Source organism: Cyrtonyx montezumae, unplaced genomic scaffold (genome assembly GCF_038088225.1).
Source record: "Cyrtonyx montezumae isolate F1298 unplaced genomic scaffold, pur_monq_1.0 scaffold_5, whole genome shotgun sequence".
NCBI classification, from domain to species: Eukaryota; Metazoa; Chordata; class Aves; order Galliformes; family Odontophoridae; genus Cyrtonyx; species Cyrtonyx montezumae.
The window spans coordinates 22119869-22191296 of NW_027072056.1; the positions used below are offsets into that span (position 1 = coordinate 22119869).

General features: G+C 44.0%; 2 protein-coding genes across 5 annotated transcripts; one reads left to right on the forward strand and one right to left on the reverse strand.

The window, feature by feature from the left end:
• The first annotated feature begins 6363 nt into the window (after positions 1 to 6363).
• On the forward strand, positions 6364 to 11037 carry STRIT1 (small transmembrane regulator of ion transport 1). Its single transcript, XM_065748317.1, has 3 exons — positions 6364 to 6477; positions 10741 to 10840; positions 10930 to 11037. The coding sequence occupies exons 1-2, from the start codon at positions 6465 to 6467 to the stop codon at positions 10833 to 10835; spliced, it is 108 nt and encodes a 35-aa protein (XP_065604389.1). The 5' UTR covers positions 6364 to 6464; the 3' UTR covers positions 10836 to 10840; positions 10930 to 11037.
• Positions 11038 to 16786: 5749 nt separating this feature from the next.
• On the reverse strand, positions 16787 to 53805 carry MME (membrane metalloendopeptidase). 4 transcript variants are annotated; one of them, XM_065748272.1, is made up of 23 exons: positions 53746 to 53805; positions 50703 to 50872; positions 49312 to 49347; positions 44847 to 45008; positions 43987 to 44067; positions 43175 to 43270; positions 42952 to 43070; positions 41931 to 41996; positions 38619 to 38753; positions 37262 to 37363; positions 34899 to 35035; positions 34709 to 34802; positions 33184 to 33312; positions 32414 to 32512; positions 30995 to 31075; positions 30435 to 30538; positions 29244 to 29302; positions 26795 to 26914; positions 25935 to 26068; positions 24712 to 24777; positions 21363 to 21458; positions 20886 to 20962; positions 16787 to 18029 (listed from the first exon to the last, which is right to left on the reverse strand). In XM_065748272.1, the coding sequence occupies exons 2-23, from the start codon at positions 50860 to 50862 to the stop codon at positions 17930 to 17932; spliced, it is 2253 nt and encodes a 750-aa protein (XP_065604344.1). In that variant the 5' UTR covers positions 50863 to 50872; positions 53746 to 53805; the 3' UTR covers positions 16787 to 17929. The 4 variants fall into 4 exon arrangements, with proteins under 4 accessions (XP_065604344.1, XP_065604343.1, XP_065604345.1 ...); XM_065748271.1 differs by lacking the exon at positions 53746 to 53805 and adding an exon at positions 51058 to 51139; XM_065748273.1 differs by lacking the exon at positions 53746 to 53805 and having other exon boundaries at positions 44847 to 45005; positions 50703 to 50918.
• Positions 53806 to 71428: the final 17623 nt, after the last annotated feature.

Sequence of the window (71428 nt, forward strand, 5' to 3'; positions counted from 1 at the left end):
GGTGTCTTCAGCATCAGAATGCCAAAGCTGCTCCTCCTGGAGGGCAGTGCCAAGCCTTGCACCACAGTCACACAGGTTCAGCTCATGCACAGAAGTAACTTTGCAATGTAGTGCTCCCTGCTACTCATAAACACTGCCTCCTTATAGCTGGGTTGCAGCTGGTAAAGTCCTTGCTGTCTTTAATACATTTCGCTTTTATCAGAAGTTGTTTTCTTCTTGTCTTGAATTTTGTCCCCACCTAGCAGCTGCCTCTGGTTCAGACTCACTTTTCCCAGATTTTAGGGGAAGGGACCCTTCATCTGTAGGAATATGAGCAGGATATTGGTAGGGATTTCTGCTGCGGAAGGTGCAGTTTAGGGTGTGTGGCCTTAGGACACAAATTCCTGGGTTGGCTGATGCTGAATTGCACTGTAGTTTTCCAAACATGGGGAAATGGAGAATAAAAGCTTCCAAGGAAATCCTTCATTCCGGATTCCCACTCTGTCTGGGTACTGCCATGTGATTACAGGGAGACCTCAGTGTTTGAGACTGATGAGCACTTGCTGACCTCCTTCCTGGTGTGCAGCAGTGGCTGCTCGTGGCCACGAGTACTGCACAGCAATATGGGGCTTCTCACTGTGTTTGGGGCTTTCTGGCTCCTGGCAGCTCAGGGCACTAGCCTGCCCTCTGCTCACAGCCAGCTGTCCCTCCATGCCTGCACTCCCTCTGTTCCCCCAGCTGCTTGCTGTGAGCAGGGCACACAGCTGGGTGAAGGGAAGTAGAATGGAAAGGGTTGTGAGCTTCATGGGTTTTGAGGCAGCAGAAAATCACATGGGAAACACAGCATGGTGAGGTTGGTATTTTAACTCGGCCCTAGCAGCGTGGTCAGGAATGTCCAATTCAATGCAAATCCAGGTGACGCATTAGGTGCCTTTAAATCAGCATTTACCTCATGATTTAGCCTCATCTGTCACTTTAAAAGCCACAGCAGCAGGTTATACTAACGTATAAATCTTAAAATGCTTTCTCCAGAAAGCTGACCTTTCCCAGCGATTGATGGTGTGTGCAGGGTTGACTTTTCCTTTCTGACCAACCATGGTAGAGGAGGAAATGTAGTGAGGTTTGTAGAGGCCACTGGAGATCTGTCCCATCAGTGACCTGAGTGGCAGTTCTGGGTGCTGAGCTGTTCCTGGATTTCTTATTGCCCGGTGTGTTGCTCAGCTCAGCCCCCAGGGCCATGCATGGCATTGGCTTCAAGTCCTGGCCCTGGCAGCCCAGTGCAGCTGCCCCTGGTGCTGCTGAGCTCTGGGTCTGCTTGCAGCACAGCCTGCTTGCACTAGAAACCCGGCTGAGATGGCTATCATAGCTGGTGTCAGGGAGATTTATTCCCAGCAATTATCCCTGGGCTGGTTAGGAAGGTATTTACCAGTCACTCTGAGACCGTTGAAGCAAAACCGTACGAAGACAAACCCAAATCTTCAGCTGTTAATTTTAGAGAGCAGTGGGAGGTGAATCCAGAAGGGATGCTCCACATGGAAATGTCTGCCCTGGCAATGCCATTTCTCCAAGCCAGAGCACCTCCAGTGTTCCAACTTCCAGCTCTCGTGTTGGGTATGTCGTTATTCAGCTGTGTGCCCCAGGAGCTCATGTGGAATTCAATATTTAGACATATAATAAATTGAATTTTTCAGGTCTCACCCAGTTATCAAATCAGCCAACGCTCTGTGTTTACTTTGATGGTGTGGATATGAGTGGAGGCGATGCAGTGATTTTAAAGGAGCTCTCATGTGTTGAGATGGGTGTGATTCAGGAGAAAACATCCCACCAGACAGAGCTCCTCCTCGTGGGGCTGTTCTGCGACCACGGTAATCTGATGTTCTCACATCTGTTGCTCTGCAGGTCACAGGGGAGCGGGGCAAAGTCATAAAACAAGACAAGGCACATAAAAGTGGGTTGTGATTTATATAGGAAATCACTCGTGTTTGCTTTGTTTATTTAAGGGAAAACCTCAAAGGAAAAAACGACTTTAAAATTTAGTGCCAATATTACAAAGCTGTAAAGATTTTATCACTTGGAGCATTGCTTGCGGAGATGAGCTGTGTCTCTCTACTGTAATGCAAAGCAGTGTACCATGCAGTTAGTTATACGAATCTTGCAGGACTTGGACAACCTTGGGTGCGTTTTTGGCATCCTCCTGAGTGCTGCGTGGATCCTTTCTGCTGTTAGAAGCAAGGCAACCAAAACCTGTTTGACGTTTGAATACACGGTAATGCGTGGTAAAGTGTCAAAGATGAGAATGTACTCTGAATGTATTAGTTGTGTAAAGAATGAGCATTGCCAATTCTTGTTGCAACGAGGCCAGGTTTTAATGAGGTGTTCTGGCTGGTGCTTCTCAAATGTCAGACCCTAAATCAGAATAGCACAAGGAAATGGGGAAGGGTTTGCCTCTTACTGAGGTAATGCGTGATTGCTTCTGGCTAAGTCCTTCCCGAGGAGCAAAGCAGGGGGAGCAAGGTGGTGGGACGCAGCATCACTTCATGTTGCTACAGGAGAACTGATTACCTGCAGCATGTTGTGGTGACGTGTCTGCAGACCTATGTGGCTCACAGGAAGGCCTCTATAAAACCAATCAAACCATTACAGAGCCATACAAACACTTTCCTTCTAGCACTGGCTCGATTTTTCTTGCTGTTTCTCCTGGCTTGGCTGCTGGCTGTGGTTGGCCCTTCCCCTTCCTTTCCTGTGACTGCTGTGCAGATGCAGGTCCCCTCTGAGCTGAGGGTGCCAGCAGCTCCCCAGCCCTCCTGGCTGCTGCACTTAAGCAGCTCAGCAATGGCAGACTCATGCAGTTCCTCTGTGTAACTGCAGGAGTAACTAAAAGATAGCAATCAGCAGAGCAACACACTTTATAACGTGAGGTGGGGTACTCCAGAGCACAGCTAGGTACTTTGTTTCTTCAAACCCTTTGCCAAAGCTTTGGCACAGCAGCAGCTGAATGGACGGCCTGGGGCTCCCACAGCCAGCAGCACGGCGGCTTTGCTGGGAACAAATGGATCTTTGAGCTGTGTGTGTGACCTCCAGGCAGCCCAGGGCTCCAGCAGCAGCCTTGCCTTTATTTTCTTCTGTCCTTTGGCAAAGCCCACGTGGAAGAGAATGTAATATTTTCTCAGACATCAGTACCGCTTTTGGCCTTAAAATGGTTTTCTCTTCCGGAAGGACTTACGGCCTCGCTGGCTTATTTGGTTCATCCTCCTTATTTTGGCCCCAGTTCACTTATAGCAATGGGAGCGTTTAAAATATGAAAAGAGCATTCCTAGTGTGGAACATTGAATGGCACAGGGGTCAGCAATCACACCCAGAGGACTGCTCCAAGTGAGACAGATCTGGTGGGTACCTCAGCTCTAAGAGTTCTCAACCAACCGCCGTTAACCACCTGGCTCCAGCGACATATAGTGAGGATTTTATTCTTCCAGCACAAGCAGAGAGGAAAACAAAACATACACAAATTATAATGTGGAACACTAATCAAGCTGAGGAAATCTATTTTTCTTGCAGATTATTCTTCAGCTGGCAAAGAAGGAGATGCTGATTCGTCACCAGTAATTCTCTTGAGCTTTTCCCTGAGCGCTGTGTACTCTCCTGCTTCCTTCCACTTCGGAGCTGGCACCCAGCTTTGTTTGGCTGTTGGGCTGAGATCTATTGTAGAATCATGTCTGCAGCTCATTCCTCCCTTCCAAATGGAAGATGTGAATGTTTAAAATCGTGTCCATGTTGTCATACTACATTTTTCTGCGCTTACAGCTTTCATATCCTTAACCTCGTGCTTTAGATTTGCGGAGGATCCTTACTGTGCTTTCAGCTAAATTAGGGTAGTAGTTATCAAAACCGTTGCAAACAGCAATGACACAATGTCCTTGTGAAAGGCAATGAAGCCTGGAAAGTTCCCAATCTGTGAAGGTCAGATTGTCTTGTTAGGAATACATGGCTCCTGGTAGTAGAAATTATTTCCATTAGATCAGATGTATATATATAATTAGCAGAACCAAAAACAGATAGCATTTTTACGGGAACAGCTATGCAGCCAATGAAGTTATTGCATCAGAGTTTTTTGTATTTAATAAAATATGACACAGGGAATGGAATCATATTTCTTTCTACAACAGGTTGGCTTGTATCCCAACAAGTCTATTGTTCTGCTGCGGAGCTAAGCTAGGACTATAAAACTCACTTTTTATTCTGTGTCTCAGGATGACACGATACAGTGAATTGTGCATTGCGCTATAAAATGTTATACAGCCCCGAGGTTTATTGTTGGAGTATACCCTCCTTGGGCAGGCAGTTGGAGAAGCAGCTCCCTTGTGCAGTGTGTGGGGAAAAGCAAACATCTTCTCAGGAGAGCTGTCCTGCTGAAGAATGTGGGGGATTGGCAGCAGTGGGACCTTCTGGGATCTTCAGTACCTGAAACTTCAGTACTTGGGAAATGTGCTGTTTTAGTGGTGATATTTATGCAACATTTGCTTAATCTGATTTCTAGAAACCAGCAGAAAGCTTCTGATGAGTTTCCTTGGGCAGAGGAATGGGATCCTCCGTGGGGCTCATGGAGCCTTTCCTGTGCAGGACCCCGCAGCTATGCTGGTTCTAAGGTGATGCCAAAGCTCATGTTAAAATGCCGTCTGCAGAGACTGGTGTGGGCCTGGTGGGAATGGGAAGGCAGTGAAACTCTGTGTTTGTTGGATCTGCAGAGCTGGAAGTAACACCTCAGAAAGTACGTGTTGTGAGGGAGCATCATCAACAGAGAAATACGGAGCCCAAGGGATGGAGAGCACGACGGGGTGGCCGAGGAGCAGCTTGGTCAGGGTATCCACTGTAGCAGCTGGTGAAGAGGTCCAAGTCCTCAGGTGGCATGGCTTAGCTTCAGTTACTGCTCTGTACACGTCGTCTTAGAATTCATGCCAAACTCAGAGGACCAAAAAATGAGAAGTGTTTATAGTAAGCAACAAAACCAATCTATACAGAGATAAATTCATCACTGAAGTAAAACAACTGACTTCAGTGAAGTTTTGCCAGAGTTGAGTGCTGCTCTGTCACTTTGTGTATGTTACATCGTTTCTAAGATACTGATCACCGCAATACAAATAATTGTATTTAAAATGTTCCACTCCTATCCATTTACTTTGTTCATTACAAATGGAAATATTTCATAGTTGTATGTGAGTCACATGCAGCCTGGGGGATGCAGTTCCCATGTTTGCATCTAGGACAAAAAAATAATTTTTCCTGAAAAAAATAAGCAGATGTAATTATCTTTCCCCTGGCAAGTCTCTCTCCGGCTGTTTTGTAGGAGTAGCTCTGGACATGCACCCAAAGCCCTGTGGAAGGGGCATGTCCATGCTCTGGGCCTCTCAATGCAAGATACCTGGGTTGTGATCTTGCTCTAGAGCAACTCTGATCACGCTGATCCAAACAGTCACTGTTTCATCCACCTTGGGCTCTAGACTCAAACTTTGGTTTGATTCCCTTTCTGCAGGCTGCCTGAAATGGGAGCTCCAAGGGAGATGCGATCTCCAGCACCACTGAAAAAAGAAGAAATAATTCTGAAGCAAGGAGAACTTTTGCAATTGAACTATTGTGTCTTTAATTAACAAGCACACAAGTAAGGGATAATCTCTTTTAGAAGATATGCAGAGGTGTTTCTGAGCCCTGCCTCATCTTCCTGGGGAACGTGACTGAGCCCCTGTCAATTCTGCAGATGTCCAGATTAGGTCGTATCAAAACTCCCCACATCAGAACTGGCTGTTCTGTACAGACTTGGTTCTCCCAACAAGCTGAGTGGAGTCCTTATTGCTCAGAAACCATGCCAAGGTCACTCTAAGTGGTCTCTGTGTTGGCTGTCTTTATGGTTGGGAAAGCTGATAAGGTATGGTTTGCCTTTTTGGCAGAGATCTGGAACTCTTCTCCATGTTTTTTCTCTTCTGAATCAGAGACTGCAGTTTGCAATGAATTTTGGTTAATCTCTTTGTACTTTCTTTAGGATGAAATCATGCCTCCCTCAGAATTGTTGCCTGCTACCTATAGAAGGAACGAAATCCTGTCTGTACATTGTGACCTTTCAGAGCGAAGACACTAAATCTGTGTGTGCACATAAATATGACACAGATTTATCACGCGCTATTTCCTAGCTGTTCAGAGACCATAAAGCCATCCTTGCCCCCGTCTCCCTCTCTCTCTCTCCAAATAAGGACCCCTCTTTGTTCAGCTTTCTTTGAAAACAGGTGTGTGACTGCAGGGAGGGGCCGAGGTGAGCTTCAGTCCCTTGAACTCCTGCCTTTCTAAACAATTGAAAGCATATAGCCAAAACCTGGCATCAGCGAGCAAAGCAGCTGCAGCACGTTCCAAATATTGCTCTATTTAAAGCATCCCAAGGCTCCCGGGAACAACTGCAGAGGCAAAGCTTACACTTGTCAATACAGCCGGCAGAGGGAGGGATGGCAGAACCAGGTAAGACGCATGACTAAAAGTTAGTGCAGCTGTGTATTCCTAGAAGTCATAAGCAATAGCTGTTAGCAGCAGTGAGCTTGAAGTGGCTCGAGTTCTTCCTGCCTCTGAATTCAACCCATTTTATTGCCTTTTGTTTTTGTAACTGTGATTTTAGGTTGATGAACGTAATTAAACTGAACCGTGGAAACTGAGTTACGTTTGACAGTAATTTAGATAGATTGCATAGCTGAAATCTGAGCGTAGTGAGCACAAAGCAATGTAGATTTTAACTCTGCAGAGCCCAAGAGGCAGAGCATAGTGAAATTGTAATAACACAGTTTGCTGCGAGCACAGTTCACCAACAGTGACAAAAGGCAGTTTATAAAAATGCATTTTGTATTCACTGTCACTTTCTGTTCACCTCCGTAGAGCTTTGCATGGTAACGGCGCTGTGCTTACACGTGGTGCTAGCTGTGCAGTTACTCAGGCAATGCTTTTATTTGTAAGAGGAACTTTCTTATCCATCTTCATGTGTATACCAGTAGCTTTTAAAATGTTGTGCCTTCTGTATATGGCGCAGTTAACAATGGTATCTAAACGTACAGTGACATGCTGCTGAACTCAGGTACAACTGGGCACTAAATGCTGTTACTTAATCTTAGTTTTAATTGGTGCCCATGGAAATTACACTGGTATTCCACAGTGAATGAGTACTGATGCATGCATAGTGCTGGTAGTATCATTATTTTTGCATTTAAGAAGAGAAAAAAAGAAAAGTGGTGCAGCCATAGGTGTGACACAGAGCCAGGCTGGAGGCAGCCACAGCCTGGGGCAGCAGCTGGAGCCCAGCACCCCAGGGCTGAGCATCACAGAGTGTGGGTAGGCACGGCCAGGAGACCCAGCTGGAAGGATTAGGTGCCAGGTTTGTGTGATTTTTCTAATGTGGAGCTGGCAAATGCCATCAGCACAAAAGCCTGCTCATGTCCAACCTGCTTTAGATCAGATTTTAGAGCACCACACTCCATTGGCAGCATGTGTGGAATTCAGAAAAACTGGTTTGTTGGGGCTGGCAGCTGGAATATGGGCTCCCTGTTTCTGTGTCCAAAGCCAGCAGAGCTGGAGGTTGGTGCAGGAGATGTGGGAGATGTGCACTCCTTTCCTCCCACATTTCTCCTGACTGGTGTGGTGTTCAAGCCTTCCCTGTGGGTCACAGCAGTCTGGCTGTGCATGTGCACCCACATGAGATAAAATAATATAAAGGAAAAACACCAGCAAAATTGTGAGGCATTTTGGAGTCTGGGGCAGAAAACTGAGCATGACAACCTTGCTTAGGTGGAGCATTCCCTTCTTCACCTGCTAAGCATCTTTAATTTAAGTGGGAGCTTTTCTGCCCAGTGCCTTGGTGAGTCCTTTGGCCCACTCTTGTTGGTGCAGTTCTGCTCAGACATCTCGGGGTGAACGCAGCACCACCACAAGCATCTTTTTACTTATGGTAGTTGGCAGGAATACACAAGGTAGAACCAATTTATAATACTAGACAAAATCTGAATCCCAGGGAAAAAAAAATATTGATACAAGATGAAGTTAATTTGAATATTTAGGGAATACCTGGCTTGGAAATCACTAATGCTGTAGCCTGCCATTGAGGGCTTGTTGACATTGCTGTGGTACGTGGGCACTCCATGATGGACAATTCCAGTGCTTCTGATCACTGAACACTATTGGTTGTGTGTAGAGGAGCTCTGATGTAGCACCGTGGCATTTGCCACTCTGACCTGCCTCTCTCTCCTTATTATGAGATGAACTCATGTCTAAAGTAGAGAAAAATTACAGCAGTGGGAGAAAAAGAAAGTAATTCATACCTAGAATGCCAGTTTATATACATGGGTCACAGTAAGATCCCTTTATTTGCTCTTGCTGCCATCCAGACTTGTCCTTTTGGTGTCAGTGGGCTCTGTTCCAGGAGCTGGGTTTTCTTTCCTGGTCCTGTTGAGAAGCATTGCTCATGATTGCTCCTCAACAACCCACATTTCCCTCAGTATCCTGTTCTTGTTTGCATTCATTATAACAATAACCATAACGAATCCTGGCGTTTTAGGATTGTAGCTGGTTACCTGCAGGGGTCAGTAAAGATTTCTTTCTTTGCAAAATGCAGTTCCTTTGGAGTGTGCTGCTCCCCTGCTGCTGTCCCACTGCCCCTCAGCTGCAGCTCAGCCTGAGCACCAAGCAGTGCAATGCTCTTTGCAGCTGTTGGTGTGCTCCATGGGGTGATGTGTGGCTGTCAGATGTAGACTTGGGGTAGTTTTTCAAAGCTCAGTGCATTGCAGTTTGTCACCTTCTCCTGTATGCTTGCAAACAGTTTGCTGCCCTCTGAGTGAGGCCTTGCAGACAGGTTACCTGCTGGTCTCATGCAGTCTAGCACCTAGCACTGTGCTTCAGCACCTCCTGCTTGCAGCATAAAGCAGTCTTCACACAGTTGCTTTACTCTAACCTGGAGTCTGTCCCATGACATGCAGGGGATCAGAGCAAATGATCTCATGGTCATATCTGCTCTTAAGCTGTGAAACACAAGTACTTCTAATGGCTCCTATGAAACTCTATCCCTCAGAGCCAGCTGCTTGCTGCCCATGACAAATGCTGGGCCCAGCATTCCTGCTGACCCATCAGTGCTGGCTTGCTCCTCGTACCTTTCTGCATTTAAAGTGGATCTCACATAACAAAACACCATATCCAGCAGATACATTGGCAGCCGAGCAGAGCTCTATCAAAATTCTTCCATGTGCCCCAGTAGGGCCCAGACCTTTAATTGTAATGGAATCTTAAGGGGAAAAAAACAAAACAAAACAGAAAACAACCAGCAAGGAAAGAGCAATGATTCCCAGCAGAAGGACCTTTACATAGAGTCAAACACTCCTTAAAAGAAGCAGGCATGGGATTTCCCTGTGGCAAAAGGACACTCTGTTTCTCAGCAAGATTTTATTCTTGTGCTGCATGGTTGCTGTTCATATGTCTTACGTTTTAATGGCAGCACACACTGATTTTCTACCTATACACTCTTTCCTTCTTGGTCAATACACCATGAAATACCGTGGCAAACCGTGTCTGTGCTGAGTGTAGTTTTTTCAGAGCAATGTGGAAAGCCTTAAATTATTCAGCACACCTCCAAAGTCTGTCTACTGGACCTGAAATGTGCAAGGTGCTGTGGATAGTTTGACATTATTGATTAATCCCTTCAGAAACCTGGGAATCTTGTAACTGCAGATTGTTGTACTTCCATGTTCTGTGATATGCTGGTAACTAACATGATCCCAAAGGTTGATGTGCTGCTTATTGGCAAGCTTCTGCTATTTGCAAAAAACTGCTAGAAGGGTCTTTGAAATTGTGGTGCTGTCCACATACACATTTTTAAGGGCTGTTCCTGCTTTCTGTGTGCTTCCTGTAGAACCACCACCTCAATCTGCCTCTGCCTCCAAACTATTTATTAGCTTGTTCTAGTTCTTAGTGGACAGAACAGGCAAGGCTTCAGATTTTTTTTTGTCCCAACTAAGGCAGACAGGTGGAAACTTCTGTGTTATTTTCTTACACTGAGCTGATGGAAACCCTGCTGTGGATGCCCTGTCTCAGTGTAGGACAGGAGAGAGAAGAGGGCAGAGCCAGGCACTGTGCAGAGAGCACTGAGATGAGTGGTGGGTCCCTGAGGCACAACTCCACAGCAAATACCTCTTTGGGGTATGAGAACTCCTCAGCATCCCCTTGTTGTGGCTCCAGGCACATTTATCTTAAATTAAACAGGTACAGTATAATATTTATATGTGTATATATGTATGTAATAAATATATATTATATAAATACACAGCATAAATTGCTGTATTTTTAATTTGCTATTGCCAAGCTCGGGAGACTTCTAGAAGGTTCTGTACAGGTACATGTACATTCAGGCTATTGAACCTGAGTCTGCTGTTTGTCCAGTCCAGATGTTCTTCTGACCCGTGGAGTCCAAGGACAGAACCATGCTTCTGTCTCTGCTTCTTTTGGAAGTGCTAAGCCTTGCACCTATCTGATTGCAGAGACCAGAGTGAGGCTGCTTTGGGTTTTGCTATGTATATGTAGCAGGCCTGCCAAGACATGGTGACTCCATGCCAAAAATAGCAGTTGTAGATGTGGCCCATGCTCACAGGTATCTTTTTTGCTTTGTGATAATTACTGCTTCCTTGTATTCAGTTTAGCAAATTCACAATCAATGTAACGTGCCCTTTCTGAAAAAGGTGATCCTTTCTCTTTTAGCCCAGCTCCCACTTTCACGTCTCGTGGTACCCATACTGCTTGCAGTTGGCTGGATAGTGGGTTGTGCACTGATGGTTTACATCGTCTTCTCCTGATAGAAGTAAGTGTCTCTCACAGAATCGTGTGCCATCCATGTGTTCTTTGGTGTGCACTGCTGCCTTTATCAATATGATTTTCTTTATCTTACAGGACAGAAGAATTTACAATGGCGCTGATTGGAAGAACTTGAAAGTTAAATTGGAATGTCTGATGACTAGAATATGTTTAAAATTAATTATTTTTAATATCAACACCGTAGACACTGTGTACACCCAGTCTTTATCTCCCAAATCTCTCGAGCTCATTCTTCCTTTTGTGAGCAGATAAAACAAACAGCACATCTCTTCCTGTCAGCTGTCCTAGAGTTGGGTTGGAAGGGACCTCCAGAGCAGCCCCAGCCCAACCCCCATCATGCAGGTTCCCTGCAGCTGGCTGCATGCGAAAGCACCCACGGGGACTTGTCACCTCCCTTGACCTGCTGGCCATGCTCTTAATGCACCCCAGGATCCCAGTGTCCTTCTTGACCACCAGGGCTCACTGCTCATGGCCAACCTGTCATCCAGCAGGACACCCAGGTCCCTCTCCTCAGAGCTCCTCTCCAGCAGCTCATCCTCCAACCTGTACTGGTGCATGCAGTTATTTCTTCCTAGGTGCAAGACTCTACACTTGCTCTTGTTAAACCTCATCCAGTTCCTTTCTGCCCACCTCTCCATCCTGTCCAGGTCTCACTGAATGGCAGCACAGCCTTCTGGTGTGTCAGTCATTCCTCATCCACTCATCTATTCTGCACCTCCTCAGCTTAGTTATAAGGATGCTGTGGGATGCAGTGCCAAATGCCTCCAAGGGGTGAAGAGCAGCTTTCTTGATAGAACATGCTGCAAGCTGAGCTATTTAAAACCAATTTAATAGCATACTGTTTTAATGATCAAGTGGTAGCTGTCAGTGCTCCCTGCTTTCTGTGGGTTGTTGCAGTGGGAGGATGTCACGGGAGCAGCTCAGTGTTTGGGTGAGACACCTCCTGGAAAGCATCTGAGTTTGGAGCATTGGGCAGCCAGAAGCAGGCTGGTTCATTGGGCCCAGCCACAAAGGTTGTCCTCAGCAGAGCAGAAGCATTGTAATCAGGTGGAAGCATCGTGGTGAGCGTTCTGTGTTTGCATCTGCTTGAGGATGCCCTAGATAAGTGGCTCACTCAGGGATGAGCACAGGAGTTGCAGCCACTATCTTCTGCCACAGCTCTTCCCTAGCAGCGCTTTGAGTCGTGCTCTCTGCCATCCATTTTGTCTAGGTTACCATGGCTCATCATGGTGATTAATGACTGTGCTACTTCATCACCTCCTAGCTGGGCTACAGGCACACAGTACACGTGGGCATGCGGCCCAGTCCTTCCAGAACTGCAGCTAGTGTGGGATGTCTCAGCACCAGCAGGGCATCTGTCTTCTGCTCCTACATTGGTTTATCTTAAAATACGAATTGCCCGTGTCAGTTCTGATGTTCAAGGCTCTACCTAAAACAGTACCAGAATATCTAAAACAAGTTGATTGGAGAGTGTAATTGGCGAACTGGTTTGAGAAGTGCCATGTAGCTACCCCAAAGGTGCCCTGGGCAGGGGGTCTTTCCCGTATCCTGGCTTAACTCTGGGCTGGATGCTGACTTCCAAGATCCTACAGAAACCAAATGGTACAGTTTTTGACATATATTGTGCTTGTTCATAAGTTCATAAGTTCATAAGTTCATAAGGTTGGAAAGGACCTATAAGATCATCTAGTCCAACCATCCTCCTATCACTATCTCTACCCAACTACTACATTAAATTAAATTGTTTCTTGACCTTCTTTCGCCAATGTGAGTATATAGCAATGCTTGAATATTGTAAAGCAGAAGTAGATGCTGTAGTGTGTATCTGCTGTGATAGTGAGGAGGATAAGTACTGAGCTGGCTCTCGTTCTGTTGTGTCATTGTTGAGACAGAAGTCTTGGAATAGAGCAGGGCATTTGATAGTATTCAGGTGGAAATGGATAAAAATCTCTTTGATTATCTGAAAGCCTTATCAATAAATCCCCATGTAAGGAAGGAAGTGGTAAAATGGTTTGCGTAATGTGAAATCTCACAAAGGATGCTTTCTGTTCTCTGTTGTTACCATTAGTTCAGCATGTAATGCTACGTGGGTATCTGCACGGTTGGTGGAGGAGGCACTGAATGGTGATGCTGTCACCAGGAGGTCAGCCCAAAGCAGCAGCTGTGAGCAGAAATTCACAGCTGTGAATATTGTCATCACGAGAAATCTTGTCCCAGATGTGTGATTGATGGATTCTGTTACGTTCAGCTGTCTTTTAGTGGTACCTGTAAAGGCTGTAAGGGCTCTGCAGTGTGTGGGAGGCAGCGTGCTCATTCCATCCCTGAATACGGGAAATGTTTGCTGTTATCTGAGGTAATTATGTGTAGGGTGGAGTGTACTGAGTGCTTCTCATCACACAGCCTGGTGCTGGAGGCAGCAGGCAGTGCAATGCCCAGCTGGACATACGTGAGGGAGTGAGCATCTTCATGCAAGGGCACAAATCCAGCCTTCAAACCATTGCTGAGCTCATCAGGACTTGTTTCTATTAAAGGGTGATTTTACAAATAATTTTTTGTGTTGGGTAGCTGTCATAACTTATTCCTGTAGTAGTTCTAGTGTGCTGGTGTGCCATGTGAGAGGAGAGCTTGAGGTAATGCAGGTGAAGGGAGACAGAAATGGGATCTGAATCATTTGGGCGAAAATCTTGTTAACAAAACACTGGATACATATTATTTTTACTGCTGCTCTGTTTTCTGAGCTAAATGTTTTCTATTCTGTGAAACACTGCTTCAGCTGTGGAGAGTTATATTCCATAAAGCAACTTCAAATTCTGCTGTACTCACACTGTGACTGATACAGTGTGCAAGTGTGATTCCTGTGGAGGAGAATTTACTCCAATATCTGCTAATAAAACAGTTGTGGGGTTTTTTTAACTTTTTTGGGGGGGTTAATGGGATGATTTAATCCTCAGCAGATGACTTTTGAGATAATTAGTTTAATCTCCTTCCATGCATATGACCACCACAGATTTTCAGTTAACTGAAATCTTCAGTTCTTCTGGTGCTCAATTTCATCCTGCAGATAAGACTGATTTAAATACACAGTGGATATTAACATATATTTTTTTTCTTTTAGGAGTAAGATACTCTCCCCTTGCAGAAGTTCCTAGCCTTCCTTGTCAATAGTGCTGTCCTCTTTTGCTCTTCTGTGCTTTATCTGACTCTTTTTGGTTTTGAAAATTGACACTTGACACACCTATTAGGGCACACTTTGATTTTTCCTCTATGCAGTGTCACAGATTCTTCCTCTCTCTTTCTCATGTTAGCCTCATTCTGTGTACATTACCAGTGAAAAAGAAGCAGTCTTTCTTAGGCAGTGCATCCAAAGCAGGAAGGAGAGGGCTTCAGCAGCACGGTGCTTCCATTGGTGGTGCTGCATTTATTGCATCTGTCACTTTCAACACTGAATGAGGTGGTTTCCTGAACAACAAAATCCTAGAAAGAAGCAGTGCAACTGCCTACAAGTTGTACTCCTGCTGTGAAATGTTAGAGTGCCTGCAGAGCCCTGAGAGGGAGCGAAATGTGAATGCCACATTGAGTGACACATTTTTCAGGCTTTGTTGTTCTCGAGGCCTTTGGTGGATGCTTCCTGTGGCATCCCTCTAAATATTTCCCTGACACTCTAAAAAGGAAAAGCCTCACTGGTGCTAATTGGTTTGCAAGCTGTGATAAAAGGTACATTCTGATTTTTCATTGTGTGTGTAAAGTCAGATATCTTGCATCTCAATTATTAGTTCTGTGTTTCTCTTATGGAAGACCTTATTTTCACTTTTGCATGAGTGAGAAAATCAGAAGTGTTCCAGGTTAAAGTTTGTTTTTTAAAATAGGTGTTGTACATGTTATTTCTCTGTTACATGCTATCACGTGGCCCTGCTGCTCTTAGCAGATGTGCTCAGTGACTTTTAGGTGGCAGTGCTGGAGAAGATGAGGCTGATGTGGGGGGCACAGGACGGGCCCAACACCAGGACCAATGCGATTCAGGGCTGTTCTGCAGAGCATCACTTCTTTTGTTTGCTCTTGGTTCTGGTGTGTAGCCATTTCTCAACAGGGCTCTTTTGGTAGTCACACTCTCTTGATCCAGTGGCTTTGGCTGGGAGCAGAGCCAAGCCTTCTTTCTCTTTCCTACCTGCTCCAGAGGGGAGGAAGGAGATGAGCAGCTTCACTTGCTCCGCAGGTTTGATCCTGTGCACAGGGCTGTGTGCAGGAGGGATGGTGGTGGTCTGGGAACCGTGTGGCTTTGGCTTTTTGGACATACATAAATATGGCTTTTAATAATAAGGCAGGAGTGTTTTGGTTCCTACTATGTCTCGCTCCTTTTTCTTCAAACCTTCTCATAAAAATTCAGGCACTGAATCATGCAGTGTCTGTAGTTGTTCCCCAGGTCTCTACTCACTTGACGGCATGGTTTCACGTAATGAAAGCAGAGCCAACAACAGCTGGGAGAACTTTGCCTATCTTCTGGTTATTTGCCTTAGGTTTTGTTTGTACTCCTCACCCTTCTCTCCAAACTCCTAGCTCAGTAAAATATAGGAGAGGGGGAAGAAGGAAGTGATGAAATGGATCTTCTAGGGAGAGAGTCTTACTGTTCATGAATGTAAAAGTGGAATCCAGGATTTTGTTTCTGCAAAGACTATCTGTTGCTGATCTGGCCTTTATTTCTTACTGTGATATTGAATGAAGTGAACGTGTGCCTGTAGTGTATATGAGTTCTGTGCTCCGTGAGGAGCTAACAGGAAACAAGATGCAGCTAATTTTTGTGTACATAGGTCATTCAGATGTGAGAAAACACTGCCTGATGTAGTATGCTTGCTCTTGAAAATCAGAGAAAGGAATCCATCTCTCCAACAGCAGTGAATGTGCTCTACTGTTGTTCTGTCTGTCCAGCCACTAAGCACAACCTTAGGTAGTAAATGTACCAGAAAAGCTTGCTGATTTGCTGCTGAACAGAATTGATCTACCTGTACTGATTTACTCCTGCTACTATAAGGAAGATGCTTGATTTGCTATTCTACTAATTCACAAATTGCTAGTGATTCTATATTTATTTAGTTACATTTATTATTACTGTGTATTTAGTGATCCACTCATTTTATTCAGTTCCTTTCTTAATTTGTTTCATCCTTGATGAGCAGTACTGTTTTATCTGTAAAATGGGGATAATGGTATGTTCTCTCATAGGTCAGTGGGCCTGAATTTGTAAGAGCTTGAATTTCATTCAGATATAATCTATTTTATGATGGGAAATACAAGCAGACCTAAGACAGATACATGGAGAGGGAAGAAAGAGGCGTAGCAGGGAGGTGAGAACCTGCTGATTCTCCTACTGCTTTCCTTGACTCCTGTTCTTCTGCAGTCTGTGTTTCCCTTTAGCAGCAGGAGTGATGAGAGGGAACAGATGAAGAATGGTGTGAGTACGAGGCCCCTGGGCACCATGTCATTTCAGGTCTGCAGAGATGTGCTTTGTGGTGGCCTTAGGCACGAGCCATGAGCCAAGATCATTCCATTGCTTCCCTGACCCCGGGGCTGCAGCTCCCGGACCCCCAGCAGCAGTGGAGCTGTTCTGGCTGCTGCTGAGCGCCTTTGCTTTTATTCCCATATTTTGCATGACTCTTCTTGCCAGGAATTCATAACAGGGGTTCTATTTCATACTTTCTTTTGCAATAATTTTTCCTAAGGATGTGTTAGAAGTTTATTGCTGTTGATGTTGGTGTGATGTGGTTACTACATAACCTATTAACATCTGTTAATAGATGTTACCAGAATGAATGGGCCTGAGTTCTCCCTGTCAGTTACAGATGTTGAGGTGCAGTGCTGAAGGGACACCTACAGAAACCCATTTTTGTGGGCAATACACTTCTGTATTTCTATATTCCTGTAAAGAACACACGTCACATTTGGCTTATAATTTCAGTTTATTATCAAAATGTTCTTATCAGATGACAAACTCAAAAAGCTAAAAGGAACACAGGTTGTCAAATATACCTATTGTAGCAGCCATCTGAGGTATCTGCTTCTTATTTTTGGAAATCTGTTTGCTTTGGTATACAAAGCAATAAGTTCCTATGCTATCTGCATGACGATGTTCAGTACCTATCATTGCAGATTTAAAGCCCATTACCTTCTCACTTAAAGCTCCATTACTGGAAGCAGCTGTGCAGCTTTCCTGGTGTGAGGACTGACGTCCATCAGAGCATGTACAAATTATGTGCAGGATAGAAAGCCTCGTTGCTGAGAAGGTCAGTCTGAAAGCTGTACCTGACAGTGTTCTCCACTGAACGTGTTCTGGAGGCTCTATCTTACTGTCTCATTTCACACATTAGATCAGGCAGTTCTATGCAGATGCTGATAAAATATATTACAATAGTTTAAGTCAAAAGTGTAACTCAGATTTAAATACAAAAACTGTGATTTATACATTAGTAGAAACTTTTTAAAAAAGACCAGCATTAGAGAAAGCAAGAGGAAGCATAGAAAATTGTGAGAGGGTCTTTGATCACAATCTCACAGATTATGCGTTCAGAAATTAATAAATTACCTACAATTTCAGGTTGGCTGGAAAGCAGTAAGTAAACTGTTGTAAATGTGAGTTCAAATAATACAGAATGAAATAATCAGTGAGAGGTCATCTAACCACAGCACGTCTTTGGGCTCCCTTTGTACGAACGGTTTCAAGTAGAAGTGAAAACATTCGGAAGAACGGATTCATCTGAACAGCAGAGGGTACAAACTCTGAGTCAGGATGCAAACTGTTGCCTTGCTATCATATGATGATGAACAACACCGTGTGTTACTTAATACTTCCTTCCTTTGCTCGATCAGAAATAGGCATTCATCAACCGGTGGGAGATCATGTGTTGGATTTTGACATTTGAAAAGCACAGCACAGGGAGCACTGAGCGGTGGGGAGCAGGATGAGCTGTGAGGGGACTTCTGGGGCATGTTTCTCTCGATTTTCTTCCCTCTGCCTCTTGTCAAAATAAGCTCACAATTTCTGTTTTTTGGGAAAGCTTCTTGAGATGCAAAGTGTTCTTCTCCATCACCACACTCGGCATTTTTTAGCAGGATCCATGTAGCTTTTCGTGGTGCATGAAAAGGCTTCAGAAAACTCCGGGGAGTTTTGCAATGATCCTATGACCCTTTAAAACAAAACAAGAACGTTTTGGCATTTTTAATTCCCTTTCTTTAGTAAAGAAAAAAGAATAAACCAACACAAACACAAAGATCCACACTTGTAGCTTTTTCCCCCCATCACTTGAAAATACTGCGGGAAATGGGTTTATTATATAATACATCACATATATGTATTTATTGCTTCCCTTTCACCTGAAGCTGTGGGTGTGTTTTTGTCTCCTTTTATACTCCCCAGTGCAACCTCCAGCAGTGAGGAGCAGGCCCTTTGTCACTACAGGCTCCCACAGGGCTCACTCATCCTTCCTAGGAGCACGGTCATCGCCCATCCTCAGTTCTCACTGGCATTGTGTCATAGCTCTGCTCTGTTGATGAGTTCCCTGGCATCAGGAGAGCAAGGTCCTGAGGTGCAAGAATTTGCTGTCCCTTCTCAGTGAGTGTTCATTTACATTTTTACACCAATTGGATTAAAACTAAGAGGATTCTGTTTCTCTGGGCGTTCTCCACAAATGTTTCAGCGGAGTTTCTTGGAATAAAGACTCAAACAAACAACAGCTCTCCAGTGAGTATGAGGAAATTCCAGCTAGAGCAGATTTTGTATGTGTAATTGTGACCATGTGAGGAGATGCTCGTTGGTCTGGGAATGGAAAGAGAGCATGGACATACCTCAACGGGACAGCAATTTCAGCTCTGAATATCAGATGTGGACACAGCCCTGGTGCATGTGGGTCTGCAGCAACGTGACCAGCTCAGCCACAGATGGCAAAGCAAAATGGCTGAGCTCAAGATAAGTGTTTAAGTGATGCTGCAGTGCTTCACTGTTCTAAGGACTGCAACTGCTGACATGCCATTTTGCCAGAGACAGAGTGAAAACGTATTTTGGGTGTAAATGTACACTCTGTTTACATTTGTAAACAACCAACACAACAGAGGGGTGAGGATTTTTCTTCCTTCCCTAATATTCCCAGATAGGTGAAGATCTGGTACATGGCACCAGCTATGTTTTATCAATGCACAGTTACTCTCAGACAGAGGTTCTGTTTTGCTGCCTTTGTTGAGGACCTGATCTAAGCCATTTTTCTGTTTACTTCTTTTATTAGTGACAAACAGTTCTGCCTGTGCACTACTCAGAGCTCTTGACCCCAAAGCTGAAGTTCTTCTATGCAAATAGCAATTTTTATGAAGCACTCTCTGTCCTGCCTGTAGGAGGTGCAGCTTGCAGTTAGTGGAGCAGGTGTCTGAGAAGTCAGAAAGAAAAACCCAACTCCAGCAAGCTTAGTGCACTGGGAGCAACCGTGATTTAATAGTGTCATGATGCAGTCATCCTGTGGGTATCTCTTGTGAATTGAAATGCTTTCTTTTTCAGAGGTCTTCTGTGGGGCTCATACTGAAAATTCCCTCACCTTCTGAAAGCATTGGTGTGGTTCCTCGTTAATATTTGTGTCATTGGATATCAAGTTTATAGTTTTTTGTACCGATGAAAAAGCAGCACCATGAGTGATATAATGTGTTCAAGATACATACAAACATGATTGTGTGAAGATGCTGAACGAGTGAATTCTGGGGGACTCGTGATTCATACGAATGAGGTATAGAAGGAGGGGGCAAAGTACGGCCTTGTTAGCAGTCAGACCAAACTCAGCTGAGCGTAGGACTTTGCACAAATGGCCTCTGTGAGAGATGTGCAGGAAGTACAGAAACTGCCCACAGAGAAATGCAGTCAAGCAGCAGCTGAAGGAACAGTCACTGCTTTCACCAAATATTTGAGTATGTGGGATAAGCAAGATAGTTCTGTGGCGAAAAGCCATTGAGACAGATATGGAAATCAATGCTCTGAATTGTGTCAGGATCAGATGATCAGCTCTTGCCCATGTGAGGTTTGGAGATGGCAGTTTTTCAAAGCTAAGAGATATGCATTACTACTTGATCTCATCAGGTTGGACCAAACAGATCTGTTAGACCAAAAGCACTGCTATGCTACTGATGAGCAGGTTGCTCTGGCCTGAAATGAACAGACTGCCCCTAGGACTTTAACTCTGAGCAGCCAGTTTTCCAGTATGCCTCCACTGAATTCAAGCCCACCAATTCTTGGGAAGGCTGAGATGCAAGACAGAAAATACAAGCAAAAAGAATGTTTGCTTGTTGAACCAGCACAGGCAGGTTTGTTACTGTCTGAGGGTAAGCAACCTTCCAGCTAAAACTCTGTTACTGTTACTCTTGCAAGAGGTGAAAGCACAGCAGTGTTGCATAGCACCTGGCACAGTGGAGACCTGCTGTGGGGCAGCATGCTTTGCAAGCAGCACAGCTCATAGGGGTGGGAACGCCAGTCCACAGTGCTGCAGCAGAATGCTGTTCTGCCTCTATGTAGGAAAGGAGTTCCTCCCTCTGATGATTTTTAGAGAAGCAAAGGCTACTGGCAGAAGGTCATCAGGAGCTATTGTGGGAGCAAAGGGGCTCCTGGAAGAGCAGTGCCTTCCAGGTGGTCACTGGGGCTCCCCTGTTACTCTTATGTGCATTAGGTAACGAGTGGTGGTGGCTGTGCCTTTTGACAATGGCTTTTCAAAGCTCCTCAGCAGTGCTGGCAGAATTGAGCTGTATGGCCTTAAGAGGGAAAACAAGTCTCCTGCATCCTGTGGAGCTGCCTGGGAACTGTTGTGCCCGTTTCTGTCAGCAGAAGTGTGCTAGGGCTGGGGACAGTGTGCCTTCCCCAGCCATTTGCAATGTGCTATCTTAGTCCTCTGTACACGCTTAAATATCTCCCCTGATAAATGAAACCCAGCTTTCTATATAGGGCTTTTTAAATTCAGTAGCTGAAAGCTGTGTTATATTAAGGAATTACAATGAAGATTGCTACACATGCTGACCTGAATTTGCCTGGGCTGTGCACGTCAGTTTTGATGGAGTTCACAGCATATTCTGGTCTGTATGTTCCACACCATACCTACACATAACAAAGAAAAGCATCTGTTAACAATGAGATTGTCCAGGAAGAAACCTGCTGCCATTTCACAATGAAACACTTGAAACTGTGAGATTAAACTTCATTCTGGAGCATAGTGAAACAAGGGATTATTATTTTTAAAGTATATTCTTACTTTCAAACAAAGGCATTTGAGCACAAGAAGCTGTTCATGAGAGTTTTTCCTAGATGAATTCATTTATGTAGGTGAGATGAAATTTACCTAACAAGACTTTAATTTCACTGCCTTGTAGAGAACACTGCTCATCTTAGCAGCTCTGGCAGCTCTTACTAGAACTAAAGTCAGCCTTCTCTTTCTGACTTACTGTTACACTGCAGTGGTAAGACTGAAAACAAACCCTCAGTCAGGCACGTGAAATACCTGTGCAAAGTTCAGAAAAAACAGCTGCTGATGGTTCATGTCCAGGCCAGGGAGAAGTTTTTCTTTCCCGTTCTTTTTCACAAAGTTCTCGTAGGCCTGCAAAGTGAATTACACAGAAACGTTGCAACCTTCAATCTATACAGACTGCACAAAATGATGAAGAGGAGGAACTTCTGGATTCTTTGATGCAGTTTGTCACTGTATGTGAACGGCTGAATCACAGCCTGAACCACTGATTGGTCACCTGAGGTGAGCACCAAGTTGGCCACAGGGCCACAGGTGGAGGTGATATACCTGTGTGATTGGAAGGGGTGGAGCCTGGCTCCACCTCTCCCAAACCCTATTTAAGGGCTGACCACGACTGGGGAAGGTGCTCTTCTTGGAGATCCCTCCTACATGGAGTCTACAGCAAGCCTTTATCATCCTGAAGGTGAGCCATCTTCTTTTTCTTACTATTTGTGTACCATCTCTATAGACCTACTTAAATATACCATCTTCTATACTGTTTTTGAGTACCATCCTTGGGAATTATTTACCTTACAGTCACAAACAGCCATGGCCATCCATTTTATCTCATGCTACTTTTCATCAGAGTAAGACAGAACCATTTCTTAGTATTGCAAGAAGCAAGACAAGAGGCCTGACTGTATCAATACATGTTTTGCAATGAATGGACCTTGTAGTAGAATTTTACACCAGGTTTACTGCCTCATTTACATTGGATTAAATAATAAGAGGAGCAGGTTTGAAGAAAGCAATTTACTGTGACCAAAAAAAAAAAGTGAAGGTTCATGGAGTAATTTCAGCAGGGTGAGTACACTGAGATAAATAGGTCTTTGTGGAACAATGCACCTTTTTTGTAGAGGAAGAAATTAAGGATGCAAATAAGTACAGTGTTCTGAAATACAGTAGCTATGGAGACTTAGTACTTCTTCAAGCTTTATGGGAGCTAATGTATTAAATTCCACCGAATGTTTACATATTTTCCTAGTCAATCCTTTCACAGGGTTAATTAATGAATAACAGAGTACATTCTGTAAAGGAAATGGCTGTGAGATTCTCTTCTGCTGACCTACAGGTAGGTGTAGTGAGGCATCAGCAAGCTCTGCACTGAAGCAGCCTCCAAACTGTCAGTGCTCAGCCCTGTCTGTACGAGAATTTACCTGCAGCAGCTCTGGCTCCTGCAGGTTCTGTGGGTCAGGCATTACTGTCAGTTGCCCTCAGTTTGTACCTTGCATAGTAAAGATGCACGTGGGAAGGCATGGTGCTGTGCTGCTTTCTAAAACACAGTCCTGAACAGAGCATAGCTGACACATCTCACCTGAGTCCCAGCATGTGGGTCTGGGCTGGGTACCCCAAACCTGCCTCCACCACAACTGATCTCCAGGACAGTCCAAGATGTGATCTGAGGATTCATTCCTCCTGCACTTACTCATCTTTCACTCCTACCCTTGTTCTTTCTTGTCCCTAATGAGGTAAGAGATGTGTGGCAAAAAGCTTCAGCAGTTGCAAAACTGTTAACTAGTTTTTTTCCTCTCAAATATTTCTCAAATACACATATACTGTACAATGCAGAGTTCCAGGATCCAGTTCTACTAGTGAAAAACTGATTCTGAAGGGAGAAGAAATCAGTTTTGTCAATTATATAATGTTGCATTATAATAAGTTGATTACTAAAGTAAACCTCTTGTTTGGTTTTTAACCAATTGTAAAAGTCTTTAAAACCTTTCCGTACTAATAGCAACAGTTTTTGTGCATCTCATAAAGACCGTGTGTCAAAGCATGTTGTTTGTCTATCACCACCTGAAGAAAGATGTCAGAATATTTCTCCAATCTGCCAACTAAAACCAGTGCCAGGCTGCACAAGAGTAAAGCCAGTCACTGAAATGCACGTAGGAGAACGTGCAGTCAACATGTCTACTGAAAAGGCTCCAGAAATTCGCAAGCTGAGCAAGATTCAACAGTGCCTTGATACAACAAAAAAGGTAAACATCATACTGGGATGTATAAACAGGAGCATCCTATTTAAGTCACATAGAAGAATCCTTCCACTCTACTTGGCACTGGTCTCAGCTGGAGCACTCCGTGCTGTTTTGAGCACTGCGCTCAAAGAAAGACGTAGACCAACTGGAGGGAGTCCAGAAGAAAACAGCAAGAATGAGCAGAGGTCTAGCAAACATGACCTATGAGGAAAGATTGAAAGAATTGGGTTTGTTTAGTCTAAAGAAGTCTGCGCTTTACATAACAGTCTTCAAATATGTAAAAGGTGACTGAAAAGAAAGGAGTAGATTGTTCTTTACTTCCACCATTGAAAGCAAAGTTGCGATAGCATTCAAACTACAACAAGGATGAAGTGGGTCTTCTCTTACAGAGTGCTGGAATAGCTGGCTGCGCCTGCAAGGATGGGGTGGACTCAAGATTCCTTCTGCTCTTGTTTTTTCTTTTGTTTTTTATTGCTTCTGATATCATCATAACTAAGGAAATCCAATTGGTGTTTTGGGTAACACTTCTGATTTTTTACGTTTTCTGTCTATGCCCATTCCTTCCAGAAAGAGCATCAGTACCAACCTATGACAGTGCATTCTGTTTTTTTTCATGCGTAAGTATTCTGGTAACTGAAGATCAGAGTGACCTATTATGACATCCTGACTCCTCTTTCAGACTTACAAGTCATTCTTTAATCTCAGTAATGGTAGTACTTGCCCTCGAACATTTATATTTCTATTGAAGGAAGTGTTGCTGATGGTCTTGCTTGCAGCAGTGGTATGACAAGTCTGAGAAGTGTGACTTGGCCCACACATTCCAGCAGGTACTTTGTTGACAAATGACAGCAGTTGTGTTTTCAAGCATTGGATATTTTGCTACAGAACAAGGTGTTCAGGGAAGGAGATGAAGGATCATGTTACGATGGCCTGCACTGTCACATTTGAGGTAAGACCTAGAGAAGCTGACTCTCAACAAGCAGTCACAAAGAGAAGACCTTGTTTTACTTTGTCTCCACGTTGGCAAATCCAAAGAGTGAGGTATCTTTTTCAGGAAGAGAATGAAAGGCAAACCATACTGTTCCTCCTTCCTGGTATAGGAAAGCTGGTGAAGACAGATAGCCAGAGGCACAGAGCTGCTCACTATCATCAGTTCAGTTAGGTGACTGTTCAGATGTGGCCTGAAACAATTAATAGGATGAAAGAAATACAACAGTTGTCAATGGTTTTGAACTGTGCTTTGATGACAGAGTAGGTGTGGTCCTGTCCCTAGTACAAAATGAGTGTTTCTTCTTCAAATGCTCTGAAATGAATTGTCTTAACCTATGACAATTTCAGTGAGACTAAAAAAAATGGATGCTTCTTACCTTGTATGCTTGTCTAACACCTCCGTTATCAGCAATGTTTTCTCCTAGTGTGTTGATTCCACTCAGCTGTAAAAGAAAAACAGAGAATACAGTCTCTTGAAAGAAGAGCTTATCCAGGATGTGGATGCCAGGTGGTGTGCCTAACTCACTTTCAGACAGGGATAATTCCCTTAAAATCTGAACTTGTAGAAGAAGGCTATGACAGAATCACATAGAAGAGCTGTAGCCCAAGACACTGGGTTACAGTATTCAAAGCCACAGAACAAGATTATCAATAGACTGAATTTGATCTGTGAAAAATGGCAGATAAACATGCAGAAAAATTATTTTCCTTTATTGTTTTCCCTGTCAGTCCCAGCAGCTTAAAGGAATTATAAACCCTCCTGTGCTGAGGATTTCCTATTTTCCTATTCAGGAATATATTGTCAGCCTCTACAAAGACAAAACAGTGGTAGTCAGAGAAATACCGTCTGGTACAGCAAACACATTGTCTTGTATACAATCTGTGTAGACAGCTGTTGCTTGCAGTTGCAGTTTTGCAGCCTGAGATTAATGGGAACAGGGCATGGCTCCTGGTAAGAGTGAGGAATGCCCACCTCACCACTACCTGTGTGTGTTACTGGGTATTAGTCTGTGATGTAAGACAGACCTGATCGTGCAAAGCATTTTCATGAAAGTAGGGCTTCCAGACAATGACAGAGCAGAGTGCTAGCAGTGTGGTTACACTTAGGTCTGCTGTCTGCTTTCCATCTTTTCCTTGCACTCCTGCTGTCCCCTGGTTCTTCTCAGCCCTTATTGCTTTATAGCTCAGATGTTTATCTTCAGGAAAGATCAAGAAACTTCTGAGTGAAGGAGAGCAGCGAGCAGGATTTGTTTTGTTAGGGATATGTTCTATTTGCACATCAAGCTTTAGGGAAAGAAGACCTAACTTGCATGTTTTTTTTTTTCTGGTCCTTAATGGAATTAAAGAAGAGCCTTTGAGGGCCCATGAAGGTTTCTAGAGCAACGGTTTCTGGGGCTGCTGCTCAGACAGAACATACACCCTGCCTCGTTCAGAGCAGTCAGTATAGCTGTGGAGCTGTTACCATTATCTTTAAGGATCTCTGCTGTTATACCTCAACCATTCACGCAACAAAGTTTCTGCATGTTTAGAACATCAGATTCTATGGTTTTTCATTTAAAAAAAAAGCAAATATTCATAGTTGTAAATAGATTTGACATACCTGCTGTCCACCTGCTAAATCCCATGAGTAGTTTCCGTACTGGTACACCATGCACTGTGATAAGTCCTTAAAATTGCGCGCAGATTCTTCAGTCCACCAATCTACGAGGTCTCCATTCTCATTGAAATTTCTGCCTGTAACAATATTTTAACAGAATGAGGAATGGAGGGAAAAAAAGCAGCTCTTGCTGCATTAAGAAGGACAGCAAGCAAATATAATCTCTCATAAAAAGAACATCTCTCCAGTGAGGCAGTCACACAAGTGACATGCTCCTACTTCCCCTTTTTTTCTGAAAGGCTATATTCTAGATAAGGAATAAAACAAATTCAGCCTGAATGAGAAGGTGTGATGAAGGCTCTGCTAGGAAGCCTGGCACAGCTCTGACCTGGTGGTGCTGGATTGGTCACAGTGTGGGTGCAGAAAGGATATGGCTGGGCAGCAGGTCTAACAGCTAGGGCCTTGAGTTCACAGCTGCACCAGCCTTGTGGCACACACTGCTTGGGATGTTGTGGAGCTTACATTTGCTTTTATTTCTTTGCTTTTTTTTTTAACTCTAAGAAAATGTTTTTTATGTAGTCTTTGCCAAAAACAAGCAACCAGGTGCAAAACTAAAAGCCTGGTGTGCAGCAGGTCTGGCAGCTACAGGAGTGTCTGGGAAATCCTCTGGCTGGCCTTCTTGGAAATCATCCTGGGGAACAATATTGTAACACCTCAGAAATCCAAATTTTGCCTTACATATGGAAACTTGGTCTTCATTTTGTTTGTTTCCTGGAATGATTAAGCACTAAAGCATGTAAAATATTCTGTGCACTGCATGTTTTGTAACCAGCACAGCAGTAACTGGTAACACAGTACCTTACCATTGTCATCAAAACCATGTGTGATTTCGTGACCGATGACCATGCCTATGCCACCATAATTCAGAGATTTGGGCTGGGATGCACTGAAGAAAGGGGGCTGCAAAATGCCAGCAGGGAAGACTGCAAAAGAAAACAACCCAACATGATTAAGGTACTGCCTCACTCTGCTATGTGTGGACAGAGCATTTTTGCAGATGTCCAAATCTTGCCAAAGTCATGCTATTCCCTCAGAGTTAACAGCAACAGTCATTTTATTTACACATGGTAATGGCTGTAGGGAATAAGGAACAGATCAGCACAACCGCTCCCCTTCCCTACAAGTTCGGGGTAAAGGAAAACAGCTCTTGGGACACTTGCATAATCATGAGCAGTTTAAGCACTGTTACTATTTAGTTTTGCAAAAGAGCAGTTGTACTTTCCCAGTTTGCAGCACTTAACGTTCTCAGACTCTGCAGCTTTATCAAATAACCATCATAACATCCTGAAAGATGGCAAGGTGTTCCCGTGGAATGAAAACTTTCCTTGATCGTTGCCTCAGTTCAGAACAAATCTCAGAGAAATTTGTTCCTCTTTTGTAGCTAGAGGTAACTCCCACTTGAACCAAGGAGTACAGGCCATGCTAGCAGTGAAAGAACTGGAACGCAGAGCTGCTTTTTAGCTGCTTCTACACTAATTTCTCTCTGCTTTCAGGAAACAATTTAGTAAATATAAATCATCTTTCAATTGTGATCTTTTATAAATGAAGATTTTTCTTAAAGGGTTCTCTCCAAGTACAAACTTGTATGTAAAGGAATCAGATGACAATTTCATACAGAAAATGAAGAACATGCTTCTGGTGTTTCCTTGTAAATCCCAGTTCTAGCCATTCCTTTCAAGAGGAGAAAGAATCATGCAGAAAATAAGAGGTTAGAAAATAAATAGTTACTGCTGTCCTGTGCAAACTGCTGCGTGCTGTCACAGTAATTCTGTAGCATTGTTACTTTGACACTAAATTAAGTATCTGCATGTTTCTATGTTCACTTTTATTAGCAGATGCTGATAGTAAAGACAGGAGTGTAAATGCTGCACCGTGTGATGGGGATTCTGATGACAGGGTAAACAAAGCAATAATTGGGGTACAGCATCAGAAGGCTGTTCCCTTCCTGACACCCACAACTAGCAAGGTATTTGCTCAGAGTGATGGGCATCAGTCCTAGTGGTCTGAAACACAGCTGGAATCACTAGGCACTCAGTGCAGCCTTTGCTTGAAAACAAAGGAGCACCTTCCCTCCTGGGAGGCAGGCAGTTCCCCAGGACTTTCAGTTCGTTTCATTAACACCCTGTCACCTCATCTGTTTTTAGAGTAAAATGTCACAGGGCATGGATTTTTTTTCTATTCTCCCTTTCAGGAAACAGTTCATTCCATGACTTATGTTAAACAGGGGATAGGCATTCTTCCCATAGTGGGGTACATTTCCAGCAGAGATACAGACAAAAAACAAAGTGCAACTTCTTTGAGATATAAAAGACAGAATACTAATCAGCTTAGAGAACATCCAAGGTATAAAAAGCACGAAGTGTTTCCCCCAGAATCTGTGCAGCCCTAAACTAAAGTACATGCTGCTTTTCTTCCTGAATGTGTTTGCAAACTGTTTGCAAACACTTTGCTGGGAGTGCCTGTGTAGCACAGTACTCCCCAAGCAGTCAGAAGCACAGATCAGCTCCATTTGATGCACCTGCAGGGCAGGGGGAGCTGATACCCAAAGGAAGAAATGCTGGACTCCTTCCTAGTGGCTGCTCCACTGGTTTTGTTTGATGCTGGGTGGCTTCTTTAAGATCTGCTTTAAGTGCTGCTGCTGGAACTGTGAGGATCATGGCCCTATTAAGATACATTATTGGAGATCTAATTTTCACACATATCCTGCATAAAACTCCTTTTTAGAGGTTATATTTTTTCCTTTTTTTTTTTTTAAAGACTGTTACTAAGTTAATTCAGACACCACTCTGAAGATCAGACTGCTTTAATTATCCTGACGTGCCATAGCTGCAGGATGAGGTAAGAATTTATGGCTCAGATTGACCTCCACTCATCAGCCTAAGTCTTTCAAATCATGATTTCTTTTCTACAAAAGCTGAGCAAAACTATTTTAAACAAAGCCTTCTGAGCAGAACTGTATGCTGAATGTTCTGTAATACGTTCACAACTTTACCACCTACCAAAATGACTGCACTTTCATGCCATCCTTAAGTGCAAGAAGTGCTTGTCAGTTAAGTCACACAGCGTTGTCCCAGTGGGAGACATCAGGGTTGTATTTGCAGGAATCTGCTTAATGGATCACCTGAATCAGCAACATCTACAAATGGAGGACTGTAGGACTTCTTCAGCTTCTTCAATTCCTTAATGGGACCAAAGCAACTGAGAAACTAAAATTGCTCTGGAAGGATCTAGGAATAATTCGGTCAACCTTACCTATCTGATTTCTACTTGAAGAATAAAAAGCATTGACAACAGCAGCTCCACTTATCCACCTAGTAACAACAGAAGAATAAAGGTTAGAATTTCAGTTCTTAATGGCAGAGTTAATAACTACAAATACAAATGTAGAGACTGAACCTCATAATAGTTGAGGCTGCAAGGTATTTTTGGAGATGGTTAAGTCCTGTGCCTCTCCTCAAGACAGAGTCAGCAAGAGGAAGCTGCTCACGATGATGTCTGGTCAGGTTTTTAATATCTCCAAGGATGGAGAATAGAAAACCTCTCTGGGCAAAATGTGCCAGTGCTTGGCCCCATGTGATGAGAACTACAACAGGTTCCTTATTGGCTTGTCCAGTCAAGACTTGATCTCTAAGGATGGAGATCTCATGAACTCTCTGGGTCTTGTTTGACCATCACACACAGTGAAAATGTTTCTCCTAACATCTAATCAGAATTCTCCATCCAAATTTGTGTCTGTTCCCACCTGTCCTACCACTGTACGTCTCTAAGAAGAGTCAGACTCCCCTCGCATCAGGTAGCTGAAGCCAACAGTAAGATCTCCTTAACACACATCCATCTCTGCAGCCCATATTCAAATGAACAGGCCAGCAAGTTAGCATGTCCAACAGTGACAACAGTCTTTTTTTCTGATTTGGCTTAATTTGTTTCTAAATTGGCCAGAGCTGAGATAGGAAGAGTAGCCAGCGTGACTAGGGAATGTCCTGTGACAGTCTCCTGGTTTATCTGCATTAAGTCAGAGCAGGAGTACACTTCTGAAGTAAATTCCTGCTCATCCTCATTTAATTGTGCTTAGTTTGGCATTGCACAGTAGTCTCTGAACGAGAGAAATAAAACGTGGGGATGAAATTCATCTTTTAGAGGAATTTAATTGAAAAGCTGCTCTCCAGGAGTCCACTTAATCCACTCCAGGAGCTAAGAGACCAGACTAGAGCTACTCCAGAATATTTAGCCTTCTGAACCACCCCCCTAATTTCATCATCCTACTGTTAATGTAGGTCCAGCCTGTGAGAAGGGAGCAACTTCTCAAATGCCCTCCAAGCTGCCCTCTTATTGGGGGACAAAGAGCAGGAAGGTAATTAAATCATTGCTGATTAGCTTCCAGCTGTGTACCTCCTCCTGTGCAACCTGAGTGAAGATCTATGTAAGGTATTTTTAAACACTTACTCCTCTTTGTCCACCTTTTCTCTAAGCTTTTTCAGTCTTTTCTTCTGGGTAAATACTAAATTTTGAATGATGTTTTCAAAATATTCTTCTTCTTTGTAGTTCAGCTGCAAAGAAAGAGGGTGAAATACTTAGTGGTGGTGTTTGATGCAGTTTGAAATACGCAGGTGGTCCGCATCGTACTTTAGGAGTTAGTTCACATCCATGAATAAACAGATACAGTCACTAAGTTACACTTGCATTCACTTCAAACTCCATTAAATCTGTGGCAGAATTAGAAATACTAAACTGAACACCATTGGCCCTACACTTTAGCATAACTCCTCTAGAATTTACACATTCCCTTGAAGTACGGCCAAATACACATCACCATCTGTCCTGGATCAGCTGTATTACACTGAATTACACTGAATTTTAATACATTCTTATTTACTTCTGTGCAACTGAGGACAAGATTGAGTTATTCTGTGACAATGCAGAGGATTTGGCTTGGCTATGAAGATAAAGCCACAGTTCCTCACTTAAGACCTTTTCCTAATTATGTGCCTGTTGTGAATACTTACCTCCTGGTACTCACTGTTCAGCTTATTGTCATCTGTCATGATCTCATCTGGATAACCAATCCTCTCTCTAATTGCCATTGCCTAGGGAAAAAACAGTTTGACATCCATAGCAAATCTACCTATATTTTCAGATCGATCATCAACTAGGTAGGCAACAGCAGAAAACTACAGAACTTCTATTATATGTATACAGTTTTTATTGTCATTTCTTTAATCATTGAAAGCTCTGTAAAGTTTATTGTTAATTAGAACAGTGGAAATTTTCAGAAAGAATCTTGATCCTTCTGTTGCCATTAAACTTAGGGAAATGTGCACAAGTAGTGCAGAGCTACACAATCATGTTTTTGCAGACTGTGCAGCCCAGTGTTTAGAAAAGCAGAAACACTTGAATAGTTATTTTTCATGTTTTTTTTTTTTCCTAAGATTTTGTAACACAAAAATATGGGGGTCCTGCTCTTCAATTAATATAAACACAGCATTTTCCAGCTTTATTAATTTCACAGTAAAACGTCATTAAGAGTTCAAAGTAGAAGACTTTTCATCCTCACAATATAACAAATCAGAGAAATAATAAAGTTCTTTCAGTTGCCCAATGTATGGGAACTGCTGAATCACGGCCTGAACCACTGATGGATCACCTGAGGTGAGCACTGAGTCAGCCACAGGAGCACAGGTGAAGGCAATGTACCTGTGTGACTGGAAGGGGTGGAGTCTGGCTCCACCTCTCCCAGACCCCATTTAAGGGCTGACCACCACCAGGGAAGGATCTTTTCTTGAACGTTCTTCCCACATGGAGTCCGCAGTGAGCCTTTGCCATCTTAAAGGTGAGCCATCTTCTTTTGCATATTATTTGTGTACTATCTATATAGGTCTACTTAAACATACCATCATCTGTACTATTTTTTTGAGTTCTATTTCTGGGAATTATTTACCTTACACTCAATTGAGTGCTCTCTACAATTGATTTGTATTATTCCAGACTACATTAACTGTCTGAAGCTGCTGCTACCCTCAAAAGGGAACTCATTCAGAAAGCCAGCTGATGGTTTAACATTTTATTCCTGTCCTGTTGCTCACAATAGCTGGTCAAATCACCACAAACCATTCCTCATTTTCATTATTACTTTCCTGTATGTATTTACCTATCCTGTTAGTGATTGCTTTGCCTGGAAGGTCTTCATCTTTTATGTAGATATCTCCTGTTTTGTATGCTTATCTCCAGAGATACCCCTGCCCAGGTAATCTGAACCTGACATGCAAATCTACATGCTGTTGTGCCTCTATAGACACATACATACCTATTTATGTACGTACATGTATGCAAAATTGTTACTGCCTTTTTCTTCTGCAAAATGAACAGTTGGCATCCTTTCTTACAGAGAAACACACAGTTTTTCCAGTGTTTAAGATTCAACTTACTTTTTGTTCTGCTCTCTTTTTGGTTTCTGCATCCATCCAGGTGAGGTCATCTAAGGTCTCTATAAAAACACTGCGTATGTCTGCAATCATTTCTTCCACCTTGGAAGAAAGAACATTAGTATGTCACAGATCCACGTAAAACAATTCCATTATTTTTCCAGTTACGGTTTGTAGGCCTATATATGGTTTATTGTCAGCATCTTGTTTCTCCTGCACTAGCTGTACTTTGTGCTGCTTGTGGACTGCACTCAAAATCTGGATCTCGAGTGAAGGAGCGCTTTCAGCCTGGGAATGGCCATGATCACAAAATGAGGCCAATTATTCAGCTTACAGAGAATCTGCCAGCTATCCCTCTGTTGCACGTTGCGCATCTGATGGAATTCTTTTCGTGGCCATGGTGCCCTCAGCTCAGAGCTGGCTCCCAGGCCAGGTGGGGAACACAGATGCCTCTGTCCCTCCAGGTGTGCACGCATCTTCTCTTTGTATTTCCCATTACTTCACGACTTAGTGGCTTGAATGGAAGCTGGCCAGCTCCGCATTAGTCATGCGGAAGTACATAGGCGCAAGGTGCTCTCATAGCACAAACATCCTTATAACTCATTAGTGGTGCATTGCTTGAGAAGCAGATCCATAGGTTAGGATTTTTAGGAAGTGACCCTGATATACGGAGAAGTTCAACTAAAAGTGGAATCAAAGCTTTTTAAAGAGCTGCATAATAAGTGACAGAGGATGCCCGGCTGGCACGCAGGTTAAATTTGCTGAATGCTTACCACGTGCTTGCTGTCCCCAGCAAAGGCTTCCTGCACGTACAGGCGTCCCACTGCATTCTCCATGTTGCCATTGACGTAGTTGGCGCAGCGACGCCAAACTGCGGTTTCTGATGTGGTGCCATACAGCGCCTGTCAGACACACACGTCAGAGAGAGCACAGATATCAGGGCCCACACGAGGTGAGGGTGAACTGGTGAGCAGGTGTGCACTTGGAGGAGCCCAACGGACCTTCAGTCAGTGCATCTAGGTCCTACTTGTACTTATGGCAGCTAAATGGACTCACTGTGTGAAGGGCGTATCCTCCACAGGCTTTAGGAAGGAAGAACAGAAGAACCATGTAAGGTTGAGAGAGGAAAGCTATTCTAAAAGCCAAGAATGGGAGAGGTTAAAGAGGAATGCCCTGAGACAGTGCTGTGACTGTGGCAGGGATCTGTAGTGCAGGACAACTGTGTACAGACCCATTCCTGCAGCATTAAGGCTGTTTCCACCCAGTGGCAGCTGTATCCATGTGTTGCTGATGTAGAAAACTGTGCTCCTCTAGCAATGAAAACTTGCCTGCTGCCATACAGGTAATTCTGACGTGCAATAGAAAGGGATTACTGGGGATTTGTACACGTGTGCTGCCTGCTGTGTTAGCACTGACACCTCCCTCATGCAGCAGAAACGCAGTTACATTTGAAGCAAGCCTCATGAGACAGATGCTAGTTTATTCTCACTGCATTTAGCCTGAGAAGCTTCAGCTACATTATATCACATATTATCAATTAATTAGTAGATGTTTTTATGCATAGACAGTGGCAAGGTCCTTTTCTGTTGTTGTTTCAAACTTTGACATTTTTCTAAATGAAATGCCCTCAGTGTTGTGCTGGATGTTCAGAGTGAGAAACACATTCCTCAGTGATGCGGATGCAGCAAACGTGACAAAAATCCCTCTATGCATGTGTGCACAGAGGTGTTTCCTTTGTCACTGACGAATGAAGCAAAATAGCCTCAACTTTTTTTTTTAATGGAGCTCAGTAAACTTAAAAGTAGAAAGTTCATCTGGGGCAATAGAAAAGATTTCCATGTACAATCTTTGTGGGATCACTCAGCACTTCCTTAAAAGCACTAAAATATCTGCAAGATCAAATGACTGAAAAACAAGGCTGGACCCATCCTGTTTGACCATGACTCTGCTACTCTGGATGCTGAGGCGTTTCTAACAAGCCAATCCAAACTGTTGCATAACTGCACGCTAGCAAATGGGACTGTTACCAAAATGACCGTATCATCAGGGGAACGATCAGATCTGCAAATAACAGAGACCAAGAAGCAGAACAGTGCCTTTCAGATCCACTTCAGCTATTAAACACAGATCACATAAATTATGTGTACACTCCAGCTGGGGCTTTAGCAAACACATCTAGCTTTTAGGCACAACATTCAAAATACACCACATTTTATCCAGTACAGACATTAAAGAATTACCTTCTTTGGTTAACAACAGTCATTTTTACAACTTGAAAAGAAAGCTGAATTTCTGCACCTTACGAAAAGCATTCCTTGTATCCTTGTAGTTGCGGCTGAGGCTGTTGACAAGGTCCATTATGAATCGCCAGATCATGTAGTTTTGAAGTTCTCTGTGTAATAATACAGTGACAATAAACTGGTAACATTTGGCTTCTGAAATATACTGGAAATAAAATGCAGATTACAAAATTATCTGCCATACCAACCTGGGAGTATACTTATTAAGAACAGACTTCAGCTTGGTGAGGTATTCTGGGTCATAAACAACCACATGTTCTGTATTCTCAACATCAATTTGTACAGTTGACATTATGTTATTTATGAATTTTGACCAGTTGAATGCCTGGAAAATCAAGAGATGTTATTTAAGGTTAAATCCTCCAGAAACACATTTGTCTTGCACAGCTCTGATCTCCCAACAGCTTCACTACTTATAAATGATGTCATCACAGTAATAACTGGTCTGGGATCATTTGTATCCTGTGCTCTAAAATCCTACTAAAATAGGATGGTATCCAGCAGGAAGGGTCCGGACTTTGTTTTATTTTCAGATTAACATGATTAAAAAAGTTATGGCTCTTTCCATTTTGCCTGGGGAATCAGAAATGGTATTTTAAGTAAAATTAAGTAACTTACCATTTTGCTATATATGGCTACGGTTTTCTAAATCAAAGCATGACAGAAAGCCTTATTTCTCAGTATGATATGGCTCTGTAGATATGGGGCAGTATGAAATTTGTGGCATGTGTGGCAGTCCATCCTCGAGCACATGGGAAGGACTTGCCCATAAGTGTGCTGAAGTCCATAAGCAGCTTTATTTTAGTAGGCTTAAAGACAGACACACTAAGTCTACTATGTGCACTCAATTTTCCCCTCTCTGCTGCCGTACAAGATACTGGAAAACAAAAGGTTTGGCAGCAGGTGCAGGAGCATCTGTCAGCAGGATGGCGAGGCAGACAGTTCTCACTGAGATCTGTGTTCCCTACTGTTTTCTGCCTCCCTGGGCCTACAGCCCCATATGATTCATGCCACTAGTCACCAGAGGTCACACAATGCTCACCAGGCAGTACCTGTCCATAAGATTTTCTGTTACACTTTCATTCTGTCATGTCCACCCAGTGTGAACAGAGTGTTATTCTAGCATGTGGGCACTTTGAACAGGAGATTCTTGATAGTTTGCTGATGAAACTAATTTCCCTTCACCATTTCCCCTCGTCCTATCACCACACACTTCTTGTTTTTAGCAGGTTGGGTGGGTACTCATAGTGGAAAGGCAGGTGTTGCATTTAAGAAAAGCAAACAGTCCTTGAGCTTCCTTTGAAGCAAATAAAAACCCACATTTTGTTAGTTTCTCAAATGTTTGTTATGCTTATTTGTTTGAAAAGCAGTGGGGATTTTTCCCTGTCTGGTTATTTGACAGGGAAGTGGAAAGAGGGAGTATCTTTTATCAGACAAACTGTAGCTGAAGAAGTCAGATAAGCTTTCAGGAATAGAATCTCTTCAGTTCTGAAAGAGAAGCACCAAATTTAAAGCTAATTTTAGGAATAATTGCTGTTCTATCCTTAGGCCATTACAACAACAGTTCCAAATCCCATCATGTGTCTTTTGAGCATTTTTGGATAAATTTAGAGCAGATGATTACTGCTGTTTTACAGTACTCCCCAGGAACTAAAAATAACCTGGGCAATACTGTTCTGTGAACAACTTAGCTTCTGACATGATGATTGCATTCTGACATTATGACTGTAATGGTAACTTGTCAAGTTAGATCTGTGGGAAAAGGTAAATTACGAAACTAATTAAGTTAGGCAGAGTGGAACTGCCATATAATTTAAAATTGAAGAATTTCAAGTCAACAAAAATAGCAGGGACTATGAAACTGGGGTTGGAATTATGATATTTCATAGTACCTGAGTGGCCTCAGTAATGTGCTCCTGCCAGTCAGGCTGCAGCAGCATGCAGGACATGGAAGGAGTTGTTTATCGTGAACACAGCCATGTCTAGTAAGACATGGTGTTATCAGGAAGGCACACCTGCATTATCACATCTTTAGATATCCTTTAGCCGGACTTTGTGGTGCTGTGAATTAAAGGTTATGCTGTGTAAGTGGCACATGGCTCAGAACAGGAGACAGTTCAGAGCTGAAACGTCCTGGGGAGCACAGTGGGAGGAATGGGGAGAATTTTCCTCATGTACGGTCATCATTTCCAGGGCTCCTTGATTTGGATGATCATCTTACAGGGGAAGTTCCGGGGGAAAAAGGATCTTTTGGTCTGAATCTATAGCTCTGGATGAACAGAGAGGGCCTGAACAGTCAGACACAATAGTACAACACACTGGAGTGAACTGCTGGCTGCAGTCTTGTCAGTCTCTGTTGAAGCAGAGGCACAAGATCTGCCTCCAAGTCAGCAGAAGCTGTGGGTACAGAAGCACAGACTTCTATACATAGCGTGATTCAGGCAGTGCAATACAGGAATCTTGTTTAACTTCAAGTTTCTCTGAGATCAAGAAAAACATGTCAAGCTTCATCATTTAATCTCAACAGCCAAAAATATTAATTATCACTCACCGTATGATTTATTTCCAAGGAAAAGTTGTTTTGGAGTTGTGCCAGTGTCATTTTATTGTACAGCAGAAGTGGATCGTTTCTGTCTTCAGACTTTGTTGTTGCCTATCAAAGTTAGTAATGAGACTGAGTCAGTTTGCAGGAATTTTGGTAAGAGGAAGCAGAAAGAAATCATCACTGTTTCTGGCTTAATATGTTACTATGAGAAGTTTGCATAACTGTGAAACATCTGTGTACACACAGATATCAGGTATGTACGCAGCATCCTGATCAGCATGCATGTGCTAGGCTCTCCTGGCTGCACTGCCTTCCCGTGCAGGCAGTAAAGCTGAGCTGCTGCCAGAGGACTTTGTCTGCAGTGCTGTATGAGGCAGGTTTGTCAGTGCTGCTGCAGCCTTGCTGAAAGAAGCCAAAAGATGAGGCAGTGGCCATTTGTAGCCTTTATCACCATCAGCTGCTGTAGGGAAACGTCTGTTGCGTTTCCTTTCTTCCTCCCCTTCAAATCTTTCCCCAGTAAATTCCTTCTATTTTAATAACTTTCTATCTCTGTTCTAAATCCAGAAGTGTGTTTCTCAGGAAAATGTGAAGTAAATCAGAATCAGATGGTTTTAGTTTATACAGATGGAGCAGTTAGGTCTACCTCTGCCAAACACATGCCCTCACCATCAGTGTAACTTACACAAACAGCTGAAGCCAGCACATTCATATTTTGATTGTTTTACAGTCATCCTCAGCTTCAGGTGCTTTTGGAATGTTTAATAATCACAGAGCACATTCTTGCTCACAAATGCTTTCATTCCCACTTGTTTTTCCCAGCACAAGTTTAAATTCTAGCTGTTTCTCCCAGGCATACTTTCTGGAGAACAGCATTTGACTAAAAACGCACTTGAAACAATCAGCATTGTGGAGCAGCTCATGTAGGACAAACATGACTTTGTGTTGCGTGGCGAGCCAAGGGTTGGGCATCTACGGCTGTGATAACCAAGCAGCCTGCATGAGGGAAAGGACAAAGGGAAAAGAGGCCTCGGAAGCACCTCCCAGATGCACTTTCTAAGACAGAACAGAATCCAAGCCTGTTTCTTGCTCCCTTTTCCCTTGAAGGGTTTCTGTGAACAGATCAGGATAAAATAGTTTGCTATTTCTGGAAAGCAGCTAGCTCCCGTTCCCCTTGCTTATTACAAGGCACATTTTCCTATGCGTTTCTTTTGGGTATTCCAGCACCCATATACTTATGGTCAACGTTTGATCCCACAAAGTAACACGAGCGTGTACGTGAACAACTTAGCTTGCAGTCATTTAGCTTCCTTAGGTACGAAGGAGGTCAGGTATTTACAGACACTTTACAGAGTGTTTCGCTTACATTAGCAATTTCTTTCTCCAGGTCCATGACTCTTTTCATTTCTTCAGAAATCTGTGTCTCGTTGAAAGAAATCTTTCTTTCTTGTAGGATTAGTTTAGCTACAGAGATCATGAAATCAACGTAGGCAGAACACGCCTGAAGGAAAAAAAAATGGTTTAAAGACAGAGTTCTTTAAAGAATATCCTGATTACATTTATGATTTCATCTTCATTTTACTGTGTATGGTTCTTCATCTCTTCCTTTAATAACTGTACAGTAATTTATTCCCAAATACTATTAGATCACAAATAGAAATTGAAAATTCCCTCGTGGAAAAGTACTGCGTGATTCGTTCACAGCGAAGCACCGTCAACTGCTGCGCTGTGTTTTCATTATTTAAAATGGGACATTTGTGGGTCTGTGTTTAAACTACCACCTGTGCTTTTTCTAGTTCACTGTAATTACAACTTCCAAAAATACTTTGTCCAAAGAGCAGAGTTCCCAGAAACATAAAGCCAAGAGAAATGCTGATGGACTGTGTGGGGTAGGCGCAGTGGGAATATTTCTGCCGAAGAAGGGCAGCTCTTGTGTGGCCACCTGGAACATTCAGGATCATTGTGCTGCAGCTAAGTTCAGTACAGCTCCATACACTGCAGGTAGTATCATACACATTAAATTTAATATACTTGGATTTACCAAGGATGGGAAAGGAAATACGGAAGTATATTCCTTAAATATTACACTGTCAAATATCTAAAGATCTCATTTTTATTCTGGTTCCTCTTTGATAAACCACGCTCGTTCTTCTTTCAATCAAAATGCTGTTTTTAATACACCAAAAAGGCAAGGTAAATACATAATAAATCAGCCATAATAATACATCTCTTTTATGCGAAATATCTTAATCTCCTGAAACAGTGAGAAAAGTAGGATTAATAAGGTGTGCATGGTTACACCCCTTCTAATGAATGCCACATTTATTCAGCCATTCTGATGGCTTCTTGCTTTGCTGTCCATCTCCTGTCAGCCTCCCTGCCAACAACTCCTGTGTGTGCTGGAAAATCGAGCTGCTCATGAACAATATTGACAGCAGACTTCAAAAAGAAAGGTGGCTCACAGCATCCTGAAGCACTGAACTCTCCGTGTTATTTTTAATTGACAGATTATTTTATCAGAGAGAAAAGCCCATTAAACCACTGACAGCTACATTAATGCTCTAAAGAGAACACATAGAAAGCCTACAAATACCATTCTAAAATATCCAAATCCATGTTTAATTAAATATATATATATTAATACAAACATTAACCCAAACCAGCAAGTCAACAGAAATCTTCAGGTACCAATTAATGCACTTTCATTTTGGCTTAGAGGTGAAGATCACTGCATGTCACGGAACAGACAATTTAGTCAGCTAATTTCAGATGGACTGTATAAATATTTTCAGGTATTTTAGAGGGAACTTGGATGTCAGAATAACTCCTGTAAAGGTATTCTCTTTAAATAGGGAAAAAAAAAAAGTTTTAAAAATTAGACTAGTTCCACTTGTAGCTTAGTGCTTGGAGATACTGACAAAGCCAGGGGTTGAAGGGCAGCAGGCAGTACCTGGTCTGCCTTATACAGCTCAAAGAGTAGGATGAGACAGCAGGAAACAGAGCCAAGCAGAGCTATCAGGGGGCAAGGACTGAAGGGAAGAACATCTCTCAAATGAAGCACTCAAGCTTGTAAAACACACAGTTGCAGAATCTGAATGCCCAGAAGATCAGTGGGACGACCTCCCATGGGAACAGGGAGCCTAGGTGAGATTATCTGTCCCTGTCCCATAGCATATTAAAACCCCAGTGACAGGGACTCCACCAGGCCCTGGGAGGTTGTTCCAGTCTCTGGTTGCTCTATCTGCCTTTTAGTGTCTAATCTCTGTTTCTTTAAAATTTAAAATACTTTAAAATACTTCCTCCCTACACTCCTGAAGTGGAAAGCAGTATGATACCTTCTGGTAGGTCAGAGTTTAGAATAGAAAGTGTGATTTCTTGTGCTGAAGTGGATGCAACATGGGAAAGGGAACAAACTCTCCTAGGGATATACTGGGTCAGTGCTAACAGGCTAATGAAATCATGTCCAAACAATAACATGAATTAAAGGCTAGGAGAGATTTTAAGTATTTAAAGCAATTTATACATCATTAGGCTATTAACTGAGGGCACTGTCGTCTGTTCAGATTTTTTATGCAGTAAAGTGTGATCTTTGGTTCCAAATGGTTGTGTTTGTTTCTTCCTAAGCCTATTAGTGATAAGAAAAGTAATTTCCCAGGATGATTAGATTATGTCTTCTGACTTAGGTTAACTCCAGCCAGTGGGTCCATTCACTCTGTGCCCACTGTGGGCATGAGGACAGCAGTAAATGTGTGGAGTCTGGACTAACACAGCCCTGATGCTATCCCTGGACTCCTGTCACTCTCAGCACTTGCTGATTGATGACAGTCGATCACAGCTCAGCAGGCATCATTTTGTGATCATCATTTTTTGGGTGATCCACAAACACTGCTAGCAATCTTAGTATGAGCTGCCTCCTGATTCAGCTGTAAAGCCCAGAAGAAGATGTGTAATAAAGGTAAATAGTTCCATGTTTATAGGACCTCTTGAAAGGAAGCAAACTTCAAGTAGCTGTTTATAAAAGAATTATGCGGAAAACTACTGTTTCTTCCACATGTATGTTAATTGAAAGAGGAAACAAAGAGAATGAATGATGAAGGAAGTGAGACAGGTTGGGATTTCTGAGACATAGTGATACTAGAGGAATACACAGCTTCCTCATCTGGTGCAGAGACAATTGGTTAATACTGGCAGCTGGAGCCTAGATGGAAAACACTTGGCTTCTAGTGCAGCCAGGAGAGTCAAACAAGGACACTAACATTAATGGCATAATAACATAATATCTCCTCTCCAGGACACTTGCTGTACTGCCTCCCATTCTTAGCTCATTTATTTCTATTTCCCCCTAGTCTCATTCATCTGTAACCTCTGCAATTGTTTCTCCTCGTCTCCTAGCTCCTGATATCTCACCTACTTGCACACTTACCGTGGTTTTTAACTCCAGTCTGTCACACATTGTTCTCACCTGTAGATCAACCTTGTTTAAATGCTCGTGGTTATTACTGTTCTGTTTCAGTTTACCCAATTCTGTCAGTAATGGTTCCCAGGGCAGTGTCAGAATCAGACTGGGGAGAGACTGTTCCAATTCTTTGCCCACCTCACTCTTGGTGGGTACACCTGCCTTGATAATACAGGCTGAAGATTCTAGAATGTAGTCAGTGATCTGTCAGCTCCATCTCACCTCTTGGTATGCACCTGTGCACTCATAGTAGTCACGAGAAGGCAGGCCAAGCCCAGGTTGATCAATCTGCAAATTGAAGTAAAAGTTAAGAAATGTGTAAGGACAAAATGGTATAGCATGATACCACTGTTCAGTCAGTTCTGGTAACATTACACTCTGGCCTAAGGGGAATGTCTTTCCTATCCTCTTTCACTCCTTTAATTCATTCCACTCTCCTTACTCTTGTTGTCTTTGACTTCAGATTTCTTTTTCTGTTGCTGAACAATGCACGCTGTGCACAATCCATCCCAAAACAGTGGATGTACAGAAAAGAAAACAGTCCACAGACAAGCAGGGCAGTTCCTGCATCACTGACACTCAAACATGCAAAGTAGCCCAGGATCTATCCACCCCGGGACAGAGAAGACTGTATCAGCTCTGCACTTGCAGCTGCGGTGTCTTGGGAGCAGCAAGTGCAGATTCACCATAAGCAGTGCTGCCTTCCTCTGGAATTTCCATCTCAGAGATGATCTTACATCTAACAGCAGCACACTCTGGACATGCTGCCTATGCACACGTCCTCAGCTGCTTTGGTGTTCGGGAACTGCAGGTCCTGCAGTACTCTGACATACACATTATAGGCACACAGCACCCTGCTCTGTGTGGTTTTTTTTGCCCAGGTTTTCAGTGACATGGATTTCTGTCTGAAGTGCAAGGAAAGGAAGCCATGCTTATTTACTTGCTTCCATGCATATCTAAGGAGATCGTGAATGCCTTCTGTTCAGTGCACTCATACACTGTATATGTCAGTGTATGTTTCAGGTGTACTCACCTCCCTGAGAATAGCAACGTGTCAGCACAGTGAATAAAGATTATTAACCCTGGAAACAGATGGTGCACTGGCAAATGGATAAGGGAAATTTAAAAACTACAAAGATTCACAAACCTATGCAAAACTGACTGGTAAAATTCCAAGCAGTGACTTTTCTCTTGGCACACAGTTATGTCTGTGCTTAAGGGAGTGCCACCCCAGCAGACTTACATGAATGATATGAGCTGTGGAATTCTTATCGTCTGTGCCGACAAAAAAATTGATCAGGACCTTCTTCCCATATCTGGAGTTGAGCTGTGCAATAGCTGTCTCAGCTGTCCAAGCAGCACCTGGGCAAAGGAAAGGGATTCTCAGCCTCTCTTTTTGGTAACAATGACAAATACCATCGTTCAGAAACGTTAACAGAGAAGGACGTGAGTGCTGACTGTCTTACCATAGGAAGACTCCCAGTTGTTTGTTGCTACGGGCCAGTCAGATAAATTTGCCAGGAGACTGATTAAAGGCATTCCACCTCTGCTATCAATGGTTGCTTTTGGAAAAAATAAAATGAATTAACGTGGCACGTTAAAGCATATAAACAGAATTCTGTCCTACAGTGGTCAGAATGCTGAACCCGAGAACTCTTTCCACCATGGGCACAACAGAACCATGCCCTGACGTATGCTGCTGCTTTAAGATTAAATGTTTAAAATATGCTTCAGGCATGACTGCAAACAACTTCAGCAAATCCCCAGGACCGTGACATTGAAGAACTGCTGTACTTTGACTACAGATAGAACTTACAGTAATAGCTTTGAGAAATATTGATAATTTTATGGAAAATATAAAGAATGATTTAAGTAGCACTGCTGTTTCACTGCACCTTGCAGCAACAGCATCTAGCTCAAATCTTGAAAGAAACGATCCCCTATGTCTTCATAGAAGCTTGATGTGCCCGAGATGTTCTACCTGATCTCTTCTAAGAAAGAAGTTAATTCATATTTAACTGAAAGGATTTGAGTTTAAATACCTGCATCAAACCAGAAAAGCAGGAGTAATGCAGATGCCCTTAAAATAACAAAGCAAACAGGACAGACAGTTCTAACTGCACTCGTGATGTTATGTAACTCCACAATTCAAGAAGAATTTCTGAAGAATTCTGCACTGAAACTACAAATACAGAGATACAGCTCACTTTGGAAACTGAGTTTCTCAGACATCATTCTTCAGATTATCCTATATGCAATAAATTCAGGAGGAACTTACTTTCATTTACACATGATCTGTACAGAGTTTTTGCCTTCTGCACTGCCGTTATATCACTGCTGCTCGGTGTGTCGAGGACATCTGGAACACACAGCAAATGCACCTTAACATCTGATCCTTATTGGAAAAAGAAGTGAAGGAACTGTGAGGCCCTGGCCCTGCCTGCCTTGCTGTCACATTGGGCTCTTCCTGGGGTGCAGCCCACTCCTGCCACTCCTCTACACTCTGCTCCACAGAAATGGAAGCCTCAGGAAGACCGTGACATCCATGAACTGCAAGCTGGTAAAACTAGAAGCTAAGCAAGTAAGGAAAGGCTGTTGAGTCTCCACAGTGGTTCCTTTGACTCTATTACTTTAGTCTGAAAAAAAAGTGAATATGGATAGTTTGACAGTATTCTTGTGGAATAAGAAATGTTTTGTAAATCTATGATGTGACTCTTTAGAAAAATGCTTCCTGCTCTTTGAGGTGCAGTGGGTGAAATACAGATCTGCAGGACAGGGCTGGCAGAGCATACTTCAGCTGACTTGCAGGCAGAGCTCTCTCTTTGTCACCTGGCTTCCCTGCTGCTGTTAGCTCATGAGAGCAATTATACAAATTATAATACGCAGATGAGCACGCAGAGTTCAGATATCAGAAAGGTCAGGTCAAGTCAGCTCTGCTCCAGTGTCAAACACAACACTGTAACTGCCAAGGTACTCTCCAAGCAAACAGTTTGTGGTGAGTTATCCTGAACTGAACATAAAGAAAATGAAATATTTAGTAGCATTTTAAGCTTTGCCAGATAACCACACCTTGTTAGAATTACATGTAAGCCATAAAGAAGAAACTTTATATAGTCCACAAGCATAAACCCCACTGACCTTTTAAAACAACTTCTAGTTCATCTCTTAAAATGTCAAAGTTACTATAACGGGAGCTGGTTTCAGGAATGACGTTCCTCTTAAGCCATCCTCCACAGGCATATTGATAAAAATCATCACATGGCTCTGCAGTGGTGTCCATGTTCTCAATGATTCGGGCTGCTGCAATACAATACAAATCAAGGTGTGAAGACTTTCTGGGGAAGACCAAAGAATACATTTGTTTGCTCTGAAGAGGAAATTACTTTCCCTTTGGTTTAGAACAGGCTCCAGCCTACTTTAACCTTCTAGGCCAAGCAAAATACCAGTCAATAAAATCCAAATCACTGTTGTTTTAGTGCCCTTAGCTCATGTGCTTTTCTATTGCCAGTGTCTATGGATGGCAAAGCTTCCTCTATCTAATCTTGCTATTCATTGTGAGTGGTTACTTGGTTATGAAATATTTAATTTACTGACTTATTTGTTTTGAAAGGGGGTGAAAAGAGAAATTAAAAGCTGATTTCCTGAATCTACATGTGATATCCCAGGCCTATTCCACATTTTTATAGAACTTACACTGCTTCTTGCTGTCACTGACCCTGTCGAAGTTGTCTGAAAGACTAACTGGTCACTGACTGATCCTGACATGGGTTTCCCTTTTGAAATATGCTTTCTTGATGACTATTTCCCAGCTGCTGTTGATAAAATTCCAGTGGTTTATCTTTCTTGTATAGTTATTCCTCCTAGCTTGTTTTCACCGCTAATATGGTAGCAGTCTGTAAAGGAAGGGTGAGATGCTCGGAGTCAGACATCAATTAGTGATAGCTCTGATTTACCAGAATACCAAATGTCCTTCCCATTTTCAGACATAGTTTTTAGTGAATGGTGAGGCTTGTGATTACAAGTATTTGTTCCTCCCACATGGGACAGTCAAACACATAGTTATTTCTCTACTTTCAATATTTTCCACGTCTGTTATGGTGCTGTAAATGAGAGGTGTGGGCAGACTGTTGACTGGTATCCCCCTTGGTTTTCTTGGGATGTTCAGTTAAATTAAAGTTACATTTGAAGCCAACATTAGATGGTTTTATGATGTTGGAAGCTGGAAAAAGCCACAAACACATGCATTTTCAATTTTGGAATGCACAAGTATAATTAAAAAAAACATTGTGGAAATAGGTACAGTGCCTAGCACACCATTTTTCCCTCGTGAAGTTAATGTCAGGATGACTTCAGTTTGAAAGAATACAAGATCATGCCAACAACAAGGGATTACAGTATTCAGTCACGTTTTCTCTGTTTCACACTTGCTTTTTACCCATTCTTGAGAAAGCCAAGCATCCACTCCTACTGTCCAGTCTGCCATAGCAAAGCGTTTTCCCTCTGCCTGTAAATTGGACTGAGATGCAATGGGTGTAAATGGAAACACAAAAAATTTCTTGTGAAATGACTAAAACCTTATTACTATAAGAGTGGTCAAGCATTGGTACGTGTTGCCCAGTAAGTTTAGGAAGTGTCTGTCTTGGAAATAATTCCGACTTGTCTGGACAGGGTCCTGAACAGAATTGTTCAATCCCTGAATTGGACTAGATGATCTCTAGAGGTCACTCCCAATTCCAGCTCTTCTGTGATTGTGTAAACTCCACTATCTTAGTTTCTTTCTAGTTTGTCGTTCTCTATTCAGGAGAAAGTGGATGTTTTGAATGGTGCACTTTATTCCAGTCCTAGCTGTATCTCTTTGCTGTAACACAGGAAGGTTGACAGTTATTACCAGGCTCTCTCATTTTAAGGATATCCTCAGGAATCCCTCTGTTAGACTGAATCCTGATATGTGTTATGTGATATGTATTGGTGGAGCAACAGAGACCTTAATAACCAGGACTTGACAACACAGGGGGCTCTTTCAGTGCCACATGCCAACCTTGTTGCAAAGTCATGATGAGCTGGAAAAATCTTCTGACACCAGAATACCATGTATAGTCTTTCACTATACATGCAAGTTTTCCTTCAGGATGCGTGTTTTAGGTACTGTCTCCAAAAACACTTTCTTCAAGAGAGCCATTTGCACACCCGAATCCCCACATAGCCAGAGATTATTTTCCTGATCCCATGAATAAATTAAAATCTCTGAAATGTGATTTTGTCATCAGTGAAGCCCTGAAGCATCTGCCTGATGTCTCATGTGAACTGCCCCTCTGAAACCAGTGGGATCACTTGGGCTGGACAGACTCCTAAATATGCAGTAAGTTAGTCACGAGTTATTGCTGGGCGCAGTGGAGCATCCAGGCCTGTACACAGACATTTCAGCTCTGGAAATTGGAAATGTGAGACCAATGAACATATTTATGTAATTCTAATACAGGGTCATGCATAACTTTACAAGTCAAGAAAACACAGAGTAACACTTTTCAATAGTTCTCTGTATTGCTTTGATGAACCAAATATTGGTTCTATTCCTGTGCTTAATGTGTTTATTCAGTTTCCTGACTTGCATTGAAGAATGTAGAGATTTATTTGAACTACTTTTAATGATTAATTTTATTGTCATTCTCATCACTGCCAGTTGTTGTTTTAATAGCTTACAAATAAAGTAATAAAAGCTGGAATAACAACTAGTGACCTGGGAAGGATACCAGGGAAGCACTATGTGCTCACATAGGTGACATTAATAACAGATATGAAGATTTCCCATTCTCATTGGTCAGTGGTGTCTGAGCTCAGGCAGTGTGCATCATGCTGTGTGTATCACCATATAAATATATATACATATACTCAAATGCACAGATGATTCTGTGGTATATTCATGTGCTACACCACAATGGATTTCACAAACATTACCGTGCATTCATAAGTTCATAAGTTCATAAGTTCATAAGGTTGGAAAGGACCTATAAGATCATCTAGTCCAACCATCCTCCTATCACTATCTCTACCCAACTACTAAATTAAGTCCTTTAGCACCTCATCTAAACGCTTCTTGAACAGCGCTAGGGATGGTGCCTCAACCACCTCCCTAGGCAGGCCATTCCAGTGCCTGACCACTCTTTCAGAAAAGAAATGCTTCCTGAGGTCTAATCTAAATCTTCCCTGGCGCAACTTGTGGCCATTCCCTCTCGTCCTGTCATTACTTATCAGGGAGAAGAGGCCTACCCCCTCCTCACCACAACCCCCCTTCAGGAAGTGGTAGAGTGCAATAAGGTCTCCTCTGAGCCTCCTCTTCTCCAGACTAAACAATCCCAGCTCCCTCAGCCGCTCCTCATAAGACTTGTGCTCCAGACCCCTCACCAGTTTTGTTGCCCTTCTCTGAACACGCTCCAGGGCCTCAATGTCCTTCTTGTAGTGAGGGGCCCAAAACTGAACACAGTACTCGAGGTGCGGCCGTACCAGAGCTGAGTACAGGGGGATGATCACCTCCCTGCTCCTGCTGGCTACACTATTTCTAATACAGGCCAGGATGCTGTTGGCCTTCTTAGCCACCTGGGCACACTGCCGGCTCATGTTGAGCCGAGCATCAACCAACACCCCCAGGTCCTTTTCCTCTCTACATTCTTCAAGCCATTCTGCCCCAAGCCTATAGAATTGAATCATAGAATAGCAGAACTGAGATTTCATCCTGTGTATAACCCATTGAATGTATATTGTATTTTTCTGTGGGGGTCATCTGTTTGAAACTCCTCCATTAAGGGTACTACCAATTCTGTCAGCAAATAGAAGGATGCTTCTACATTGTTTCTGGCATGTCTGAAGTCTGAATGGGGCCTGTGAATCCAAGTGGGGCCATGAAGCCTCGGGTTGGGTGCTGTGCACTTCAGATTCCTGAACAGTTGTACTGAGCTTACATTACATAAACTCTGGCTTGAAAACGCATTCTTCTGGGATGCAGACTGTCAAAACCTTTATGATTCCTCACAACTTTCCTGTGTCTCTTATTGACATTGTGGGCCTATGCCTTCTCCTGGGGCCGTTTTTTCCCTTGAACTCCAGAGGAGCCATTCATGATGTACAGATCTCATGCAGAATCTATCAGTTCCACACGACAAGAAGTTAACACATAGATACTACTGTATTTATGATGCTTTTCTATTAATAGTATTGAGCTATCAGCTATCAAAACTTTCTCTACGTGCATCTTCAGAGACACTGCCTTTCAGCACGTGCTATAGCACTACCTGAATGCTGACTTGGGGCTGAGGAAGAGCCATCTTCCAGATCACTTAAATCATTTGCTGCAGCTAGAGGTATTTTTTGGAGGGTCTGCTTCTGAGTCTTGAACCAGCTTGACCCCGATGACTTTATGAGATTTGACAATATCACAACATGAGATTTTACATTTGTAGAAAAAGTACACAAAGAAGATGACTTGGGCTGACAGATCACATGCCTCAGTGTGCTGCATTTGTCTGCAATGAGTTGGCAATGTTACGTGGTTATAATTTTGCTTAAAAGTACATATGTATACTTGAAACACACACGTTTTCATTCTTACCTGACTTTATGCAGTCCGATGTCTTGCAAACTCCATCTGGAAAACAATGCAATCATACTTTTAACTTCTACTCAGTGTCAGTATAATAAAAGCTACTGTAAATTCTACTTTCATTGGCAGTCGCTTTAGAAATTGCATTTAACTGCAGGGTACAGTGAGATAAAGATAAAAGAACACTGCGCATTTGGAAAGTGACATTTATAGGATCTGGCTCTAAAAGTACTATCACCCTCATCCCTTTGGGGCTGCTCAGTGCTGGCGCCCATCACACAGAATTTCTGCGGTCATTTGAAGAAAAGGTTCCATCAGTCAGTGAGAAGTCGTAAAAATATTCTTTTTGTTTTAGAAAAGGAGAAATTTGAAGAAAAATAGAAAGTCAATCTGAATTCAGCAGTTCCCTACAATGACCAAAAGGTTTTGGGGGAATTGCGTGAGCACGGTGACACATTCACTGTGCAGTCCTTTGAGCAGAACACGGCTGCAGGACACGATGACTCTTCCTTCCAACACCCCACAAACACAATGCTTTTATTTTCCATTTCTGAATGCCTTTCTTCCAGTCCATAAACAGATAATGGAATAATGAATAGTTCAAATAAAATCATTACGTACTTCTAAGTGAAAAAGATCATTTCTAAACATTCCAATTTGACATCAAACAGAATTCTGAGCTTTCTCATATTTTCCACTCCCAAAAAATCCCCGTATTTCTGCCTAAGCTGAATTATTTTCAAATGCTTTGGTATGGGTACTGAATTACGAAACGCTTTGTACGAGCATACTCACTGAGTCACAATACATTGTGAATGGAAAAAACAGGATTTTCATCCATACAGGAATGTGGAGGAAGCTCTGTAGTTTGTTGTTCTCTGAAAGGATTCTGTTTTGTAGCTTTTTCCGCTTACTGAAGCACTAATTGCAAACAGGAGGATTGCTGAGTCCGGACAAGCAGATGCTCTGTGCTTCCCACAACTTTGCATAAGTTAATTTGAAGAGTTGCAGTTGGAAAACAAGCAGTTCTGCTCAGTGTGCAGCAATCCGAGGTGTGCACGCAGCCTTACATTTCATGTCACTATGCTGTCTAACGACATACATGTGAACCTGATATGCAGCTGCTGCACCCCACGCTGTTCTGTGGGTACAGTCTCGTAGCATCAGGCAAATATTCTGAGCTGACCATTTAAAAATCTTTCTTAACGTCTTCTGTAGTGCAGCTGTATACACTATGCAACATCGACTTTTATAACACTGTTTTAGTACACTGAATCTTGGTTATGTTTTTCTAATATGAACAAGGGGGTCCTATTTGACAAAGCCTTTTTGTGAGATTCCTTAAAATAACTTTACCTTAACGTGTATCTGTACATTCCAACACATGTCTGTGTACTCACCATCGTACGTGGCATACAGGATGATCATGGTGATCGCCACGATGGCCAGCAGAACCACCACAACAATCAGCGCTATTTCCAGGCCGCTCCAGCGCAGTTTCTTCTTTGGTTTCGGAGTATTCATTTCAGTTATATCCATCTGACTTTCTGACTTGCCCATAACCCAGTGTCTGAAAAGGAAAAGGGAAAGTTCACAGGAGAACGTTGAATCACGGCTCTGGAAGTGGCAGCATGGTGACAAAGATTTTTCCTGCGTAGATTTCCATACTATCACAAAGTTTATCTGCAGCACTGCTCTTGAAAGTCACGACACTGCAGTGTGTCTCCTTTTCTCATGCCCACACACAGTACGTACCATGTGTGGCCTACAGGAGAGTGGTCTTCCTTCGTGCAAAGAGGCCACCGAACAGAAAAGGACCAAACCCTGCTTTTAAAACTCACCGTGTGATTTAATCTTGCGATGGTACAGGAATTCACAAGCAAGCAAAAGCAAGTCTCCTCGCCTGAATAAAAATTAACTTAATCTGCCAACTACTTATCTCATGCCAAAGGTCAAAATATACCATTGTGCTTCGCTGTCATCTTTTAAAATATCGTGTAAGCAATTCTTGACTACAGCTTTACAGCTGTCACTAAAAATAGCAAAAACTAACTAAATAAGTCAGGCTCTGCTGGGAGCGTGCCACACTGACACTGCAGATAACACGGATTCACACTCATCTTCCAAGAACTGCCACCAGGTCCTCTGTGCTGATGTGCATTGGAGGTAACTGCAGCACGTAAGCAGTGGGAATGTGAACACACTCACTCATGGAGTGTGTGTACAGCTGCAGATTTAAGAGTGTGTTTGTGTCACTCTTTACAGACCACTCGGTGTTGCGGTGGACCAAGCCTTGCTCTCCGTGTGCTCACATTTGCTTTGGGCACAGTCACTTTCTTTGATATTCGCATTCCTGTACACCTAGCAATGTATTTCTGTTTTTTGCAATGGGAACCTGAGAGTTTCAATTCACAGCTTTCCCTGCTGGAGGTCCTCCTGTGCCCATCACACCTGCTTTTCCTCCCAGGCAGTACCAGCAGATGGATGCCCTTCTCAGCTTCTACTTCCACTCAAGTCCCAGACTTGTACGTCAGTTATTCTAAACTGGATCAAGTTCTTGTGGCTTGGATTCACCTTTGTCTCCTCAAACTGCTACAGCCTTTCAGATAATCGGTCTTCACTTTTTCTCAGCATGCTGTTTCTGTCCAATTCTTGTCTCAGTGCAGAGAACCACAGCATTGTAGGGGTCAGAAGGAGAGAACCTCGTCCAGCCCCATTCCTGCCATCCCTGCCTCTGCTTTCACAGCCACCTCAGGAGCCAGCTCCCTCTGCATATCCCTGCAGCGTGTGCTTATAAATAAAGATACTGACGAATTCAGTATCCTGGACCTAAGTAAACACATTTTGTGTCCCACCTGTTTACATAATGCCTGCTTAAGTGTACCCACAGACACGGTCACACTAATGCTGTGTGTCCAAAGGAAAAAGGGAGCGTTTTATGTCAGTCCTGTCATCAGTTCCAGTCTCACTGCTGCTCCCTGGGCAGCAGGCTGCACGCCGTGCCAGCACTGCCAGCAATTCTGCAGCTCTAAGGCTCTGCCCAGTGCTGCCCTCCCACATCTGCACCACTCCCACCCCTCCGTGAGCCACTCTCGTTTGCTCCTCTGAAGTGTGGGGTCAGTGCTTCTGAGCCACAGAACCATGCAGGAGTGAGAGCCATGCCGAGAAACGTGTCCTGTGCTACTGAACTAGAAATTCACAGATAATGTAAAGGCAAACTGTCAATTAACCTTTTATTAACCATTATGCCCTTCCCACCTCCAGTCATAGCAAGCAGCAGAAAACGGAATTCATCTTGACTAAATGCTGACCAGTGGATCCTCTGAATATTTGGGGCCTAATTTAAGAGGTGATGTTTGTCTCTGACAGTGTCTTTGAAGCACTGAAAGCACAGTTTATTGGAGCAGACAGAAACACTGCACCTTTGCATGCCAAGATGTTCCTTGCAGCTAAGTTTTTCCAAATGAGTTAATCTTTCTGTTCCTTCAGGAGTGCTCCTCGTGTTTAAAGGCATCCTGCTAATTTTTTCCTCTAATAATTTAGAGAATGTATCCGTCTGCATTAACAAAGTCCTGGTAAGAGCATCTGTACTTGCTAACTGCAAGCACACCAGAAGCACAGGAATAATTTAAGCAGATAGAAGCGCAGGTAATGGGGCTTTCTTACATTTCTGTTAGTGTTCTGTGATGCCGGCTGCCCACTAGAGCAAAGATACAACAGACAGCTGAAATTAATTCCTCGGACCCTGATCTAGTTGCACAGGGAGCTGATGCGGTAGCTTTTCTCCATGGGATACGTATGCTTAAGGATGACTCGAGGCGTACCTGGTTCTCGGTGCAGTCTCTACAGGGAACGCAGCGCAGCACGAAACGCGCTCCCTTTTTTGTCATGGTGTGGCACGCAGCGTGCAGGCGAGCTGCTCCCGGCGCGGTACCAGCACGGCGCAGCAGCTCGGGCTGCCTTAGTGCCTCCGGGCTCCCGGCTGCAGCCGAGCACCACGCGCTCGGGATGCCGGCAGCCCGGCGGAGCCCTCGGGCCGGTCGGCTCGGTGCCGCTCGCTCGCGATTCCGCCCGCCGTGCTCCGCGCTGCCCGGCCGGGGCCGGCTGCCGGCGGGAGGAGCCCCGTGGGCGGGGATGTACCGGCGGGCTCCGGCCGGGCCGCACCGCGCGGGGAGGACGGCCGCACACCCGCCGAGACCGGGGAGCACCGGGCGGACCGGCCCCGCCGCGCCGGCTCGAGCGTCGATGTGCCCGCGGGCTCCGTGCCCCGCATGGCTCGTCCCGTCCCGTCCCGCAGCCCGCCCGACGGCACGCCGTCCCGAGGCCGGTCCCGCGGCACGCACGCCGGGAACACTCGGGGTCGTCCGGAGCCCCGCAGGACGGTCGGGGTCGGGGAGCCGCGCGGGGCACGTCCGCCGCTCCCGGCCCGCGCCTCGCACTCACCGGCTGCCGCTCGGAGGGATCCGACCGCGGGGCCGCCACACGCATCCCCGGGCGGTGCGGGGCGGGCGGGTTAGGCTGGCGGGGCGGCGGCCGGCCGGCGGCGGGACTCAGCGCCCGTCCTGCCCGCGGGCAGCGGCGGCGACGCGGGGTACCGGCATCGGCGGGACATCAAAGCCCGGGGCGCTCCCCCCTCCGCTGCCGGAGCCGAACCGCCGGCGCTCTCCGGGTGACCTGAAGGCTTCTTCCTCTTCGCGACCGTAAAAACGCGATGGGGCAGGAAACAAACAAACAACACCCCCCCACCCCACCCCCCGCCCCGACGGCGGCGAACCGCGATGTTCACCTCGCGGAGCTTCCCCCCCAGCGCTCAGCCTCGGGGCGGGCGGTGCGACGGGAACCGCGGCCGGCGGGGCTGCCCCATGGCCGGCGGCATCGCGGGGTGGGCGGCCGGGAGGGAGGGACGGCGGAGCGGGCGGAGGGAGCGGAGTCCTGCCCGGGCTGCGCCTCTCTTCCCGCTCGGCTCCGGAGAGACGGAGATGATGCACAGAGAAGGGCAGCGGCCGCATGTCTGCAGCGCCTCTTTCCGTGCAGCCTCACTGCCTTTGCCAAATCGATGCTGTCGCATACCCGCTGCGAGATCTTATAGCCTCATTCACTTTCCTCTCACAAGAGGGGCAGCTGCAAGTTCTCGCCCGAAGAGACAAGTTTGATGGGCCAACCCGTGCAGAAAGATGCTTCTTTCATTCTTACCGAGTGCTATGTTTATTAAGTTTCATTTTTACTAATATAGTCGCAATTGCCGGATGAAGCAAGATGAGTTTCTCACATCCCCTCTCTCGAATCAGATATCACACTCTCTTCTGCTGCCTTCCTAAAGGCGCCGGTGTCGCCTCTAAAACAGAAATGGCAAATGAAAGTTCTGAAATGTTTCCTTTCCAGCTGCATACACTGACACATCTGCAGCTCGAGAGGCACAGCCTTCCCCCTCTGTACAAAAAGTGAAATGGGGGGCTGACTTCTTTCCATAACTGCACAGCAACTGATCCACAGAGCACACATGACGAAGATGGGACAGCAGCGTGGTATCAGCTGGACAGAATGTGAAAACAAAGCACTTCTGCCCTACAATCACCCTCATGCAAACGATACAAACTCTTACCAAGCAATGTAAGGGTAGATGAATACGCGTGATCTTACATCTGGATGCCTACTGTACAGCCTTAATTGCAGCAGAACTGAAAAGCAGAAGGCAGTGTGTGAGGGCTGAACTCAAACGGCAAGAGAAAGACTTGTTTCAGAATCCTTGGGTAAATGAAGAAAGTGTAACTGGCAATTCACCTTCAGATGGTCCGAAGAGAGCTGCCAGGCCTGACGAGCAGTGTGAGTTTCCACTCTTGTAGAACCCTGTGCCTGGAAAAGCAGAGTATATACGTCTGTATTTCTACATGTGCAGACTAAGGGAGGTATGACTTGTGAGTCAAACACAGTAATTCCCATTTGGACATTCTTCAGGGAAAACTCCCATCACGTAACATAGCAGCTCGGACCCATTATCTACACTCCCACGGACAGTCAGAGGAGCAGAGCCTGCTCTGGCTGGCAGTGTGCCCTCCAGCTGCCCACTGCTGGCAGCGTTCTGCAGATGTGTGCTGCCTGGCTGTGCCAGCCTGGTGGGTCCTCTCACCACGCAGTGGGGTGCACATCGACTGCATGGAGCATTTTCTGTGGGTGGTTGTATGGGAACTGTTGGATCACAACCTGAACCACTGATGGATCACCTGAGGTGAGCACTGAGTCAGCCACAGGAGCACAGGTGCAGGCAATGTACCTGTGTGACTGGAAGGAGTGGAGTCTGGCTCCACCTCTCCCAGACCCCATTTAAGGGCTGACCACCACTGGGGAAGGTTCTCTTGTTGGAGATCCCTCCCCTGGGGAGTTATCAGCAAACTTCAACCATCTGCAAAAGGTGAGCCTCTTTTTATTTACTGGTTGTCTGTTTACCATCTAGATAAGCCTAGCAAAATATACCATCTTCCTCACTTTTTTCTGTGGATACTATTCTTTTGGGTTGTTTACCCTATGATGGTCCTCCTCTCAGTGGCCACCGAGCTCTGCTTATGAGCATCTGCAGCCATTTATTCACTGAGATCAGGAGTGTATGTAGTTCTTTTTAGTGCCCTATGATTTTAGGGTGATCTGCGTGCTTGTTACGTTAGTGGCAATACTCCGTACACTGATAAGGTGCTCAACCCATGGCAAGAGGAAGCAGAGAGAAGATCACAGGTTGCATTATTTCCTGTCAAATTCTCAGCATTTCTTCTTACTCAACTTCGTCATCGTTCCGTTATCATCTCTTCATCAAAGAGAAAAGCAAACCCTGAGAATCACAACAGAAAAATTCACCCCTGGAACTGAAAACATAATTAAAACCTCACAATTGGTGAATATAATAAATGGTTCAGCCTTGCAACCCTCCCAAGTTGCCATGCTGCTTTCAGAGTAGATAGCACTGCTGGGATCCTGCAGGTTTGTCCTCCAGGGATCCCTGGTGACCTTCCTGCTCACGGACAGCTCTGGGCTGAAAGTTACAGGAGGGAAATCTGCAGAGCCAGAACTCAATGGATGATTTAGAGTCATAACCAAACCAGCAGTGAAAGAACAAAACATCGTTAACACAGTGCCCTCGGAAAAATAAAAGTTCAATACTGATTTAAGAGGGTGTGATAGTAGCTTTACCTCCTGGAAATCAGTGGCTGGAGAAGGATGCTTTCCTGATGGCAGGTAGTTCAGAACAACATGTGGAATGGATGCAGTGTGCAGCCTTCAGAAGAACAAAGTGCATCACAAGTACTGACAATAGCACTATGATCTCTGGATGGCACTTAGGAAATTAGAATTCATTTACATTGCTATGAAACACAGTGGATGGCACCCCCATATTTCCTTTTGGGAAAGCTCACTTTCCCGAAGTAACAAAGACAACGTTCAAGAAACAAACAGCATTAATGTAGCCCAAGTGATTGCAGTGACCCATCTCAATCCTGCTGTGTTCTTTTCCCAGTTAAGCCCTGCATCATGGGCAGCAAAGGAATGTGGAAAATTTCCTCCTGCCTTCTGGTCAGTGCTGTGGGCTGCAGGGAAATGGAGCTCCATGCTGGAGCCTGGCACAATCAGGGCTCTCCAGGTAGATTTATAGTGAATCCACGTCTGGGTGATTTCTCATTTAGGAAAGCAGACAGCACAGGCCTCAAATATTTGCTTCAGTGCCTGAATTATTCAGGTCTAATTGCATTGTATTGCAGGGCTCTGTCTTTGCAGCTGACATTTATGCAGTCTGCATTTATACAGACTGGAAGGAGCAGTCCTTGAAAGCAGTCCTGCAGAGAAGGGGTCCTGACAGATATAAAACTTAACATGAGCCAACACTGTGCTCCTGCAGCTTGGAAAACAAGTGGTATCTTGGGCTCCATCAGCAGAGGGGTGGTTAGCAGGGACAGGAAGATGATTGTCCCTCTCTACTCTGCTCTTGTGAGGCCCCATCTGGAGCACTGCATCCAGGTCTGGAGTCCCCAGTACAAGAAAGACAGAGAGCTGTGGGAGAGGGGCCAGAGGAGGAGCACAAAGATGCTCAGAGGGCTGGAGCACCTCCCCTATGAAGACAGGCTGAGGGAGCTGGGTTTGTTCAACCTGTAGAAAAGAAGGCTGTGGGGTGACCTCACTGCAGCCTTTCAGTACCTAAAGGGAGCCTATAAACAGGAGGGGAGTCAACTCTTTGGAAGGGCCGATAACAGCAGGACAAGGGGAAATGGTTTCAAGTTGAGGGAGGGAAGATTTAGGTTGGATGTCAGGGGGAAGTTATTTACTATGAGAGTAGTGAGGTGCAGCAACAGACTGCCCAGAGAGGTTGTGGATGCCCCATCCCTGGAGGTGTTCAAGGCCACATTGGATGGGACCCTGGTCTAGTGTTAAATGGGGAGGTTGGTGGCCCTGTGTGGCAGTGGTTGGACATTCATGATCCTTGAGGTCCTTTCCAACCCATACTGTTCTGTGATTGTGTGATTTGCAGGTCTTTCAGCAGACACAGCTCTGCCTGTGCTGCCCCGGACTGTGACCGTATTGCACAGTGCTGCCCACACCATCTTTGTTCAGTTAGAGTGGACACTGGGGCTGCAGGGCAATGCGAGGGCAATGGGATGCTACGTGGCTGACAGTCTGCAGGGCACATGCTCACAGCATGCTTCTCCAGGCTGAGCCGGACAGCAATGCTGTGCTCAGTAATGGGGCAAAGCCTGGGGATGTGTGGCACTGCAGTACTGCTCGAAGCTGAATGGTGGCTCAGTCCAAGGAGCATGGGAGCTCAGATGATGGCAGTGCTCGGCCTGTGCCATAGCTCATAGGTGGTGTGGTGCTCAGGGAGCATGAGCTGAGCTCATGGAAGGTCCTTCCTGTTGTTGGCGGAGGGTGCATGGATTGGAGCAGCTCTGTGCGCAGAAGTAATACTGAAAATGAGAACAGGGCCATCCTGGGTTCCTCTAGGGCTCAAACTGAGCATGGTGCACAGTCCCCAGGGACAGCAGTGTTGGTGAAAGCCGTAACGTGAGGAGCAAGGCCAGCTCAGTGTCTGCAGCTCTGCTTTGGCATCTGTTTTATTTCTGACTTCAAGTCATGTGAGCGGGGGAGATAGGTATCAGTCAGTCACCACCGGCCACAGAGCTCCCTCCTCCACATTAGTGGTTCAAGAATTAAAGATGGATATTTTGTGGAGGTCATGGTAACAGCGGGCTTGAGCTATTTTAAATTCACCACACGCAACCTCTTAGCTTTTTACTCACAATACAGTGAGATGATTATTTTTTTATTAGCTTTGAGGTGCACAACGTAGTTTATGAAACTGGAGTCTGTTAAGGTTGACAGTTATTGGTCTGTATTGCAGGAGCAATGCAATGGTGATATTGGTGAGAACAAAAATAGCCAAAATGTGGAGGGGATGAGCAGCGGTAAATAACAGCCTGCCCCTCGTCCAGATGTTGTGATGGAAACATATTCCAAGGGTATCTGAGCGGCCCACAGTTATGCAGCAAATATTGGTATTTTAGAGGAAGGAGAAAATATGACAGAATATGGAACCTGACAGCTCGAGGGGCTGATTGTAATCTGAAAACCTGGGTCGATCATTACCGTGGAAAAAATAGGTTTTCGGAGGTGATCCATTCCATGAAAAAGAGCACCCAGAGACTGTTAGCAGAGAAGTAGGAATGGAATGGAGAATGAGATGTGGAAAGTCAGGCATCTGTGTGCTGTTGCCTGCCTGGTTATGCCTCGCTGCTCAGCCTCAGGCCTGAAGCAGCCTTTGGGTGGCACAGGGAAGGATGTGCTCTAGCAGCAGTGCAGCTCATGTTCCCTGGTACTCAGATGGAGCCAGGAACGTGCTGTGGCTTGCTGGGCATTCTGGAAGCCTTGCTGGCCATCCAAGGTCTTCTCTCCTACTCCAATGAGTCCTGTAAATATATGTGTCTGCTGAAATGTCCCTATTGTGACAGCTGCATTCTTAGAATAAAGGTCACCCAAGTGCTGTTTGAAACACTTTGCTTCAGAACAGAGGCATGAAAGCACAGTTTGGTGAAGAAACTTTACCTGTGGTACCTGAGATAGACAAATCCTTTTCATGATAACCATGAGCAGAATGGATTTTGAGAGTAGTCTGTAGCTTCAGGGCTATCATTGGCCTTGTGGCATTAGAAATATTCACAAGTATTGAGGTCCTTGGGGAGCAGTATGGCACATCTGGACTGAGCAGTAGGAAACCTCACTTGCCTGACACAGCAGCAGACCAATAGTTTTGTATTCTTTCTCACTATTTGCACACTAGATTGAAGTTTCTTTTCCCCATCCCAATGACAGAAGCAAATAATCTGCAAGAAAAACGAGTTCTGTTTCAGTGTCACAGATCAGCTGGCTCCATGTCCCTGGCAGAAAGATAATTTGAGCAAAGCCCATTACTTAAATGCCTCTTTTTGGTCTCCTCTTAATCCTGAATGGCAAAGCACAAGGCTTGTTAACACGAGTACTGTATAGAAAATGAGGAGGAAGCAAGCTGCCCTGGCTTTGGAGTGTCAGAATACAGTGAGATTTGTTCCAAACCATCCTTCTTGGATCACATCAAATAAAAAAATAGGGTTATTTTTTATAAATCACACAGAAATAATAGTACTACTTAGGGCAATGCCTTGAAATATGAAGCAGAAAAGCTCTGGGATGTGTGAGTCTGAAAGTGGACTCATAACATCTCTGTGGGTTGCTTCAGTGAGGACTAGTCTCACTTTCACCATAAGCCTGTGACACAGCTTCTAGTGACTTGAACTGTGGGATGGAGACCCGAGATATCCTTCAGCCCTGAAAAATGGGTCTGTTTACATTGCTACTTGTGTGTGGCACTTAGCTGCATGTGGCACAGCTGCAGATACCTGAGCATGCATACAGCAGAGCACAAAAGTGAAAGCAGATATGTACTCTGCATGCAGGGCAGGTCCGGCCCTGCTGGAGCATCCTGGTTTGGGGAAATGTAAGTGCAGAGACAAAGTGCTGGTCTTGTATTGTGGTGTAGAGGGGTGGCATGACATCAGCATCTGAGTATTTTGCCTTGGTTTGCTTACACTTGGCTAAAAATAGCTTACTCAATGCAAGTGAGTGTTCTTTATCTTCCTTTTGCTGAAAGTCTTCCCCTGTGTATGGAAGAGTTCTCTCTCATTACTGCTTATGTTCTTCAGTTTCCATTTACTTTTCTCATGTTTTTAGTTTGCTGGCTCTCTGATCCTGTTTTCACTTCAGTGTCCTTTTTCTTTAATGCTCTGTTTCGGTGAAGCTGTTAGTGTAAGGCAGATGAAATAATTGCGGAGTTAAAGCAGACCCTTGATCTCAGTGCTTAATGGGTTTGTAATTAGGCCATGTATCCCTGTGAGAATGGGCAGTCTGAGAATTTACCAGGATTTACAGAGGGATTTAGTATCCTGCTAAAAGTTTCCAGACCTATTGCATTCTCAAAGAAGTTTTAAAGACACCAGCTTCTTAGGCAGGGGAAGATTCCTGCAGGGCTGTGCACACCCAGAGCGGAGTGATAGGTGGTGGTGGGAGACCTGCTCTGCACAGGAGGGGGAAATGGTGCAACAGTTCTGAAATGTTCAGCACACATTCGGGTTTTTCAGAGTGTACCTTGGTGTCACATGCCCATTCCACCCATGTGCTGCATATTTGCTCCGAGAGTTTGTGTGTACGTGTTTAATAACACATGAATAGTAAAATACACCTTGAGCTGTCATCGTACGTGCATTGTGCTGCAGATGAATGTGATCCATGCTGCTTTCTGATCTTGGAATGTATTATTGTATGTAAAAAATAAAGTCTTTGCTTTCCTTGGTCCTACCTGTTCACTGGCAGGTTCTTACACATTACAGGTGTTCAGGGAGATTAAATGTTAATTACAAAGCAGTGGTTTGTTCTTGCTCATAACTGAGGATAGATGCTGCTCTTTACTGTCCAGAGAGAACTCCACATCAGCAGGGAATGCTTTCCTCCCCCTGTCTGCCTCTCAGCCCAGGTTTTGTTGTGGCAGGAAGCATGTGCTCGCTTTTCTCCCAGCAGTGTTTTGCTGTTAACTTTATTACCAGGTTAAAGATGCCCGAAGCATAGTAAGATTTTCCTTTGCTTGATGATTACCCTGCAAATACTGTAATTAAAACAAGTCTGCTGCCTGTACAGACAATTGTGTAAATTTGGGCTACTCAGATCTATTTTCAGATTTGCAGTACGTTGGGTGAGATTTGGATCTGGGCTTGAAGTCTAGTTTTCTTTTTTACATTTTACACTGTGAAGTGTACTGGTTTCCTGCTGGGTAGTTTGTGTCTGTAGCCTGACCTGCTGGCTGCAGCAGTCTGCGTGCACTCACACTCGTACAGTCCTGTGTAGTAGTTGGGTCCTGCAACGACAGTGAGCTTGAGTAAGCCTTGGTTGAGAATATAAATTCAGCAGTGCTACAGTTTTGAGCAGTGAGAGAATCAGAAAAGTACCGCAGCTTGTGTTGTGGCAGGTAGCTTGTTCTTTGTGCGGAGAGCTGTGATGAATTTTATTTCTGCAGCTCCAGAGAAAAACCGTGTTACCTGCTGGTAGAGCTGCTCCACTGCAGTCTTTGGCACCACATTGGATTTATACTGCTGATCCAGCAACCTCACAGCACAGAGTTTGGCCTTCTGTGAAGGATAGCAGCAGGAGTTGATAGTTCGTTGTGTCACACTGGGAGATCCTAAAATATAATCAAAGCCATTAATCTGTAGAGTTTCTGGAAAACAAAATTGCGGCTTAAACATCAAGCACAAACTGTCCTTTCCTCTTTCTTCAAGGAACTAGCTTTTGAAAGGCTGAGAGCTGCTGCAGAGATAACAAGGACTGAGGAATTTGCAGCAGGTGGTACCAACTGTGTGAGGACAAGTCCCAGCCAAAACCATGGGCCGTGGGGAGGCCTGGGGCATCAGCCAGGGACTGGGGCATAAATGGGATCAGTGAGCCTGCCTGGAACACCAAGCCCGTCCAGAAGTGTGGTATTATTTTATCATTCAGTGAGATAACCTCCAGGGAGCACCATGTTAAAACTGAAGAACAGCAACAAAAAAGCTTCTGCTTTTTTACCCACTCAGTATATTCCCTTTCTATCCAGGAAGAAACAGTACACTGCAAATGTGAAGTGCTCTGTCTGACGATGAGGGATGCGAGGGACAGGATGAGCAAAGGAAAGCACTTCTCCCCTTCGGGGAGTGATTCTGAGCAAACACAAATATTGATGAAAGGATTTGCTGGCAGATTCACACGCTTGTCTGGGGAGAGGTTCTGGACAGCAAGGAAAGGATAGCTCCTTGTGGGTTTGTTCACAGTGGGATGTAAGACACTGGGGTAATGAAACACGGGGGAAGCCCAGGCTGGTCTTGCAATGTATGCAGAACACTCCCTTGGGCCCTGTTTGATTTTTCTGTTACCTAGCAGTACTTGTAAAGCACATCTCTCATTTGAATGTCATAGTTCACTCTTCTTGTTTTACAGAGCAGTATCTCTGAGTGGTACCACTCGTGTTCCTGTTGCAGCTTGTCAGGCTGTGTGTGGTACTGGGGTGTGTTTGCCTTAGTGGGAAAACAGAAGTGACCGTATGGCATCAGAATACTCAGCTAAGCCTGACTGCTCCCGGCAGTTAGTGTGGACCCAGCCTTGCCCTATGACGTTTTTTTTTCATTTCAAATGTAGTGTAAAGCAACTTTTTTACATGACATTTTTACATTTCAGCTGTTTCCATTCGCAGTTTATAATTAGATCATCCTTTGGACAGTTTCAGGTAAACATGTTGGTGTGTGTGCTTGTGAGTCAGCTAGGGAGAGCTGAGTATAAGGCAAAAGTTAGGTGTATGCCAACATGAGCTGTTTTTATTTTGATTTATTTAAACTCTCCCCACGATGGGCCATGGTACTCACTGGAGAATCCTCACAGTGCTCAGATGAACGTGGACATGTTCTGTGCTGCTGTGGATGTTGGCTACAGCTTTCTTGACGGTGGCATACTTACAGCCCGTGACAAAGCAGAGATAGTGATCACAGCATTTCAATTATGTGGAGATTAAAGGATAAACTTTGTCAGATGCTTTGCTAATAACTATTAGAACAGAACAGTTTAATCTTTCATATGGTTTAACAGTGATTAGAGAATAATCCAATATACTCAAATATCATTCTTTGCAGTACCCATGAACTGTTTGGAACATTTTAATGCACTTAACAAAGAAAATAGTGTACCTTTGAAACTGCTTTTGTGGAGATGTAGCCTGCAGATGGATGCTGCCATGCACATAAAGCAGCAAATATACAGTGATAATACCTCGATAGAGCCGCAGTAATAATTCTTCAAGGTAATGTGCTGCTTAATGCCTCCTACAAAGAAGAAATGTGGTGGGAGTATAGGCCAGTTAATTACACGAAGGGAAGTTTTCTCAGCTGTGCTATCCTGGTGCTGACTGTAGAAGTAATCATGCTGTGCATCTCGGCAGCAGGAGGTTCGGGAGAGTTGAGAATGTCAGCTGTGCCTCCTGAGATGAAACAGGTACATCTGAATGTCGTTAAACTTCAGCCGACAGAAAAGAAAGAGGGTGTGCTCACGAGGTGGGATCCAGGCCCTGAGCTAGGTCAAGCTATGCTGGGAGATAACATCTGTCTCTTTGAATGCAATTTGCTTACATCTCAGTTTCTGGGAGGAGGTTACCAGGAGTACATGGAGGGAATGCACAGCTAAGAGGCCTTTCCTTTTAAGTTCTGTGAGTTGAGTATTAAAGTAGGACAGGCAAGCAAGGTGGTGTTACAGCATGTATGTTTTAGTGCTCTGGTTGTAGTAGAGCTGTGCTGGGGCAGCAAGGTAGGCTGAGATGTAAATTGAAGGTTAGGGAAACTGTAAAGTAGTAATTACCCTCAGGAAAAAGGAATGAGCGTTTCCCAATTGAAAACTGTTTTGCAAGTGGTTTCAATGTAAGAGGGTAGCTTTGTCTTGATTACTTTCTTCCAGTGTGTGAATATGTTGCTGTCCCTCTCTGGTCTGTACTGTCTAAGTGGCATGTAGTGTCTGCATTGCAAGCAGAAAGCCAGTTGTTTTGAGAGACACTTGTTTGAGGTGCATATTAAACTACTGGCCTGTGTGCCCAGCTACTTACTTCATCAGGTGTTATTGTGTTCTAGTTTCAAGCCTAGTTCCTGATCTCTCCTGAAGATAAGTGAGTGATTTTTTGGGAAGATTTAGGATGGAAAATAGGCTTAGTGGAGTGTGAATGAAGTTGGATCTGTAGGAGAGATGTGCGCACCACTGAGAAGCTAAGATGCCCTGCATAGAAACATGAAGAGTAAAAAAGGTATGGCTCTGTGTACCTTGTGATCAATGTTGATGATAGAAAGAAATACTTCATAATCTAGCAACGTCTCTGCCATGCCTAATGAGCCTATGCCTCGTGTTCCTTTGGGCATTGGAGAGTAACTGCTGCTCCCAACTGCTGCAGGTTTGTGGTGTTCAGTTTGATTCTCTGGCACGTATACTGAAGGTACCACAGCAGCTTTTTGTAATTATCCTGTATGTTGTGTACAGTACACAGAAATGGCAAGCCTCTTCAATACCTGGTGGCCAAGCCTGAGTTAATACTGTGACTTTGCCACTTGAACAAAGTGGGTTCAGTGCCAACCTGTGGTCCTGTGCCTGTCTTTCTTCCCAGTGCCTGCACTTTATAGTTTGCCTGGGATTGCTGCACTGTGGCTCACTGCAGGATTGAAGAAGTGTCTGATGTAAGGGGTGGAGAGTATGCTGTAGGAAAAGTCTGAAACTGAAAAACATTGCAATGTCACGGACATGGTGATGTTGCTTGGAGAGAGGACTATGCCCACAGCCATTGCCTCAGCTCTTCCCATACTGAGGGCGACAGATGACGTTTTAAAATGGATGCAGTCACTGGTGATATCTGTAAGGAGCGTCGTATTCAGCTTAAAAATAAAAAGAAACAGTATTTTATGTCACTTTTATTTTCTCATTGTTGTAGATTATTGTGCTGAATAAGAAAATGTTGAGATGACAAAACTCAGTATGAACAGTTGTACCAATGGAGCAGAAGTAGATGTACATGATGAAAATGTGATGCAGTTGGGGCAGCAGACACCACGTATCTGGACTGTTACTAGCAGTTACTGAGGAGTGAACTGTGCCTCCTAAATAATGTGAGAATGCAAAATGCCATAGGCAGTGCCTTTAGTGTTGTGTTGAATGGTTTCTGTGGGCAAAGAAGGAAAACGTTCAAGAGATGAAAGAGATCAGAGGTGTAAATAAAATGGAATGACTCCATTTTCCAGAATGCCTGAAAGTGTACACTATGCAGTGTGTCCTGATCTGTGCCCTAGGAATTTATTGAGTCAAATTCAGGATGACTGCAAAGTGGATGTGAATTCACTGGAGTTGAGAGAATTATATTAATTCCCACATAACTGACTTTAATCCAGACACTCAAATGACTGTAGCTGTTTTATGGAATGTTGACATAAGTCATAAATCTAGATTAAGAGGGGTTATTGTACAGATTTGGTTTATGCCAGTGATGAAATGCCTTTGCCAACGCCTTTGTAAGATAATTTTTTTCAGGTCCAGGCTAAGGTAGTTAAATTCCTTGAAGCTGTGTGTTATACACCAGAACCCAGCTCTGTGGGCACTGCAGCTAGCGTGCTGGGTGGGCAGCAAGAAGGCTGGGTGAGAGAAAAACTCCAGTCAGTTTTCTTCTGTTCAGTGGCTGTTTCTCTTAGGCTGAGTGTTTGCACTGTGCACATGGGCTTTCTCCATGCAGCTGTGTTTCCTTCAGATGCTGAAATCCCGTGTAAATTTAATTTTTAATGGAGATGTCTAGGGAAATACTCGGACTTGCAGCTTTTCTTATTTCACCCAGTTGAGGATCTTCGGATTTAATAATTGAGGTTTAAGCTCTGCATGGCTACTCTGTAGGCATTTGGAAACAGTAAGTGCAGGAAGGAACCAAAGCATGTGAAGCAGCTATTAAATATTCTGTGTTATGACTCCAGTATATCTCACTGTGATTCTTAGAAGGAATGAAGCCCTGGGGAGGATGAAGGGGAAGTTTTCATATGCTACCTGAGAAATTGTTTTGACAGCCGTTCCCTCAGTGGTGCCATAAAAACTGCTCGGGGAAACTTCATGTGTGCTTATGGAGTCTGCACTGCTGCCATGAAAAGCAGTGTAAACGATGAGAGCGAACCCTGAGGTCTTTTTTAAGACAAATATGTGTGCTTAAGAATGAAAAGGCACCATAAATACTGGTAGTACACAGCATGTTTTGCCAGAATTGTGTAGTGCTTGTGCTTCTTTTTAAGCTGCCCAATTAAATATAGATAGAAAAAGACTGGTATGCTTAATAATTGAGTACACCATCTTGGGCAGCGTATGCTCTCTGTGCAGGGCTTTGTTTCAGCAACGCTAGGTTCAGTTTCAAAGAATATGCTCCAAAGTAGTGTGAGAGTTGCACTACCTTTTCCTGGTGGGAGTTGTTAGTGGACTGTGTTGTCTGGAATGCTCTGGCAGCTTCACCACACTGAAGGAAAAAATAGATGCAGCACATGGCCGTTCTCCTTATGTGTGTAACTTGTGTGGAGATGGGTAAAGCAAGTGTGAGCATCAGCAGCTTGTGACTAGATGAGAGAAGTGGTGTGACTGTAGAAGGGGAGTGCTCTGGGTTTCCTAAACCTCAACAGCTGCTTCAAAAACAACCTGAAATACAAGTGGCCATAGCCCTATGGCTGGCAAATATAAGATGGAAAGGAAGTAGCTGGTCCTTAGGTCGTGGAAAGATTGCATGGAGATGAAAGTACTGGTCTGCTAATAAGATATCTGGAAAACATTTTCCTTTGGTAGTGTTATCCCCAGCAGCCAAGTCAGTGTTGGAGGAACTGCAGTAGATGAAAAATTCTCTTTTGTTTCAAACGACGCTAATTACTTGTAGAAAGACTAGAATAGAAAATTTTTCAGGCTTTTTGCAGTAAATTGCCCATGATTGTTAGAACTAAAATAAAATAAAATTCTGCCTAATAGACTTAATCTATAGTTTCTTCCTAGTGTTTTTCCCCTGAAGTTTGCACAGCACTGTGGACATTTGTAAAGAAAGCCTTTGAATTATTTCTACCATGAGTTAGCAGTCTGGCACTGATTTCTGACCTTCTTACTCTCCCAGGTATCCTCTTGGATAGAATAAGTGACAAAGTGCAGCAGAAGTTGGGACCCAGGGTAAATTGCGGCCTAATCTTCACCTAAGAGGAAAAAATAAGAACTGTTTTTTCTACACAGCAGAGTAATGACTATGGATAATAGTCTCAGATGCATTCATTATATTTAAAATACACATGGAAGTCATTTATCAAACACAATGAACAAAACAGGACGAAGTGTGTAAATTTCAGGAAGATGCAACATGACTTCACTGTCCTTGAACACCAGATGAGTTGAATTATATATGTTCCCACTTCTCTTACTTTCCAGCAGGTGAACTATTGTGGTTACCTCCTGGTTTCACGTGCAGCAGTTGGGTGAGCACAATGCAGGAGGAGCCCGGGGTGGTGGGGTGGATCCTGCCAGGACTGAGCAGAGCAGTTCTGGTAGGAGTGGCTGCAGCTTTGTGCTGCTGGAGGAGCTCGGCTCTCCCTTGTAGCACAGCTGCACAGCTGGCCGGTGCTCAAGCACCTGCATGGCCCACCCGCTGCCAGTAATCAGTGCTGCCCCAGCTCACACTCAGCTGTGCTGGAAGGAGTGTTCGTTGCATCAGCATCTCTATCCTATCCATCTCTCTTGTGTGGCTTAAGGAAAGATGTCTTCTCTGTCAGTTGCACGAAAGAGCTCATCTGGAATTTCAAAACCAGAAGGATATGCTGAGTGGCTGCATAACTAGCATGTAAGAATTTGACAGGAACAAATAGTGTAAGAGTTAGTTTCACTTCTGTGCTCAATCTCTATTACCTCAACAGAATAAAACATGTAATGTAAGTGAACTAGGAAATTAAGCTGGGAAGTCACCTGGCAGCTCTTCTATGCGTAGAATGCAGCACTGCTCTTCTTGGAAATTCTCATATTAGATTTTTCTGATGAAAAGACAGCTATAATATAAGCAAAACAAGTCAGAAGTAATCTTAAAAACATGACTACCTGCTATTTAATATGATAAAATACATATGCATTTCATGTAAAACTGAGGGACAAATCTAGCTAGTCATATAAGAGGCAAGTAATAACTGACATGGAAGAAAAGGTAAAAGTGAAGGAAGTACTGAATTAACCAACCATTCTGCAATGTATTTGCTAGTGTGGAGTAACCCTAACATCGAGCTAGATTGATTTTTAGTTACTCAGGTAACAGCGGACTTGCTGCAGAGGTATGAGGGATGGCACGCATGCAGCATTAAAGCAGATCTCCCAGGTAGTTTTCACTAGCTGACCCCATTGAGGCTGGTATCTGAAAAGATAAATATGAATCCCAAAGCATCATTCTGTTACGCTTGTGTCTGGATTAATGCAGGTGTTTGGCAACGGGACTATCACAGACCCCGAAGGTACAGTCACAACAAAACATCTTTTGTTGCACCATAAGTGACATCTATTGCTTCCCTTTGCACCACGTGTAACAGCTGCAGCGTGTGTTGGAGTGTCACTGAGCAAGGTGGTCTGCTGGAGAAAGGAAGCAAAGGCTTTGCCCTTTTTATGGGTGCATCAAAACGTGAAGCTGTAAATGAGCAGCTGAGTTCATAAAACATTCTCAAATATTGTGAAGCGTGGAAAGTGAAAAGAACGATTGATGAGCTAGTAAATAGAATCGGCAGCAGTTAGATGAGAGAAACGTTATTGTGGAGCTGTGTTTTTGCAGATGCCTCAGCCCACTGTTCTCTTTATTTATGAAGCATCTTGCGATCAAATCCCCTTGAGTTTTATAGTTCTGAAAGTGATTGGTACAAAAGTAGCCTGGCTCCTTCCAGCATCACTGATAAAGCTCCTTTTGAATCAGAAGAGATAGCAGAACGAGCAGAACGAGTGACTGGGGTGCTTCAGGAACAGCTGTGGTCGCTCTCTTGTCCTCATCCTCCCACTGCTCCAGTTTACAATGTTTTATCACTTCTTTTTACAAGAGCAGTTGTGTGGTAGCATGGATATTCCTACAGAATGAGGCCACCGTGGTGTGGCTGAAGGGGCTTCTCCAGATCCTCCTTTGCAGAGTTCCTCCTGTGCTCTAATGGTTTTGTACATCTGGAGGAGGAAACTGCTCAGAGGTCTGCAGGATTGAGTGTAGTGTGGAAGTGGCATTTTCTCACTGGAAATGGATGGCTGTTCATACTGAGTTTAATCTGAAAAATAGAGTCCAGTGGGGATTATTAACTTCTACTCTCTGACTTGGTGATTATCTTTCACCTCAGAATCAGAGCTTATTCTATTTTCTTTTTGTATTCTCTTTTGAAAAGGTAACTGCATTAATAAGATGAATATGAACACTGCAGTGCTAGTTTAAATGAAAATATCATTGTTTAAGCTACTCTAGGACACTCATATCTATTCAAATGGCACATTTGAATGTTGTATTAAGTAGCATTGTTTTTCAAAGAAAAAAGATTTCATGAATTTTGGGACATTTCCATAAAGAAGCCCAGGGCTGCACACAAACATGATGAATTTTCATGTGCTTGCCACATTTCTGTGCACAGATCTAGTTAATTGAGCACATGTTTTTGCTCGGGGCCTTGTGCTGCTGTTTGAAGGGAGGGTTGAGTATTTGGAGTTGGAGCTGTTGCTGTTCCTGTGTTGTGAGGGAGGACTGAGCTCTGACTGAGGTGCAAAGCTCATGCACCGAGGATTTTCTTTAGAAAGAGTTGCTATTTTCTAATGTGCCCAAGAAACAAGTAAAATAAATGCAATAAGAACTGGTTCTTGGAATGTCAGGTCCTAATTGTCATTGCTTGTGGATAATAGGAAAACAATGCAAGTGTGTGATGAAAACCAGAGTGGTTTCTGTTGAGATAAGCTGCCTGTCTCCTTTCTGCAGTGCCAGTTTAAGTCAGCCCTTTGTCTGTTTGTGTAGAGGCACTGGAAACATGCAGAAATCTTCTGGTTACTCACAATTGCAGAAACATCTCTGGAAGTAAACTTCAGTGGTCAAGATGCCAGGCCAGTTTCCAGCGAGTGATTCTGAGCTAAATGTTGGCCCCAGATGCTGTAAGGACTTCTTAGAAAAATCCCAACGTGCTGCTCTTCTACAGCAGTTACTGTGCTGGATGTGAGGGTTTGGTGTCACAGTATTAAACTGAAATTGAACTGTTCCTTCTGTCCAGATTCTGTGCTGAACTCAAAATCCCTTTATGCTACCAACGTGGTGCCACTGGCAGACTGCAGAGCAACATCTTTGCCTCTCAGTTCAGTTAAAATACAGCTGTGATTTCTAGTCAAGGAGCAGGGCAAGAGGTCTGCATGTCTTTGAAAACCATACTTTTTAAATGTCTTCTGATCTTAAGGAAACAGTTTCTCAGCTGTTGCATTACTTTGTTACCTTCCAGTGCCAGCCAGGAATTGCTTGTTGCCTTGCAAGAGAAGATTACCTTGTGACCTTGTAAGAGGAGCGATTTTTTTTTTTTCTGAGAAAGATCAGAATTTGAGGTTTTGTTCTAGATTGTACTTCTTGTTGTTTTGGGGTAGTAGCACAGGGATTGATTTCAATCACTGGCATAAACGGGTATCCAAACTTCCTTTCAAGGTGGTTTCCATTTCTTTAACGAAACCTCCCTGGTTTACTGGGCAGACTGCTGCCAGCATTTCCATGGCCTCAGCTGTAAGAAGGCAATGTTTAAAGAGCAAGCCTAGCCCTACCAGTACCTGCCCAGAGATACTGTCAGTCTCACTGAAATAGCACTTATGAGTCTGACCCCTTAATTCCCATAGCTCCACTTTAGATATTGACAGGCTGCTCTCAGCTGTCCCCAAAGCCTTCTCCCCTCCTTCTGTCCTCAGGATAGAAGTGTTCCATCCCTGGCATCATTTCTGTGGCCCTCCTCTGGCACACTTCAACAGGTCTGTGTCTCTCCTGTGCTGAGGACTC

Coding starts and splice junctions, on each gene's coding strand:
- MME (XM_065748272.1), bottom strand. CDS start 50,862: ATGGGCAAGTCAGAAAGTCAGATGGATATAACTGAAATGAATACTCCG. Junction 43,271..43,986: donor CAGATCATGTGTAAATGAAA/GTAAGTTCCTCC, acceptor TTTTTCCAAAAG/CAACCATTGATAGCAGAGGT. Junction 33,313..34,708: donor CAAGGAATGCTTTTCGTAAG/GTGCAGAAATTC, acceptor TGTGTCTGACAG/GCGCTGTATGGCACCACATC.